The sequence below is a fragment of the Anolis sagrei genome, chromosome 11, assembly GCF_037176765.1.
Source record: "Anolis sagrei isolate rAnoSag1 chromosome 11, rAnoSag1.mat, whole genome shotgun sequence".
Taxonomy (NCBI): Eukaryota; Metazoa; Chordata; class Lepidosauria; order Squamata; family Dactyloidae; genus Anolis; species Anolis sagrei.
Window position 1 is genome coordinate 34,993,810 of NC_090031.1, and position 71,864 is coordinate 35,065,673.

At 44.2% G+C, this 71,864-nt stretch overlaps 4 protein-coding genes across 5 annotated transcripts in view; 3 read left to right on the plus strand and 1 right to left on the minus strand.

Annotated features, from left to right (window-relative positions):
- The window catches only part of SUPT6H (SPT6 homolog, histone chaperone and transcription elongation factor), a 54,852-nt gene extending 42,537 nt beyond the window's left edge, over positions 1-12,315 (minus strand). The window contains exons 1-6 of one of the 2 annotated variants that reach the window (XM_060756661.2): positions 12,185-12,315; positions 6,705-6,902; positions 2,417-2,572; positions 2,246-2,316; positions 1,160-1,355; positions 951-1,035 (exon numbers count right to left, since the gene is read on the minus strand). In XM_060756661.2, the coding sequence (XP_060612644.2) occupies positions 951-1,035; positions 1,160-1,355; positions 2,246-2,316; positions 2,417-2,572; positions 6,705-6,810 (614 nt within the window). In that variant the 5' untranslated portion in view covers positions 6,811-6,902; positions 12,185-12,315. Of the gene's footprint in view, positions 1-950; positions 1,036-1,159; positions 1,356-2,245; positions 2,317-2,416; positions 2,573-6,704; positions 6,907-12,184 lie in introns of both variants that reach the window. The other variant, XM_060756660.2, reaches the window with a different exon arrangement.
- Positions 12,316-12,453: 138 nt separating this feature from the next.
- On the plus strand, positions 12,454-20,041 carry SDF2 (stromal cell derived factor 2). The gene is made up of 3 exons (XM_060756659.2): positions 12,454-12,659; positions 17,455-17,651; positions 19,584-20,041. The coding sequence occupies exons 1-3, from the start codon at positions 12,506-12,508 to the stop codon at positions 19,872-19,874; spliced, it is 642 nt and encodes a 213-aa protein (XP_060612642.2). The 5' UTR covers positions 12,454-12,505; the 3' UTR covers positions 19,875-20,041.
- A 4,435-nt stretch (positions 20,042-24,476) lies between these two features.
- Positions 24,477-59,732, plus strand: BLTP2 (bridge-like lipid transfer protein family member 2). Its single transcript, XM_067472205.1, has 39 exons — positions 24,477-24,612; positions 30,638-30,767; positions 30,907-30,956; positions 31,926-32,091; positions 32,183-32,301; positions 32,493-32,553; positions 34,271-34,442; positions 34,554-34,680; positions 35,701-35,825; positions 36,456-36,523; positions 36,610-36,770; positions 36,878-36,993; positions 38,343-38,506; positions 38,593-38,878; positions 40,980-41,185; positions 41,503-42,598; positions 43,077-43,268; positions 43,572-43,774; positions 43,865-43,983; positions 44,193-44,413; positions 45,094-45,284; positions 45,379-45,478; positions 45,578-45,780; positions 46,422-46,719; positions 48,676-48,833; positions 48,934-49,140; positions 49,234-49,333; positions 50,484-50,666; positions 50,828-50,949; positions 52,472-52,627; positions 52,720-52,841; positions 53,638-53,818; positions 53,978-54,064; positions 54,458-54,568; positions 55,919-56,054; positions 56,164-56,288; positions 56,562-56,663; positions 57,781-57,915; positions 59,231-59,732. The coding sequence occupies exons 1-39, from the start codon at positions 24,542-24,544 to the stop codon at positions 59,411-59,413; spliced, it is 6,753 nt and encodes a 2,250-aa protein (XP_067328306.1). The 5' UTR covers positions 24,477-24,541; the 3' UTR covers positions 59,414-59,732.
- A 3,871-nt stretch (positions 59,733-63,603) lies between these two features.
- The window catches only part of RSKR (ribosomal protein S6 kinase related), a 17,849-nt gene continuing 9,588 nt past the window's right edge, over positions 63,604-71,864 (plus strand). The window contains exons 1-5 of the mRNA XM_060756657.2: positions 63,604-63,934; positions 68,122-68,397; positions 68,477-68,560; positions 68,662-68,730; positions 70,108-70,177. Of these exons, the coding sequence (XP_060612640.2) occupies positions 63,782-63,934; positions 68,122-68,397; positions 68,477-68,560; positions 68,662-68,730; positions 70,108-70,177 (652 nt within the window). The 5' untranslated portion in view covers positions 63,604-63,781. The remainder of the gene's footprint in view (positions 63,935-68,121; positions 68,398-68,476; positions 68,561-68,661; positions 68,731-70,107; positions 70,178-71,864) is intronic.

Sequence of the window (71,864 nt, forward strand, 5' to 3'; positions counted from 1 at the left end):
AACTCTTTAACAGGCAGCAGCCTTCACACTGGAACCTTCTCACGCAACACTCCTTTCACACTGAGGTTTACCTCACAATCCTCAGGACACTAGCTTTGGCCCACTAACACTTAACAGGAAGCAGCCTACACACTGGAGCCTTCTCACATAATGCTTCTTTCACACAGAGGTTTGCCTCACACTCCTCAGGATGACACTAGCTTTGGCCCACTAACTCTTAACAGGAAGCAGCCTTCACACTGGAGCCTTCTCACACAACGCTTCTTTCACACAAACAACAAGGTTTCCATAACACAAATAAACAAACACATACTGTAGTAGCTTTACACACAGCAATATGCGTCTCTCGGCAGCAAAAGTTCCGGCGGGTGCGGAAGATGTCAGACGATGAGGACGACGAAGAGCACAGCAGCCTTCACACTGGAGCCTTCTCACACAATGCTTCTTTCACACAGAGGTTTGCCTCACACTCCTCAGGATGACACTAGCTTTGGCCCACTAACTTAACAGGCAGCAGCCTTCACACTGGAGCCTTCTCACACAACGCTTCTTTCACACAAACAAGGTTTCCATAACACAAATAAACGAACACATACTGTAGCAGCTTTACACACAGAAGCCTTCACACTGGGGTTTTCTCACACGAGGCTTCTCTCACAAAGAGGTTTACCTCACACTCCTCAGGATGACACTAGCTTTGGCCCACGGACTCTGACAGGCTTCAGCCTACTCACTCTTTCAGTGCTTGACTCGCACTTTTGTAATTAAAAATACCTAGTTCATTTTTAATATTTCTGACATACCATACATGTCACCTTTCATTCCCCGTGACACCACAGAGGGCCACCTCACCTGGCAACATCCGATCCTTCACCTAGAAACAGCTGTTCCATTTGGAAGAGGTTGGCTGAAACTTGGCCAAAGAAGAGTAACAAGTAACTCAGACTTACGCATCCGTGTAGCCAGGCAGCTTCTTCCTCCATTTGGGCTTCTTCAGGGGCTGCCCATCATCGTCCACAATGAAGTCGTCAATGTCTAGAAAACACAGAGAGAGAAAGATGGGTTGAAGGCAGGCTTATGTACTTACAAGCCAACATTGTGTGAGTTGGTTGTAGGGCCAATGATGGTAACTGGGCTAACACTGATGAGCAAAACATACCAGACTCATCTTCATCCTCCTCCTCGTCTTCCTCCGGGGCCACAACGGGGCCTTCGGCAGGTTCGGCCCCCTCCTCGCCTTCTCCGTCCTGGAAGATCTCTTCGGCAATGGCCTCCTTCTCGTGCTCCTCCTTTCCCGGATCCTCCTCTTCGTCGTCCTCATCGTCTGACATCTTCCGCACCCGCCGGAACTTTTGCTGCCGAGAGACGCGTATCGATTTATTTGAGACTAGCTGTCCCCTGCCACGTGTTGCTGTGGCCCAGTCTGTGTATGTGTGTTTTGTGTGTGTGGGACCGAGGGTGGTGGGACCGAGAGGAGGGGCCCTGCTCTCGGTCCCACCACCCTCGCAATCGCGTTTGGTGGGGACGAGGGACAGGGCCTTCTCGGTGGTGGCCCCTCGGCTCTGGAACTCTCTCCCTCTGGAGATTAGAACTGCCCCTTCTCTCCTGACTGGTGAAAACTTGGCTCTGGAATTTAGCATTTGATGACTGAGTCAATAACTCTTGACCACACGGACGGATGGTGATGAATTGCGATTTCATTCTGACGACTTGGCCTTATGTAATGATATGATTGTATTTTATTTTACTTTATGTATTAGTGTATTATGGGATGGGATGTTTTTTAATCTATAGTTTATGAATCTTTTGTTGTGAACCGTCCTGAGTCCCTCTTCAGAGGTCGAGAAGACTGGTATATAAAAATTATATATATACATATATATATATATATATATATATATGTGTGTGTGTGTGTGTGTGTGTGTGTTTGTGTATATATGTGTGTTTGTGTATATATGTGGTTTTGCGCATGCATTATAATGCATTTTTGGAGGTTTTTTGTGCTTTAAGGGACAGTTAAAACAGTGGCATAATAAACTGTTAAGCATCAATATAACAAATCATTAGCATCTCATCAGTAGGATCAAAATCCAATCTCATCATCCGTTATTCCGTGTTCCTATGTTCATCATCATCATTATTATTATTATTTCTTCTCTGGCATTTGGGACTATTCAGAAAAGGCTAAATGAATTTAAATTCAAGATGGAGGTGCTCCCTTCAAGATTAAGGAAACGCAACTCACCCGTTTAACTTTGACGCCCAAGTTCTCCTCGATGAGGTCAAAGTCATCGTCCTCCAGGCGATCGTCAAAATCTACGGAGAGGTGTAAAGTCAGGCTGTTGAGATGGAGAAGAGGGGGAGAGGAAGGACCCACCCTTCCCTGAATGGCGTCCCACTGTTCGCCGCCACTTACTGCGCTTCCGCTTTTTCCGCCCCACTTCGTCATCCGAGTCCCCCGAGTCACTGCCCTCCTCCTCCTCCTCCTCTTCTTCGTCGTCATCGTCGTTAATGAAGCCCTTCAAGTTCCCTTGTTCATCCTGGTCATCCAGGTTCTCCTCTTCCTCCTCCTCTGAGAAAGGAAAATTAAAAGGATAAAAAGAAATGGAGATTGAAGGAGAAGGCTGGGATGTAGTGGGATTCTGGGAATGACATCCCAAAAAGGCCTCTATCCTTATGCTACGGAAATTCTAATACACAGCATTTGGGGGGAAAGGGACTAAGGTCAGGACTTGTATATGCCTTCAATTTATGGATTTTTCCTCCACAAGGTTTTATTAGAAAAGGAGATTGATTTATGAATTCCTAGCTCTGAAATACAGCCAATAGTGTTGGAGGAAGCAACCTTCTCAAGCCCCCTCTGTTTATTATTATTATTTATTTGGTTTACTTTTACCCCGCCCTTCTCACCCCGAAGGGGACCTAGGGCGGCTTACACATCCAAGGCACAATTCGATGCCCATAGCATACATCAATAATAAACAATAAAGCAAAATAACACAAATTAGCAAACAACAACAATACATTGCATCTAAACCCGTTAAAACCAATAAAACCAATAAAATTTCATACAAACCGATACAAACCACTTCTTCCTTATTGCCAGTCAATGTTCGCTATCTCATGGTTCAGAGTTTTCTTCCACATTTATCAGTCCACATATATCAGTCCTGCCGGTCCTAATTGCCTGGTTGTCCTATCTAGTTAGCAGATTGCCCAAAGGCCTGGTCCCACAGCCACGTCTTTGCCTTCCTCCTAAAGGACAGGAGTGATGTCGATGCCCTGATATCCACTGGGAGTGAGTTCCACAGGTGGGGGGCCACCACTGAGAAGGCCCTGCTCCTCGTCCCCACCAGCCTTGCTTGGGAAAGCGGTGGAGTCGAGAGCAGGGCCCCCACAGATGATCTTAAATTCCGTGGTGGGACGTAGAGGGAGATACGTTCGGACAGATACGCTGGACCGGAACCGTACAGGGTTTTATAGGTCAAGACCAGCACCTTGAATTGGGCTCGGAACTGAACCGGCAGCCAGTGGAGCTGACACAGCAAGCGGGTGGTGTGCTCCCTGTATGTCGCTCCGGTGAGCAATCTGGCTGCCGCTCGCTGGACTAGTTGAAGTTTCCGAACAGTCTTCAAGGGCAACCCCACGTAGAGCGCGTTGCAGTAGTCTATTCGGGATGTAACAAGAGCGTGGACCACTGTGGCCAGATCAGACTTCCCAAGGTACGGGCGCAACTGGTGCACAAGTTTTAATTGTGCAAAAGCTCTCCCGGCCACCGCTGAAACCTGGGGTTCCAGGCTCAGCGATGAGTCCAGGATCACTCCCAAGCTGCGAACCTGCGTCTTCAGGGGGAGTGGAACCCCGTCTAACACAGGCTGTTTTATAATAACCTGATATATGTGTCTTATTTGATTGGCAATTTCCTTATCTCTATATACCTAGAGCAGTGGGAGGGGCTGCAGGTCACGCGACTGACTCAATGACACTCTAAATGACAGTACTCTAAATGACAGTCAGGGAATGTCAGTTGAGGAATGACTGCTAGAGAAGTGTGTTGTGCCTTGAATGAGCTTGAATACAGAAAATAATAATAATAATAATAATAATAATAATAATAACAACTTTATTCATATGCTGCTCCATCTCCTCGAGGGGACTCAGAGCGGTTCCCAGGTAACATCACAAAACATACAAAGTAAAACAACATAACCATAAGATTAACAAAACAAGCATAAAATTGTCACCATAACACACATATATTAAAAGTAATCCTGCCTGTTCAAGGCATTTAAAAAAATTAAAAGGCCGGGTCAAGATTCGTGCAAGCCCCAAAATTCTCAGGGGCCTGGGAATTAAGTGCAATGCTATGGCAGGCAGCAATAATATTAGGTACGGGTCTGTGGCTGTTCATTCCGGGGCCGATTAGAGGAAGTGATCTGGGTAACTGGTAGGAAGATTAAGGCCGCATTTGACAATGTGTAAGACTGAGTTAGAACTGATCATTTTCAAAGGCTTGTTGAAACCACCAGGTTCTTCAAACTCTTACGAAAGGAAGGGAGGGACGGGGCCTGTCTTACTTCCCTTGGAAGGGCGTTCAAGAGGCGGGGGGGGGGGGCACCACTGAGAAGGCCCTCTCTCTTGTCCTCGCCAACCATGCTTGAGACGGTAGTGGGACCGAGAGGAGGGCCTCCCCAGAAGATCTTAGAGCTTGTGCCGGTTCATAGAAGGAGATGCGATTGCTGAGATAGGCAGGGCTCGGACCATTTTGGGCAGTGTTTCTCAACCTGGGGGTCGGGACCCCTGTGGGGGTCGCAAGGGGGTGTCAGAGGGGTCGCCAAAGACCATCAGAAAACATAGTATTTTCTGTTGGTCATGGGTTCTGTGTGGGAAGTTTGGTCCAATTCTATCGTTGGTGGGGTTCAGAACGTTATTTCACTGTAGGTGAACTATAAATCCCAGCAACTACAACTCCCAAATGTCAAGGTCTATTTTTCTCAAACTCCTCCAGTGTTCACATTTCAGAATATCGAGTATTCATGCCAAGTTTGGTCTAGATCCATCATTGTTTGAGTCCACAGTGCTCTCTGGATGTAGGTGAACTACAACTCCAAGAATTCAAGGTCAATGTCCACCAGATCCTCCCAGTATTTTCTCTTGGGCATGGGAGTTCTGTGTGCTAAGTTTGGTTCAATTTCATCACTGGTGGTGTTCAGAATGCTCTTTGATTGTAGGTGAACTATAAATCCCAGCCACTACAGCTCCCAAATCAATCCTCCCCCAACCCCACCAGTATTCAAATTTGGGTATATTGGGGATTTGAGATTTTAAAATACATCCTGCATATCGGCTATTTACATTATGATTCATAACAGTAGCAAAATTACAGTTACGAAGCAGCAATGAAAATGTTATGGTTGGGGAAGGTTGAGAACCACTGATTTAGGGCTTTATAGGTCATGATCTGCACTTTGAATTTGGCTCGGCAACTTATCGGCAGCCAATGAAGCTGTTTTAATAGGGGTGTTGTATGCTCCCTTTGGTTTGCTCCAATAAGGAGCCTGGCTGCCGCTCGTTGTACCAGTTCAAACTTCCGGGCCGTCTTCAAGGGCAGCCCCACGTAGAGCGCATTGCAATAGTCCAGTTTGGATGTAACCAAGGCTTGGACCACCCTGGCGAAGTCAGACTTCATGAGGTATGGTCGCAGCTGGTGCACAAGTTTGAGTTGTGCAAAGGTCCTCTCGGCCACCGCCGACACCTGAGCATCAAGCAACAGCGTTGAGTCCAGGAAGACCCCCAAGCTATGAACCTGCACCTTCAGGGGGAGTGGGACCCTGTCGAGCACAGGTTGCTACCCAATCTTGTCTGGATTAAACTTCAACCTGTTAGGCCTCATCCAGTCCATCACAGCAGTTAGTCACTGGTTCAGGATCTGGTTCAAGTTAGAAACTGTCGAGGCTTGTATTTTATTCGAAAACAAACTCTTATAAAGCCCTAAACGGTTCCGGCCCAAGATACCTATCCGACTGCATCTCGACCTACGAACCCACCAGGACTTTGAGATCTTCCGGGGAGACCCTGCTCTCGATCCCGCCTGCTTCACAAGCGCGGCTGGCGGGGACGAGAGATAGGGCCTTCTTGGTGGTGGCTCCTCGGCTGTGGAACACCCTTCCCATGGACATTAGACTGGCTCTTTCCCTGATGATATTCCACAGGAAATTAAAGACTTGGTTGTTCAAGAAGGCGTTCGAACAGGAAGTGCAATGACTGGTAATGACTATAGGAATGGAACAACGGAAAATGATATTGGATTGTGGTTTGGACGATGAGACGACGCTGAATGGTTTTCGTAGTAATGACGATGTTTTTTGTATAATGCTGGATGGTGAATTATTTTATACTGTGTCTTGAATTTTGTTCTTCCTATGTTGTACACCGCAGTGAGTCGCCCCCGGGCTGAGAACAGCGGTATAGAAGCAAAGTAAATAAATAAATAAATTATTAAAGAGAGCTGTATAATGCAACATAGTTGTGACTTTTTAATGTATTTTTTATACAAACCACAGATTCCATCATTCTATTTCTACTCAATCATTTTTCTCTACTGTTTTGACTGCGTTTTGGTTTCATCTGCAAGCTGCCTTGAGGAGAAGAATGGAAAACAAACACAGTTCAATAAACGCAATGAGAAAGCTGCTCAGACTCACCGTCTTCATCCTCCACAAACTTCTTGGTCGGCCTGGCCACAACTTCTCCATCTTCACCGTATTCTCCCTCAGATTCTTCAGCTTCGCTTTCCACAAAGTCAGACATAGCTGTGGATTGTCGAGTCACACTTCTTGGAAAGGCAGGGGAGGGTAAAGCCAAAAAGATGGGAAGGAAGGTCTCTTCTTAGAGGTTTACAGCTGCCTTGGAGGAAAAAAGGAAAGGAAATAAAGCAAGGAAGGAAGGAGGAAGTTAGCTGTATTGTGTCCCAATATGGGGGAAAAGTTGGGCATCAATACATACTATAATAACAATAATAATAATGGTAACAACAACAACAATAAAGGCTCACAGAGGGCAAGGCTGAATGCCAACCTGGATGCAAAGAAAATAAAGCAAAATAAATACAATCATATCTACTTTTAGGGGTGAAGGACTCAAATCTTGTTGGGTGAGTGGGCTTATTAACAAAAGACCCTCCCTATAAATGTACAGCAGAATAATTTATTAGCAGCAGTGTGACCCAACAGCAGGAGCCCCAAGTGATAAAAAATAATATAAACACACAAAGAACAATGTTATCTCTTCCTTAAAAGGCTTTTCTTTGTAGTAAAATAATATGGTTGCACTAATTACAACAAGTTTTTCATAACACAAATAGACAAACACATAGTAGCTTTGCACAAAACAGCCTTCACACTGGAGGTTTCTCACACAGAGGTTTACCTCACACTCTTCAGGACGACACTAGCTTTTGGCCCACTAATTCTCACAGGCTTCGGCCTACTCACTCTCCTCAGGACGGCACTATTTACAACAACAAGGTTTCCATACCACAAATAAACAAACACATACTGCAGCCTTCACACTGGAGTTTTCTCACACGAGGCTTCTCTCACATTCCTCAGGACGACACTAGCTTTTAGCTCACTAATTCTCACAGGCTTCAGCCTACTCACTCTCCTCAGGATGGCACTATTTACAACACCAAGGTTTTCATACCACAAATAAACAAACACATACTGCAGCCTTCACACTGGAGTTTTCTCACACGAGGCTTCTCTCACACAGAGGTTTACCTCACACTCCTCAGGAAGACACTAGCTTTTGGCCCACTAATTCTCACAGGCTTCGGCCTACTCACTCTCCTCAGGATGGTACTATTTACAACACCAAGGTTTCCATAACACAAATAAACAAACACATACTGCAGCCTTCACACTGGAGTTTTCTCACACGAGGCTTCTCACACACAGAGGTTTACCTCACGCTCCTCAGGATGCTCTTTGATTGTAGGTGAACTATACATCCCAGCAACTACAACTCCCAAATGACAAAATCAATTTTTTTGAGTGAAGGACATATATTGGGTTGTTAGGTGTCTTGTGTCCAAATTTGGTGTCAATTTGCCCAGTGGTTTTTGAGTTCTGTTAATCCCACAAACGAACATTTGTGGGATAAAAATGTAATGTTAGTTCGTGCTACCATCAGAACTCAAAAACCACTGCGGGGATTGACACCTAATTTGGACACAAGACACCTAACAACCCAATGTATGTCCTTCGCTCAAAAATTGATTTTGTCATTTGGGAATTGTCGTTGCTGGGATTTATAGTTTACCTACAATCAAAGAGCATTCTGAACTCCACCAATGATGGAATTGAACCAAACGTGGCACACAAGACTACCATGACCAACAGAAAAAACTGAAAGGGTTTGATGAGCAGTGTCTTTTGGTTTTGGAGTTGTAGTTCACCTACATCCAGAGATCACTGTGGACTCAAACAATGATGGATCTGGACCAAACTCTACACGAATACTCAATATGCCCAAATATGAACACAGATGGAGTTTGGGGAAAACAGACCTTGACATTTTGGAGTTGTAGTTACTGGGATTTATAGTTCACTACAATTAAAGAGCATTCTGAAACCTACAAATGACAGAAATGGGGCAAACTTCCCACACAGAACCTCCATGACCAACAGAAAATACTTCAGGCCATCCAGTCCAACTCTCTTCACCAGGGCAAGAAAATGTAATCAGAGCCCTCCTGACAGAGAGCCATCCAGTCATAAATATAGATAGATAGATCTTAAAGAAGGACTATGATATGTTGCATATTCCAGAGTAGGCAAACCAGACACTCTCCACATCAACACTGACAAAGAAACAACAAGAAATACTGTTTACTCACAAGCAGAAAGGAATTACATATATTAGAAACCAACACTTTCTCGTTACTTTATTTTCCAGATCATCAGACTGGGCCATAGCAACGCCTGGCAGGGGACAGCTAGTAGATAAATAAATACATACATTTTTAAAGTGTAGCTCCAACCAACTTTGATGCCCAAGTTCTCATCATTGAAGATGAAGTCATCAATAAATAAATATATACTTATGCATGCTTCCAGAAGTAAATTTCCCTACCTAGGAGTAAATTTCTCTCACTTACTGTAAGTTGGATGTCTGTAACTCAGGGTCTGTCTGAATTATTATTATTATTATTATTATTATTATTATTATTTCCCATATTCTCTCAGGGTCAAGACTGTGCCTTCAGACCATCTGTGATTCATTTCATTTCCCTGTAAATAACATTAGCAACTGCTTTTCTCATGAACGGTGGGCCTTGTTCACAAAGAGAGTGGTCAAGGAAATGGTCAAGCAATAGCAGCAATGCACAGAGGTATAAACATGTCATTGGAAAACTATAATTCAATGCTCTGAAAAGCAAGAGCCTGGCTCCGCAGAAGGAGGAGCCCTTTCAATGCTGCATTAAGCACCTTGGAAGACTGCAGGGAGGGAGGAAGGAAATAAACCCAAGAAGCCAATCCAGATTGGAAAATAAGGCAGCCATCTTGCTCTGGGCGAAGCTGTTGGCCTAGTTCAACCCTTCACTAACCTGTTTGTCTCCGAGTCCGTGACAGGGCTTTCATAAATAGCAACAGCAAGAACAACCAAAACAAAAACATACTTGGATTTATTACCCACCTCTCCTCAAAGCTTGCAGCTGCTTTCAGCATAATCAAAACACACTGCCACAAAACACGTGGCCCAAACTATATCTCATTTCTATATTTTTGTGGCTAATTTATAAATCATTATTATGCCTAATTTATATATTACTGCTATGGCTTATTTATATTGTGGCTCATATATAAATTGGTGCTATGTTTTATTTCTATATTATTTTATGGCTTATTTATACATTGTTATGCCTTATATATAAACTACTGCTATGGATTATTTATATTGTGGCTCATATATAAATTGTTGTGTTGTATTTCTATATTATATTATTTCTATATTATTTTTGTGGCTTATTTATAAATTGTTGTTATGCCTAATTTATATAGAACTGCTATGGCTTATTTATATTGAGCCTCATACATACATTGTTGCTATGTCGTATTTCTATATTATTTTTGTGGCTTATTTATATTGTGGCTGATATATAAATTGTTGCTATATCTCATTTCTATATTATTTTTATGGCGAATTTATAAATTGTTATTATGCCTAATTTATATATTACTGCTATGGCTTATTTATACATTGTTATGCCTTATATATAAACTACTGCTATGGATTATTTATATTGTGACTCATATACAAATTGTTGTGTTGTATTTCTATATTATTTTTGTGGCTTATTTATACATTGTTGTTATGCCTAATTTATACAGAACTGCTATGGCTTATTTATATTGAGCCTCATACATACATTGTTGCTATGTAGTATTTCTATATTATTATTGTGGCTTATTTATATTGTGGCTCATATATAAATTGTTGCTATATCTCATTTCTATATTATTTTTGTGGTGAATTTATAAATTGTTATTATGCCTTAATTATATATTACTGCTATGGCTTATTTATACTGTGGCTCAGATATAAATTGGTGCTGTGTTTTTATATATATATTTGTGGCTTATTTATAAATTATTGTTATGCCTCATTTATATATTACTGCTATATTATTTATATTGTGGCTCAGATATAAATAGTTGCTATGTCTCATTTCTATATTATTTTTGTGGCTTATTTATACATTGTTATGTCTTATTTATATAGTACTACTGTGGCTAATTTATATTGTGGCTCATATATACATTGTTGCTATATCTTATTTCTATATTGTTTTTGTGGCTTATTTATAATTTGTTGTTATACTTTATTAATATATAGCTGATATAGCTTATTTATATTGTGGCTCATATATAAATTAGTGCTATGTTGTATTTCTAAATTATTTTTGTGGATTATTTATAAATTGTTGTTATGCCTTAGTTATATAGAACTGCTATGGCTTATTTATGTTGTGGCTGTGATATAAATTGTTGCTATATCTCATTTCTATATTATTTTTGTGGCTTATTTATAAATTGTTGTTATGTCTTATTTATATAGTACTACTATGGCTTATTTATATTGTGGCTCATATACAAATTGTTGCCATATCTTATTTCTATATTATTTTTGTGGTTTATTTATAAATTGGTATGTCTTATTTCTATATTATTTTTGTGACTTATTTATTAATTGTAGTTATGCCTGTGGGCTGATATGGGTGGGATATAAGTGATGTAAATAAATAAATAAATAAATAAATATTGCGTCACATCCGGTTTTCGAGAAAGGTAGGATAGAAATATCGCAAATAAATTATATATTACTGCTTTGGCTTATATACAAATTGTTCTTAAGGCTTATATACAAATTGTTCTTACTCACTGGACCTCTTGTCTGTCTGAGGCAAGTGTCAATGTTGCCATTGGCCAGCTTAATTAGCACTGAATAGCCTTGCAGCTTCAAAGCCTGGCTGCTTCCTGCCTGGGGGGGGGGATTCTTTGCTGCTTGTGGGTCCTCATGTGTTTTGGCCTACTACTCCTAGATATCCAACTATTAGGATTTCTATTCGCGCTGAATAGCCTTGCAGCTTCAAAGCCTGGCTGCTTCCTGCCTGGGGGGGAATCCTTTGCTGCAGTGGTCCTAAGCTTGTTTTTGGCCTACAACTCCTAGAAATCCTATTCGTACTGAATAGCCTTCCAGCTTCAAAGCCTGGCTGCTTCCTGCCTGGGGGGGGGGACTCCTTTGCTGCTTGTGGGTCCTCGTGTGTTTTGGCCTACAACTCCTAGAAATCCAAGCCACTTCACCAACTGTTAGGATTTCTGGGAACTGAAGGCCAAAACAGCTTGAGAAGCCCTGCTTTGTTGGGAGGTGTTAGCTGGCCCTGATTGTTTCCTGCCTGGCTCTTTGCTTATTGTTGTGATTAAGGCCTGTGGGTATATATATATCTCTCCTCACGACCCCCTCAGCCCTGGAGGCGCCTTTTGGGGGCCCGAAGTGGGCGGGCGAGGGGGGCGAGGCCTCCCTCTGCGGCCTAGAGGCCCTCCCAAGGCCTGAGCTCGAGTAGCGAAAGGAGGAGGCCGCGTCCAAAAGCCCTCCCGCCGCTCCCGAGGCTCCCCCTCACCTTTCCCGGCTGGCTGGGCCTTCCTGGGCCGAGGAAGGAGAGCGGAGGCCCTTCCCCGCCTCCGCGGCTCCCTCTGAGGCAAAATGGAGGCCAAGCTACGGGCGCAGGAGCAAGACAAGAGCGGCTTCCGGTCCCTGGCCACGCCCACTTCCGGCGTCTCCCCCTCGCGGAAGCCAAAGGAAGCGGAGGAGCGGCGCCCTGGAGGTGCGCATGCGCACTTGACTTGGCCATCAGTTTCCTGCCCTGCCTCTAGTGCCGGTTCCTGTCAGCCGTTTCCTGAGGGGCAACTTCCGGTGTGTCTCTTCTTGCCGGAAGAGGAAGATGGCGCCGGCCGGGGCGGCTTTGCTGCTGGTGGTGGTGGGCCTGGGGTCCTCCGAGGCGGCTCCGGAGGCGGTGACGTGCGGGTCCGTGGTGAAGCTGCTCAACCCCCGCCACGGCGTCCGCCTCCACTCGCACGACGTCCGCTACGGCTCCGGTAAGCACTCTGCACACGCCCAGAGGGCCCACCGGCGCACACTAGGCCGCACGCCCCTTAGGCCAACAGCCCTTCAGGCAAGGCAGCATCCTCACACGGATTCTGGGCTTTGTAGGCCAACAGGAACTTTCCCCATGACTTTCATTATATATATATATATATATATATGATTTTATACTTTTATTAGTTTACATATATTTTTATCATTACTATAATTTTAGATATATTTATATATATATGAATTTATACTTTTATTACTTTACCTATATTTTTATCATTACTATAATTTTAGATATATTTATATATATATGAATTTATATTTTTATTACTTTACCTATATTTTTATCATTACTATATTTTAGATATATATATATATATATATATGATTTTATACTTTTATTAATTTACATATATTTTAATAATTACTATATTTATATATATATATATGATTTTATACTTTTATTAAATTATCTATATTTTTATCATTACTATATTTTAGATATATATATATATATATGATTTTATACTTTTATTAATTTACATATATTTTTATCATTACTATATTTTAGATATATATATATATATATATATATATATGATTTTATACTTTTATTAATTTACATATATTTTAATAATTATATATATATATATATGATTTTATACTTTCATTAAATTATCTATATTTTTATCATTACTATATTTTAGATATATATATATGATCTTATACTTTTATTATTTTACATATATTTTAATAATTATTATATTTATAGATATATATATTTATGATTTTATACTTTTATTAATTTACCTATATTTTTATCATTATTATATTTTAGATATATATATATATGATTTTATACTTTTTTATTTTGCATATATTTTTATAATTATATATTTATAATTTATAATTTTATTAATTTACCTATATTTTTATCATTACTATAATTTTAGATATATATATGATTTTATACTTTCATTAATCTACATATATTTTTTTCATTACTACAATTTTAGATAGATAGATAGATAGATATCATTTTATACTTTTATTAATTTACCTATATTTTTATAATTATTACATTTTAGATATATATTTATGAATTTATACTTTTATTAATTTACCTATATTAATTGGTTGACATACAAACAAATTTTAAAAACCACAGCTGAGAAACACTTAACCATAAAAACGATAGAGGAGATTAAACAACAACACACCAATTTTACATGGATGCAATATCACCAACTATACCGAAGTTATAAAGATGATGAGAAGCAAGGATTCTGCCAGGAACAAAATATCTGGGACATAGTAATGCAGAAGGAGAAGAAATTAATCAGAATAATATATAAGCAGTTACTGGGGTGGGCAACTGAAGAAGAGCAAATTAAGGACTGTCAGGTAAAATGGGCAAAAGACTTGGGTCACAACATACTTACAAAACAATGGGAGGAAATTTGGAACACAAAGTTAAAATATACGGTAGCTACGGACCTAAAAGAAAATTGGCACAAAATGTTTTTCAGGTGGCACTATTCCCCAGAGAAAATTGCAAAGTTTAGTAAATCAATATCAAACAAATGCTGGAAGTGCCAAAAAGAAATAGGGACATACTACCACCAATGGTGGGGATGTAAAAGAATCAGGAAGTACTGGAGAGAAATACATTTAGCAACACAAAAAATTCTAAAAACAAATTTTCCACAACTCCCAGAAATGTATTTATTAGGTATATCCTATCCCAAATTCAATAAAAATCAAGACAAAGTCTTCTTCCTGATGAGCACAGCAGCCAGAATTCAACTTGCCAAAATGTGGAATCAGAAGGAAACCCCGACAATAGAAGACTGGTTTATAAAAATACTGGACATAGTACAAATGGACTGTTTATCTCAGCGTCTTAACAACATTACGAAGAGGACAAATTGGGGAGGTCTTGAAGACTTCATTAAAAGGGAAAAACTGACTATGATAATAGACATTTCCAGTCTCTGAAGGAAATTAACAGATGGAGACAACGCCGGAAAAATGAAAGAAATTTGGATGAGAACCATACCAGAAGGGGAAGGTTCTCTTTGAAGACTTTGGGAAGTCCTTCACATGGGGGGGGGGGGGAGGAGGGAGGAGACAGGTGGGGGCGGCACGGGGATCTTTTAGGCTGTTTCTTTTTCTCTCTCTCTTTTTTCTCTTTTTTTTAAATTATGTATCACAGAAAAAACTGCACAATAAACACTATAACAAAAAAAATATTTTTATAATAATTAATTATAAAATATTTTTATAATTATTATATATTTATAATTTATACTTTTATTAATTTACCTAAATTTTTACAATTATATTTGTAGATATATATATATTTATATATGATTTTATACTCTTATTAATTTACATATATTTTTATCATTACTATATCTTTAGATATATATACATAATTTTATATTTTTATTAATTATTATTATTATTATTATTATAACTTTATTTGTACCCCGCTAGCATCTCCCAAGGGACTCGATGCGGCTTACAACAGGCCAACGCCGCAGAACAACAATACAGCAAAACAATACAAAGCAAATTAAAACGGTTAAGCAAGTAAACAAAACAGTAACAATACATCAGACAATTATTAAAACTGGGCCGGCCAGAGTAGTGGGTACAAGATTAAAAGTGCTGAAATTGTGGGAGGAATATAGGGTTATAACATAAGTGCAGTGTGCGGTGTGCAGTGATCGTGGTTCTACTAAAGTGCATCTGGGACTTGGTGTTGAGGTTCCTAGTCTGAAAAGGCACATCGGAACAGCCAGGTTTTCAAGTTCTTCCTGAAGACTGCCAGTGTGGGGGCCTGTCTAAGATCTTTCGGGAGGGCATTCCAAAGTCGGGGGGCCACTACAGAAAAGGCTCTGTCTCGCGTCCCCACCAAGCGCGCTTGCGATGCAGGCGGGATCACGAGCAGGGCCTCTCCAGATGACCGGAGTGAGCGTGTAGGCTCATAGATGGAGATGCGGTCACGCAGGTAGGGTGGTCCCAAACCGTTCAGGGCTTTGTAGGTGGGCACCTGCACCTTAAATTGGGCTCGGAAGATAAATGGCAGCCAGTGGAGCTCCTTAAACAGGAGGGTTGACCTCTCTCTGTAAGGAGCCCCGGTTAACATCCTGGCTGCTGCCCGTTGGACCATATATTAATATATTTATAATATATAATTTATTTAATATTATATATTTATAATTTATACTTTTATTAATTTACCTATATTTTACAATTATTATATATACATATATATATGATTTTATACTTTTATTAATTTACATGTATTTTTATCATTACTATATTTTAGATATATATACATAATTTTATACTTTTATTAATTTACCTATATTTTTATAATTATATTTTAGATATATATATATATATGATTTTATACTTTTATTAATTTACCTATATTTTTATATTTTAGATATATGTGTGTGTGTGTGATTTTATACTTTTAAGTTACCTATATTTTTGTAAATATTATGTTTTATATATATATATATATATATATATATATATATATATGATTTTATACTTTAATTTACATATATTTTATGATTATTATATTTTAGCTATAGTTTATATATATGATTTTATACTTTTATTTATTTACCTATATTTTTATAATTATATTTTAGATATATATATATATGAATTTATACTTTTATTAATTTACATATATTTTTATAATTATTATATTTTAGATATATATATAATTTTGTACTTTTATTAATTTACATATATTTTAAAAATATGTCTATATTATTTTATATTGTTATGTTACAGGTTATTATTTTTATTACTCTATACTCGATATTAATGTTTAGAGTTATTATTATTAACAAGAATAATAATTTATTTATATCCTGCTTGATCCCATGGTGTGAGTCCCCACGTGTTTTGGCCTTCAACTCCCAGAATTCTTAACAGCTGGGATTCCTGGGACTTGTATTTATTTATGTACAGTATTTATATTCCGCCCTGGATTACAACGTACATATACATGGCAAACATTCAATGCCATTTAGACATATAACATATATAGGCAGATATAGAGGCAATTTAACATTCCAGCTTTTCCGGCTTCATGAACGTATGCTCGATTCCGGCCACAGGGGGAGCTGTTGCTTCACCGTCCACTTGTGACACTGCGTCCTTGATGCAGTACTTCCTCATTCTTACGAATGCTGCTGGAAAGTTTTATGGTGTCATAAATTAGTTAAATTAGCCTCCCCGCATAAAGCGGAACCTACATTTCCTACTTGACAGATGCAACTATATTTCAGGCAGTATAGGTCAACAGCAAGCTAGACTATTAATGGCCGGGAGCCCACTCCGACCCGGGCTGGGTTTGAACTCATGACCTCTCAGTCAGCAGTGATTTAATGCAGCTGGCTCCTAACTTGCTGCGCCACAGCCAAAACATCTGGAGACCCACAGGTTGAGAACCACTGCACAGAGACTCAAAGCGGCTTGCAATCAAAAACATTACAACTTCAAATATACAATTAAAATATGCAAATATACCGGGGGGGGGGGGGGGCTGGGGGCATAGTGGGTTAAACCGCTGAGCTGCTGAACCTGCTGCCAACTTAGCAGTTCGAAAACATGCAAATGTGAGTTGATGAATAGGTACTGCTTCAAGAGGTACACAACAAGATTAATACACAGCAAACAAGATCACTGTGCTGGCTGTTGTATTCAATCACACGACAGACACTTTCCTATTATTATTATTATTATGCATTTCTCTTTTGTGACCAGGCAGCGGTCAGCAGTCAGTGACCGGAGTGACCTCCGTGGATGACAGCAACAGCTATTGGCGCGTCCGGGGCAAGACCTCTACCGTCTGCGAACGAGGGACGCCGGTCAAGTGCGGACAGGCCATCCGGCTGACCCACATCAACACCGGGCGCAACCTGCACAGCCATCACTTCACCTCACCCCTCTCGGGCAACCAGGTGAGGCCGGGAAAGGGGCGTCAAGGAATCCAAGGGCCAGCCAGTCCAGCCCCCTTCTGATCCCTCCTGACAGATGGCCATCCAGTTAAACATATATAGTTATAGATATGTATGCTAGATAGATCATAGAATCCTAGAGTTGGAAAGGGATCCCAAGGGCCATCCAGTCCAGCCCCCTTCTGCCAGGCACGAAGGCATCATCTGATCCCTCCTGACAGATGGGCTTCCAGCTAAAGATAGATATAGATATGTATGCTAGGTAAATCATAGAATCCTAGAGTTGGAAGGGACCCCATGGGCTATTCAGTCCAGCCCCCTTCTGCCAGGCACGAAGGCACCATCTGATCCCTCCTGACAGATGGCCATCTAGCCAAAAATAGATATAGATAGATATAGGATCATAGAATCCTAGAGTTGGAAGGAATCCCAAGGGCCATCCAGTCCAGCCCCCTTCTGCCAGGCATGAAGTCACCATCTGATCCCTCCTGACAGATGGCCATCCAACTAAAGATAGATATAGATATGTATGCTAGATAGATCATAGAATCCTAGAGTTGGAAAGGGACCCCAAGGGCCATCCAGTCCAACCCCCTTTTATTTATTGTTTATTTATTATATATTTATTCTCTACCTCTGAGGATGCTTGCCATAGATGCAGGTGAAACGTCAGGAGAGAATGCCTCTCTAGAACATGGCCATATAGCCCGAAAAAACCCTACAACAAACCTATTATTTATTTATTTATTGACGACATTTCTATGCCGCCCTTCCCACACCGAGGGTGACTCAGAGCAGCTTACAAGTAAAAAGTAAATACAATATATTATATTATTACACAATATTAATATTATATATTACATTGTACTATAACATTATAAATTTTTGCCAGGTAGGAAGACACCATCCAAGCCCTCCTGACAGACGGCTATTTAGCCCTTGCTTAAAACTCCCATTACACATAATCTAGCCATCCAGAGGCTTTCTTTCTTTGCCATTTGAATCCATTATGATTCACTGTGATGTCCCAGTCTCCAGAGCAGCCCAAAACAAGCTTCTAAGAAACACCATTACGCTATGGACTGGAATAAAGTGCAATACAACCTGACATCATATAATAATAATAGTAATAATTTTTGTCATGTCAGGAGCGACTTGAGAAACTGCATAATAATAATAATAATAACAATAATAATAATAATAATAATTTATTTATACCCTGCCACCATCTCCTTGCTGGGGACTCGGGGCGGCTTACATGGGGCCAAGCCCAGACAACAAATTACAACAGAATAAAACCGAAAATGCAAACAATAAACAACAACATAACTACAAACACATGAATACATAATAATATAATATTACAATAAACACAATCACAATGATGCCACAAGAGTGAAAATGTATATTCTGGTTTTAAACTGCTTATTTTATGGTGTTTTAATAATATTAATAATAATAATAATAATAAACTTTATTTGTACTCCGCTACCATCTCCCCAATGGGACTTGGTGTGGCTTACATGAGGCCAAGCCCACAGCACATTATTAAACAAATAATCAATACAAAAAAGTTAAAATAAACTCAAAAGCAGAAAATACACAATAAGCAATAAACAATAGCATAGCACAATAACAGTATTATATATTCCTATATTGTACTACACCATTATATTGTATTGTAACATACAGGTTTATACTTATTATTGATGTATGTGGATTGTTGTTTACATGATTATAATATGTTGTACACCGCTCTGGGAGAAAAGCGGGATATAAATAAAGATTTATTATTGTTGTTGTTGTTATTCCCTCCCTCCTCAATGACTTCCAAGCCTTTGACCCTTCTGGTCTCTGGACAATTTCCATATTGCTTCTCTTTTTGAATTGCTTTGCCCGGAACTGGACGAATGACCACGTTCTCTTGTGTTGCAGGAGGTCAGTGCCTTCGGGGAGGAGGGCGAAGGTGATGTCCTGGACGACTGGACGGTCCTTTGTGGGGGCAGGTACTGGGACCGCGAGGACGAGGTGCGCTTCAAGCACTCCTCCACCGACGTCCTCCTCTCGGTGACCGGGGAGCAGTACGGCCGGCCCATCAACGGTCAGCGGGAGGTGCATGGCATGGCCTACTCCAGCCAGGACAGCTACTGGAAGGCCATGGAGGGCATCTTCATGCGCCCCTCGGAGATGCCCAAGCCGCCCCACGCCTACCGCTCTGAACTATGACCTTCCAAACCTTTGGGACTCTCCGTTTGTCCTGACCAGACGGGCCTTCGGACACCTTCAAGGAAGAAGATGACCACCCTTCTCCGTGTTTCCGTCCACCTTCTATTGCTGATATTCAAGCACACGGGTGCCATCAATAAACACACGCGTTATTTTCCATGCAAAAAGGTGTCTGGGTACCTTCTTTTCCATGCCTAATAACATAGGGTTGCACGGGAATCCCAAAGGCCAATCTAAAGCAGGAAGACACAATCAAAGCACTCCTGACAGATGGCCATCCAGCTTCTGCTTAAAAACCTCCAGAGAAGGAGCATCTACAATACTTCAAAGTAGTCTGTGTATGTGTGTTTGTATGTATGTGTGTATATATATATACACACACACACACACACACACACACACAGAGTATATGTCTATTTGTACCTCCTTGCATTCTTTATATAGGCATCTTCACACACACATATATATGCAATTTTACATTCATATATATATGCACACACAGTACATACATAGATATATAAAATGAAAATGTTTATATAAGGAGTGCAAGGATAAGCAAATATATGTTTGTGCATAAATAAAAAATCTAAGGGTGAGCTTATATATATATATATATATATATATGAAAATTCCTATACAAAAGATTCAGCAAATATGTGTGTGTAATTCCTATAGAAGAAATATGAGGTTGAGCAATATATATGAAAATACAAATATAAGAAATACCAAGCTAAGCTAATATATATAAGAAATATGAAGTTGAGTCATATATTCATATTTATATATATGCTCGCCTTACATTTCTTATATATGCATTTTCATATATAGAGACACATACATATTAACTCTGCCTTGCATTTCTTATATATGTATTATATATATATATACACACACACACACAAACGCACACATATATATACTGGCTATATAAACATACACATGTATTAGTGTAGCCTGACATTTCTTATGTTGTTGTTCATTCGTTCAGTCATCTCCGACTCTTCGTGACCTCATGGACCAGCCCACGCCAGAGCTCCCTTATATATATATTTATTTATTTTATTTCTTATATATTTTATTTATTTATTTGCTGCATTGATATGCTGCCTTCTCACCCCGAAGGGGACTCAGAGTGGCTTACAAGTAATAGTAAATGCAATATATTATATTATTACCATAGCACAATATTAATTATATATTACTATATTGTACTGTAATATTATACTGTAATATTATTAGTAGTATTATATATAATATAGAATATATAATTATATATTTTCAGTAGTACTATATTGTATTACATTATAATATTATCAATATATGTATATACAACATTATATATATATATATATATATATATACACACGCAAACACAAATATATACACACACATACACAAAACACATATACACAGACTGGGCCACAGCAACGTGTGGCAGGGGACAGCTAGTATTATTATATTATTATTACACTGTGTCAATGGGATGAGGAAGAAAGGGTCCAAATGGCAAGGGAAGAGTTGTGCCCTTTCATTATTGTTATTGTTACTGTTGTTTATGTTGTTATAATTTTAATTTATTATTATATTATCTCCATGAGACAAGGAGGAAAGGGTCCAAATAGCAAGGAAAGGCTCGGAAAAGATGTTATATATTTTATTTATTTATTTATTATTCGAACTTCTATGCGGCCACTCCCCTGGGGCTCAGAGTGGCTTACAAGAATGACTAAAATCTAACACAATTTAAAAACAATTTAAAAACAGCAAGATCAAAAATCAAAGGCCTGTCGAAACAGATATGTCTTACATATTATTACCATAGCACAATATTAGTATTATTAGTAATATTACAGGTAATATGAATATATGATTATTATAAATTATTACTAGTAGTAGTATATTTCATTAGATTATAATATCATCAATATTATATGTATATAAAATATATTATATTATTAGGAGAATACAGTATCAGTATTAAATATTACTATATTGTACTATACCATTATATTGTAATATTATTAGTAATATACGTAATATAAAATATATAATTATAATACATTATTAGTAGTAGTATTCTATTTTATTAAAATACTAGCTGTCCGCTGCCACGCGTTGCTGTGGCCCACTGTGTATATGTGTTTTGTGTGTGTGTATATGTGTGTTTGTGTTGTTTTAAAATTTTGGGTCTTTTCAAGTCTCTTCCGCTGTGTTTTTCAGTGTTTTTATGAGTGATGGTCACTCGTTGGCCTGAGAGGTGTCTTGTGTCCAAATTTGGTGTCCAATCGCCCAGTGGTTTTTGAGTTCTGTTCATCCCACAAACAAACATTACATTTTTATTTATATAGATAAGATTATCAATATTATATGTAAGGTAAAGGTAAAGGTAGTCCCCTGACATTAAGTCCAGTCATGTCTGACTCTGGGGTGTGGTGCTCATCTCCATTTCTAAGCCAAAGAGCCAGCGTTGTCCGTAGACACCTCCAAGGTCATGTGGCTGGCATGACTGCATGGAGCGCTGTTACCTTCCCGCCGGAGCGGTACCTATTGATCTACTCACATTTGCATGTTTTCGAACTGCTAGGTTGGCAGAAGCTGGGGCTGACAGCGGAAGCTCACGCCGCTCCCCGGAATCGAACCTGCAACCTTTCAATCAACAAGCTCAGCAGCTCAGTGCTTTAAAGATCACCTGGGAAGGAATCCCACGGGAGCATTGCAGCGCACCCAAATACTTGGGAGTCACTCTGGACCGTGCTCTTACCTACAAGAAGCACTGCCTGAACATCAAGCAAAAAGTGGGTGCTAGAAACAATATCATACGAAAGCTGGCTGGCACAACCTGGGGATCACAACCAGATACAGTGAAGACATCTGCCCTTGCGCTGTGCTACTCTGCTGCTGAGTACGCATGCCCAGTGTGGAACACATCTCACCACACTAAAACAGTGGATGTGGCTCTTAATGAGACATGCCGCATTATCACGGGGTGTCTGCGCCCTACACCACTGGAGAAATTACACTGCTTAGCCGGCATTGCACCACCTGACATCTGCCGGGAAGTAGCAGCCAATAGTGAAAGGACCAAGGCAGAGACATCTCCAGCCCATCCCCTGTTTGGGTCTCAGCCAGCATGTCAACGACTTAAATCCAGACATAGTTTTCTAAGATCTACAGAGACACTCGCTGGAACACCTCAGCAAGCGAGAGTCCAAAAGTGGCAGGCTCAAACCCAGAACTGATACCAGATGAGAGAGTTCCCCCTGGGCAAGACTGGGCGACTTGGAAGGCGCTGAACAGACTGTGCTCTGGCACAACGAGATGCAGAGCCAACCTCAAGAAATGGGGCCAGAAAGTGGAATCCTCGACATGCGAGTGTGGAGAAGAGCAAACCACTGACCACCTGCTGCAATGCAACCTGAGCCCTGCCACATGCACAAGGGAGGACCTTCTTGCAGCAACACCAGAAGCACTCCAAGTGGCCAGATACTGGTCAAAGGACATTTAACCAGCTACCAAACTCACAAGTTGTGTATTTTTCTGTTTGTTTGCTTTGTTCTGTTAGAAATGTAATATAATTGACTGGCTGCCCTGACACAACAAATAAAAAATAAATAGAAAAATAAATAAACAGAAATGCTGGATCATTCCAGCAACCACCACGTCAGACTACACAGAGAAGCCATTGAAATACACAAGAAGCATGTGGACAATTTCAACAGAAAGGAAGAGACCATGAAAATGAACAAAATCTGGCTACCAGTATTAAAAAACTCTAAAATTACAACAGCAAAACAGCAGAGAGGAAACAACCAGGCACATCTAATCACCTCTCAACAAAAGATTGTCCCAGGTTCAGCCAGGCCATCCAATGCTAATCAAGGTGATCAGCTGAAACATCCCCACCTAGCTCCAGCAGACAAGGGTTCTTTGTCCCACCCTGGTCATTCCGCAGATATATAAACCCCTTTTCCTAGTTCCAACAGACCTCATTACCTCTGAGGATGCTTGCCATAGATGCAGGCGAAACGTCAGGAGAGAATGCTAGAGGCACTGTCAGGCCATTAAATGCTAATCAAGGTGGTCAGTTGAAGCATTCACCCCTAGCTCCAGCAGACAAGGGTTCTTTGTCCCACCCTGGTCATTATTCCACAGATATATAAACCCTTTGTCCTAGTTTCCAAGAGACCTCACTCCCTCTGAGCATGCTTGCCATAGATGCAGGCGAAACGTCAGGAGAGAATGCCTCTAGACCATGGCCATAGAGCCCGGAAAAACCCACAAGAACCTAAATAAATAAATAAATAAAGTATTATATTGTGCTACATTACAATATTATCAGTATTATATGTATATACAATATGTTAAATTATAAGCACAGAGGAAGTCTCTCCCTCTCTCGCCTTGATTGACTGAGTGGCATATGCCTGGCTGTCTTCTCTCTGCAGTGGCTCCTCTCTCAGGGGGGCGGGGCGTGGCTCCCTTGGCAGGCTTGGCCCCGCCCCTTCCTCCTCCCTCCTTCCAATGGCAGGGCCGCACGGGGGCGCGCCCTCGCGAGCGTTCCATTCCCCCCTCCCTCCCCTCGGTGCGCGCCCCCGCCGTCAGTTGGCAGGAAGCAGCCGCAGAGAGAGGAAGGAGGAAGGAAGTGGGAAGCAGGAGAGCGCCCCCGCATGGCGGCCCCGTGGCTAGTGGCCCTCCTGCTGGCTCTGCTGGCCCTCCTGGGGGGGTTCTGCCTGGGAAGGTAAGCCGGGTGGGGGGCCAGGTGGGTGGGTGGGGGGGGGGGACCCCTTCCTTCCCCTTCTTCCCCTTGGGGAGTTAAGCCAGGGCCAGGCCTTCCTGGCCTGGGTTTGTTTACATCCCTCCTCAGGGTTCTCTATTGGGGGGGATTCCTCAATGTTGAGTGGCATAGACACACATAGACAATGATAGGAACCATTACTGTGCATGCCTAGGTATAGAGATCAATCCACAATATAATAATAATAATCATAATAATAATAATAATACACACATCAGTATACAGAGATACAATAACACATAGACAATAACAGGAACCATTATTGTTCATGCCTATGCAAATGTGAATGCGAATCTATATATGTAGAGATCAACACCACAATAATAATAATACACACATACGTATATATAGGTATAGGTACAATAATAATAATAATAATAATACACACATATGTATTTACAGATACAATAAGGGTAAAACACATAGACAATAACAGGAACAGTTATTGTGCATGCATAGGTATAGAGATCAATCCACAATATAGTAATAATAATACACACATATGTATACAGAGGTACAATAAGAGTATACAATAACACATAGACAATAACAGGAACCATTATTGTGCATGCCTATGCGAATGCGAATCTATATATGTAGAGATCAACACCACAATAATAATACACACGTACAGATATATAGGTATAATAATAATAATAATGATAATAATACACATGTATACAGAGATACAATAAGAGTAAAACACATAGACAATGATAGGAACAGTTATTGTGCATGCATAGGTATAGAGATCAATCCACACAATATAATAATAATATACACATATGTATACAGAGATGCAATAAGAGTAAAAAAAAACACATAGACAATAATAGTAATCATTATTGTGCATGCATATGTATAGCGATAGATATGGATATAATAATAACAAAAATAATAATGCGAACCTATGTACGTAGAGATCAACACCACAATAATAATACACACGTACGTATATATAGGTATAGGTACAATAATAATAATAACAATAATACATACGTGTATATATAGATACAATAATAATAACAATAATGCGCACCTATGTACATAGAGATCAATACTACAATAATAATACACACATACGTATATATAGGTATAGGTACAATAATAACAATAATACATACATGTATCTATAGATACAATAATAATATTATTATAATAATACACACATTTGTATGCAGAGATACAATAAGAGTAAAACACATAGACAATGATAGAAACAGTTATTGTGCATGCATATGTATAGAGATAGATATGGATATAATAATAACAAAAAGAATAATGCGAACCTATGTACGTAGAGATCAATACTACAATAATAATACACACGTACGTATATATAGGTATAGGTACAAGTGGCATCTCAATCCACAATATACTACTACTACTAATAATAATACACACATATACAGAGATACAATAAGAGTAAAACACATAGACAATGATAGGAACAGTTATTGTGCATGCATAGGTATAGAGATCAATCCACAATAATAATAATACTACTACTAATAATAATAATCATAATACACACATCAGTATACAGAGATACAATAAGAGTATACAATAACACATAGACAATAACAGGAACCATTATTGTTCATGCCTATGCAAATGCGAATCTATATATGTAGAGATCAACACCACAATAATAATACACACGTACAGATATATAGGTATAGATACAATAATAATAATAATAATACACACATATGTATACAGAGATACAATAAGAGTAAAACACATAGACAATAATAAGAACCATTATTGTTCATGCATAGGTATAGAGATCAATCCCCAATATAATAATAATAATAATAATAATAATAATAATAATAATACACACATATGTATACAGAGATACAATAAGAGTAATAAAACACATGATAGGAACAGTTATTGTGCATGCATATGTATAGAGATCAATCCATAGACAATAACAGTAACCATTATTGTTCATGCCTATGTATAGAGATCAATCCACAATATAATAATAACAACAATAATACACACATATGTAAACAGAGGTACAATAAGAGTAAAAAAAAAACACATAGACAATAATAGGAACCATGATTGTTCATACATATGTATAGAGATAGGTATGGATATAATAATAACAAAAATAATAATGCGAACCTATGTACGTAGAGATCAATACTACAATAATAATACACACGTACGTATATATATATATATAGGTATAGATACAATAATCATAATAACAATAACACACACCTATGTACATAGAGATCAATGCTACAATAATAATACACACATACATGTTTATATAGATATAGATACAATAATACATACTTGTATATATAGATTTAATAATAATAACGCACACCTATGTACGTAGAGATCAATGCTACAGTAATAACACACATACATGTATATATAGATATAGATGCAATAATAATACGTATATATAGATATAGATACAATAATAATAATAATAGATAGATAGATACAATAATAATAATAATAATAACGCACACCTATGTACGTAGAGATCAATACTATAATAATAATACACACGTATATATATATATAGGTATAGATACAATAATAATACATACATACATGTTAGGACATTAAGATCATCCGGGGAGGCCCTGCTCTCGATCCCGCCAGCCTCACAAGCACGGCTGGCGGGGACGAGAGACAGGGCCTTCTCAGTGGTGGCCCCCCAGCTGTGGAATGCCCTTCCCGCAGACATTAGATCAGCCCCCTCCCTGCTGGCGTTCAGGAGAAGAGTGAAGACCTGGCTCTTTGAACAGGCGTTTAATTAAGCAGTGCAATTAATTGATTGATCTTGGAACTTGGAATAATGGATGAGGAGATCGGATTATGACTTTACTGATGAGACGTGATGGATTAGTTATACGGATGTATTGATGTTATATTGATGTATTGATGTATTGTCATATTGATGTAGTTGCCTAGTTATTGTTTTTAATGCTAATGTTGTGCACTTTGTATATTGACTTGGTTGTAAACCGCACTGAGTCGCCTACGGGCTGAGAGAGAGCGGTATACAAATAAAGTAAATAAATAAAATAAATAAATACATACGTGTATATATAGGTACAATAATAAGAACAATAATAACGCACACCTATGTTCGTAGGGATCAATACTATAATAATAATACACACATACATGTATATTTAGATATACATACAATAATAATAATAATGCACACCTGTCTATGTAGAGATCAATACTACAATAATAATACACACGTACGTATATATAGGTATAGGTACAATAATAATAATAACAATAATACATACGTGTATCTATAGATACAATAATAATAACGCACACCTATGTATGTAGAAATCAATACTACAGTAATAAAACACACATACATGTATATATAGCTATAGAAATAATAATAATAATAATAATAATAATAATGCGCACCTGTGTATGTAGAGATCAATACTACAATAATAATACACACGTACATATTTAAAGGCATAGATATAATAATAATACATACATGCATGTATACATAGATACAATAATAACAATAATAACACACACCTATGTACATAGAAATCAATACTACATTAATAATACACAGATATATAGGTATAGATACAATAATAAAAATAACAATAATACATACGTGTATATATAGATACAATGATAATAATAACAATAACTCACACCTATGTATGTAGAGATCAACACTGCAGTAATAATACACACATATGTAGAGATAGAGATAGATACAATAACACGGATAGCAAAAGAGACATATGTGTATATATTGATATCGATACAGTGATAATATGCGGTTTATGTACAGTTAAGTGGTAAATATTGTGGTTTTCCCCCCTCGATCTTTCCTTTTTCATAATGACGGCGTCTTGCGATGAACTAGTTTTGCTGCCCCCAAAATGTTAGCGACGTGATGGAGAGAAATACAAAGGAGTTGTCTGTGGGAGGAGGAATACATCTGCATACATACATATATATATATATCTTCTGCCTTTCATGGCGTACGAAGGTGGGATTTGGGGGCTGAAAACTGAAGAAGGTTCCAGAGATGGCTGTGATCTGCAGATGGATTCATCCGACCAAGCATGGCCTCTGTAGGCATTTTCTTGGTCCTCCAGTGTGTCCCTGCGCAGGAAGTCCTTCACTTCAATAGGGTCCATGGTGTCGTGCATTCACTTTTGAAAAAATGGGTCCCCTCTAGGCATTTTTTAAGTCTTCCGGATATCATTCTATGGTCTTCCTGTGGAGGAAGTCCTTCATTTCAGTACTGGAGGACCTGGAAAATTGGAAGCTCTCTAGGCATTTCCTAGGTCCTCCAGTAAGAACCATATGGAAACGAAGGACTTCCTGCGCAGGAGTAGAGTGGCGCCAGGGGATGTAAAGAATGCCTAGAGGGGGCAGAGTGAATTGGAAGCAAACAAGTGAAACCACAGAGATGGATTAATGGAAACCCTCCAGGCATTTGTAGGTCTTGTGGACATCATTCTATGGTCTTCCTGTGGAGGAAGTCCTTCATTTCAGTATTGGAGGACCTAGAAAATTGGAAGCTCTCTAGGCATTTCCTAGGTCCTCCAGTATGGACCAAATGGAAACGAAGGACTTCCTGCGCTGGAGTAGAGTGGCGCCAGGGGATGTAAAGAATGCCTAGAGGGGACAGATTGAATTGGAAGCAAACAAGTGAAACCACAGAGATGGATTAATGGAAGCCCTCCAGGCATTTGTAGGTCTTCTGGACATCATTCTATGGTCTTCCTGTGGAGGAAGTCCTTCATTTCAGTATTGCAGGACCTAGAAAATTGGAAGCTCTCTAGGCATTTCCTAGGTTCTCCAGTATGAACCATATGGAAACAAAGGACTTCCTGCGCTGGAGTAGAGTGGCGCCAGGGGACGTAGAGAATGCCTAGAGAGGATAGATTGAATTGTGTTATGGTGTATTGTTTTGTTGTTTTTACTGTTATTGCTTTAATGTTTTTGATTTGCTTTGAATTGTATTGTTATGCTATTGTTTTGTTGAGGCCTTGGCCTGTGTAAGCCGCATCAAGTCCTTCGGGAGATGCTAGCGGGGTACAAATAAAGTAAATAATAATAATAATAATAATAATAATAATAATAATAATAAGCAAAGAAGTGAAACCACAGAGATGGATTAATGGAAGCCCTCTAGGCATTTTTAGGTCTTCTGGACATCATTCTATGGTCTTCCTGTGGAGGAAGTCCTTCATTTCAGTACTGGAGGACCTAGAGAATGCCTAGAGAGCTTTCAATTATCCATCTCTGTGGTTTCACTTGTTTGCTTCCAATTCAATCTGCCCCCTCTAGGCATTCTCTACGTCCCCTGGCACCACTCTACTCCTGCGCAGGAAGTCCTTTGTTTCCATATGATTCATACTGGAGGACCTAGGAAATGCCTAGAGAGCTTCCATTTACCCATCTCTGTGGTTTCAGTTGTCTGCTTCCAATTCAATCTGTCTCCTCTAGGTATTATCTATGTCACCTGGTGCCACTCTATTCCTGCACAGGAAGTCCGTCATTTCAATACTGGAGGACCTAGGAAATGCCTAGAGAGCTTCTGTTTACCCATCTTTGTGGTTTCACTTGTCTGCTTCCAATTCAGTCCGCTCCCTCTAGGCATTCTCTATGTCCCCTGGCGCTACTCTACTCCTGTGCAGGAAATCCTTCATTTCAATATGGTTCATACTGGAGGACCTAGGAAATGCCTAGAGAGCTTCCAATTATCCACCTCTGTGGTTTCACTTGTCTGCTTCCAATTCTTTCTTTGCTGCAGAGGTACAAACAATATATCCATTTCAAAGCAAACCCACTTGTGAGTAGTTATTTACTATTGCTATTGAGATCCTACACACTGACGCTACGTCCCCTGGTGCTCCCCGTAGGCATTTTTTTCGGTCTTCCAAGGCAACTCTATGGCACCTTGTCCCTCTTTGCTTCCTAGATGGGTCCTCTACATCCTGGTGACCAACTGGTGCCGGCGCCGCCTGCAGGCCGAGCTGAAGGTCCGCTCCTTTGGGTTCTTCTGGGTCCAGAACCTCAGCCTGAAGTTCCAGGAGGAGCAGCAGACCGTGGTGCGTCTCGGGGCATCCGGGTTATTGTTATCCGCGGGGTGGTTGATCTCGAGGTACTCCAGCACGGCCTCGCGGTCCGCTTCCGGCCCGAAAAGGTGGGCTCCGGACCAACACGTCTCTCTTTGGCTTCCTTTGGCAGGAGATCGACCGCATCTGGGTCTCCAGCAAACTCTTCAGCACCGATGTGCCGTAAGTGTTCTACGGCGGCCATGTTTGTGGGGGGTCACCCGAGGTCATAAGGGGAGCGGAGGATCAAATCAGTGGCCTTGACCCATTGAAAACACTGTTTGTAGTTCTCCAAGGGACACTATTTGAAGGAGGCATGGGCAAACTTTGGCCCTCCCTCCAGGTGTTTTGGACTTCAACTCGGCTGTTAGGAATTGTGGGAGTTGAAGTCCAAAACACCTGGAGGGAGGGCCAAAGTTTGCCCATGCCTCATTTAAATGGATCCTGTTCCCAAATTCGACCGGACATTTCTCGAAAGCAATTTCTCGAAAGCCATTTCTCTGACCGGGCGTGTTCAGGAGTAAATCCCCAGGAGAGCCAAATCGGTCAAGCGTGACCTCCCCGGGAGGGGGGAGGGTGTTAATCCCATAACACCAGCTGGACACCAAAATAGGCAAGACGTGTCACTTCCTGTTTACTTTTCCCCCAGACCGTATTTTGTTGACTTCCTCCTTCTGAAGCCAGGGTTGTTCGGGATCCATTGCTTTGGGGAAGTGGGGGAAACCACCCTGAAATAATAATAATAATAATAATAATAATAATAATAATAGTCCTAGTCAAATAATAATAAAAATAATAATAGTCCTAGGCACTTGGGAAGTGTCCGACGTGGGATCCAATACAACAACCAGCCGCACAGTGATCTTGTTTGCTGTGTACTCATCTTGTTGTGTTTCTAATAATAATAATAATAATAGTCCTAGTCAAATAATAATAAAAATTATAATAGTCCTAGGCACTTGGGAAGTGTCCGACGTGTGATCCAATACTGTGTACTCATCATGTTGTGTTTCTAATAATAATAATAATAATAATAATAATAATAATAGTAGAAGTCTCCCCCCCCCCCCCCAAACTGCTGAGGGCACACACCCTTCAAAATGTCCCATTGTTTGTCCTCCAAAATTGTGTCCCCCCCTCCCCCCCATCCAGGCGCTATCTGGCCCTGTGTTTTGGGGAAGTGCGCGTCCGAGTGGACCTCCGTTCAAGCCCCCGGTTGCGTCCCCCAGAATTGGAAGCCACTGACCCAACGGACGGCGACATGGAGACGGGGCGGGCGCTCTCCTTCGGGGCGCCGCTCCTTCGGTTGCTCAGCCAGGTACGGAAGAGGGAACGTAGGCTAGCGAAGGGGGAATGGGGTCCCTCCTGTCCGAGTGGCCGCGATCTCCCCGTATCTTTCTCCTCCGCAGCTTTGCTCCGTCCACGTGGACTCGGTCAACGTCATGGTCCTCCATGTTGCATCCTCCGAGTCCCTATGGCACGTCCAAGTGGCCCGGGCCCGTCTCCTCTTAGACTGGGACGGAAGGAGGTGAGTCCCGTTCCGCTCTGGAGACCCAGGTTCGAATTCCCGGGTGTAAAAATACTCCGAGTGACCCAAATCACAGCCGGTCAGTCTCAGAGCGGGGCAAAGGCAGATAACATCTGGACAAGACATGTACAGGCAGTCCCCGAGTTACAACAACCCATTAGTTTACCGCGACATACTCTCCTCTCTCCCAGCACGGCCTGCGAAGTGGGCTTCAGCCAGGTGAACAGCAAGGTGCTCAAGAGCAGCCGGCAGGTAAGGCCACACCCTTAGAGTTTCTGTCTATATTTTGTCATTTCATTCCTGTTGACTTCAGGCTTAGGGTTCAGGCTGAATTTCCTCTTGTGATCAGAACATGGAGGGATCTGGATATCCATCGTGGGAGAATAGGATTGAATTGTCAAAAATATTAAAATGTAACTAGTTATTTTTATTACAAACGGGTGATTCAAACATCGAAGGAGTTGGTGTCTGTTGGAGTCAGTGGGCCGAAGATAGTGTTATCCTCAGGAGTGTGAGGTATACCTCTGTGTGAGAGAAGCCTTGTGTGAGAAAGCTCCACTGTGAAGCCTCCTGCCTGTTAGAGTTAGTGGACCAAAGCTAGTGCCATCCTGAGGAGAGTGAGTAGGCCGAAGCCTGTCAGAGCCAGTGAGTCAAAGTTAGTGTCGTCCTGAGGAGTGTGAGGTATACCTCTGTGTGAGAGAAGCCTTGTGTGAGAAAGCTCCACTGGGAAGGCTGCTGCCTGTTAAGAGTTAGTGGACCAAAGCTAGTGCCATCCTGAGGAGAGTGAGTAGGCCGAAGCCTGTCAGAGCCAGTGAGTCAAAGTTAGTGTCGTCCTGAGGAGTGTGAGGTATACCTCTGTGTGAGAGAAGCCTTGTGTGAGAAAGCTCCAGTATGAAGGCTGCTGCCTGTTAGAGTTAGTCGGCCAAAGCTAGTGCCGTCCTGAGGAGAGTGAGTAGGCCGAAGCCTGTTAGAGCTAGTGGGCCAAAGTTAGTGTCGCCCTGAGGAGTGTGAGGTATACCTCTGTGTGAGAGAAGCCTTGTGTGAGAAAGCTCCAGTGCGAGGGCTGCTGCCTGTTAGTGGACCAAAGCTAGTGCCGTCCTGAGGAGAGTGAATAGGCCAAAGCCTGTCAGAGCCAGTGGGCCAAAGCTAGTGTTGTTCTGAGGAGTTTGAGGTAAATCTCTGTGTGAGAAAACTCCAGTGTGAGGGCTGCTCTCTGTTAGAGTTAGTGGACTAAAACTAGTGCCGTTGTGAGAAGAGTGAGTAGGCTGAAGCCTATCAGAGCCGGTGGGCCAAAGCTAATGTCCTGACGAGTGTGAGGTAAACCACTGTGTGAGGGAAGCCTTGTGTGAGACAGCTCCATTGTGAAGGCTGCTGCCTATTAAGAGTTAGTTTGCCAAAGCTAGTGCCGTCCTGAGGAGAGTGAGTAGGCCGAAGCCTGTCAGAGCCAGTGGGCCAAAGTTAGTGTCGTCCTGAGGAGTGTGAGGTAAACCTTTGTGTGAGAGAAGCCTTGTGTGAGAAAGCTCCAGTATGAAGGCTGCTGTGTGTAAAGCTACTATGTATTTGTTTATTTGTGTTATGGAATCCTAGTTCTTGTAAATAGTGTGTATTTGTTCTTTTTATCACTTTGGGCTTCCCGTGTTGGGTCACGCTGCTGCTGCTAAGTTACTCTGCTGTGTATTTATGGAGAGGGTCTTTCACTAACATGGGTTATGGGCCCAGTATAACCCAGTACAGATCCATACAGACTTGACTTCAGGCTTAGTGTTCAGGTTCCATTTGCTCTTGTGATCAGAGCATGGAGAGACCTGGATATCCATCGCTTGTCTTATGTATCCCTATGTGGAAAAATAGGGTTGGACTGGATGACCTTTGAGGCCCCCAGTTCTTGGATTTTAAGGCAGTAAACAGACCTGCAAGCTAGTTTGGACGTCTGGACATGCCTGAAAGGCTGCCGTGCTTCCTCCCGCAGGAGGAGGCCTGCCTGGCCGAGCTGTCGTTGGCGCTCACCGTCTCGTTGGAGGTGAACCCAGGCAAGCGGCAGCTGCAGAGCGTGGGCCTTCAAGTCTGGGGTCTCCACGCCGAGCTCCACGAGGGGCTCTTCCACAGCGAGCTCCTGCGGCGCCTCGGGGACGGAGACACAGGTGAGGAGGAGAACGACAACGAAGATGCCGGAATGCCATAGGATCGCCCCCTCTTTCCCAAAGATTTTGGGTTTTCTGGGTACGGTCCAAGCCCTTCTTTGGTATTCCTAGACCGCGTGATCCCCGTTGAGCCGCGCCGGCCGCTGCTGACCCTCGCCAGCCTGAAATACGTTCCTTCGCGGGTCAAGATGGCGCTGGAGAACACCAGCCTGGTTCTGTCCATGAACAGCCAGAAGAGGTAACTACAGGGAGTCCCCGAGTTACAAACATCTGACTTGTAAACAACTCCTAGTTAAGAACAGGGCCGAGACAACGGGAAGTGAGTGGAATCTACTCTACTAGGAGTACAGTGTTCTCGCACTTATCGCGGGGGTTCCTTTCCAGAACCCCCCGCGATAAGTGAATATCCGCGAAATAGAGACGCCGGGCTCCCCCTCCCCTCCTCCTCCTCTCCCCCATCCTTCCTAAATCACCAGCGCTTTGACATGAAGCCACTGAGGAAAGGCCAGGTCCTCAGGCAGGGAGGAAGGGGAAGCGCCTGCCCGGTCGAGGTCTTCTCTGCCGAAGGCGGCCCTCGCCCTCCTGACCCTGTCCCCGACCCTCTCCTCTTCCTCTTTCCCCTCCCTCCCTCAGCACCCTCCCTCTGTCAGCGCCAATCAATTCATATTTATTGAAAAATATTTTTTTAAAAAAACCGCGAAACAGCGAGTCTGCATAAAGCGAACCACAAAGCAGCGAGAGAACACTGTATTGTGAGCCGCTCCGAGTCCCCTCGAGGAGATGGGGTGGGATACAAATATTATTATTATTATTATTTCCCATCGTGATCCCTGTGAATCGCACATATGGTAGTTTCTGCGCCTGAGCAGACAGCTTCGGAACCTTCTAGATAGATTTGGAAAACTTTGGCGGTTGGCCCCGCCCACTCTCCCCTTGCGAGTATAAGTAGCAGGTCCCCAGTTCTTTTGATCCGCCGCTCTGTCAGCAGCTAAGGACCTTCATCGTGTGACTTGCTTATTGGACTGCCAATAATGCCAGACTGGACTTTTTATTCTTTGACGTTGTTCTTCTTTTTAATTGAAATGGCGGTCTACAGCTTTTTTGGAGGGGAAATTCACTCCAGTAAGAGTTACCTTTTTGTGGAAATGGACTCCATTAAGCTGTACCTGGGGGATCGATCCCAATAACGGGGTGGTCCAAGAGGGTGGTGGGCTCGACTGAACTCTGAGTCCTCGGCGGCCATTTTCCTTGCCCACAGGCATCTCAACTGGACCCTGAAGCTCCTCCAGTTTGGGTACCAATCCGACGTGGAGCAGATCCCTCTGCGCAGCTTCACCCCCACCTGCGACCTGCCCCAGATGAGCGTCGAACTCATCCTGGAAGGTCAGTGGCCAGAAAGAGGGTCTGCGGGGGAGGAGTAGACAGAGAGAATGTCCGTGCCTTGTGGCCAGGTATCATAATGGACTTGTGGGCCAAATGTGGCCCGTCGACCATCATTGACTGTGTGTTGCATGTAGTCCACGGATTATAAACAATCCGCAAATGGCCACATGTGTCCCATTTACTATAGTTGACCCAAGGGTCATATGTGGCCTGTTGACTAGAGCTCTGATTGGACTGTGGATTATAATGGACAGTAGGACAAGGATGAGGATGATAAACTATAATTGGCCTATGGGTTGTATGTAGCCCATAGACTATAATTGACGGTGACCCATGGACTACAACTGATTGTGGGCTGTAGATGACCTATGGCTCATAATGGACCCAATTTGTGGCTCATCTATGGCCCACAGACCATGATGGACTGTGGGTTGTATATGAACGATGGATTATAATTGACCATAGCTAATAGTAGCTTTGCTCCATTCCCCCACATTATATCATATATCAACAACTGAGCCAATCCCTTGGGAGGTCCAGGATTGGGGCCCCCAAGGGCTGGAATTTATGAATTGTGGGGCGAGAGAGATCGGGGCCCTGGGTGTCAATAACTTCCGGGACTTCTCCTAGACGGTCTGCTCCTCTCCCAAAGCCGCCAACGGATCGTGTGCCTCAACCTGCTCAAGGCCAGCCTCCAGGTGAGCGGTCAAGCGCAGGGTCACTTCCCCTACCCTTCTCCCTTCCCCACTTCGACCACGGGTTCAATTCCGTCTCGCCCCATCAGGTCATGGCCATCGACGTCTCCGTGGCGGTGATGCTCAACACCTGCATCGTCCACTACCGGCACCAGGAGTTTGCCCACTGGCTGAGCGTCCTGGCCGCAGCGAGACGGGCGGCCGAACACCCGCCGTCCACCACTCTTGCCACCAAAGACAGGGACAGCAGGTGAGTTTTTGTCATTTCCTCGTTCGTTTTGTTTACTTCCCAAATGACTCCATCTTTTCTTCACCCGCTCTCCGTTTTCTCCCCATACATACAATTTCTGTTTCCAGGATGCCCCAAATCTTGGCAACCATCATCCTCAGTGCCTCAGTTTCCAACGTCAGCGTCTCAGTACAGCTGGGCAACACGCCGCCCTTCGCCCTGGGCTTCAACTCCGTCACGCTTGGTGAGTGAGCCCCTTGGCCAGAGGAAAGATTGTTCCAGAACAGGCATGAGCAAACTTCAGCCCTTCGGGTGTTTTGGACTAAAAATGCCACAATTCCCTCTCTTTGGTGGGGTTCAGAATGCTCTTTGATTGTAGGTGAACTATAAATCCCAACAACTACATCTCCAAAATGTCAAGGTCTGTTTCCCCCAAACTTCACCAGTGTTCACAATTGGGCATATGGAGTATTCATGCCAAGTTTGGTCCATATCCATCATTGTTTGAGTCCACTGGATGTAGGTGAACTACTACTCCCAAACTCAAGGCCAATACCCACCAATTCCTTCCAGTATTTTTTGTTGGTCATGGTAGTTCTGTCTGCCAAGTTTGGTTCAATTCCATCGTTGGTGGAGTTCAGAATGCTCAATTGTAGGGGAACTATAAATCCCAGTAACTACAACTCCCAAATGTCAAGGTCTATTTCTCCCAAACTCCATCTGTGTTCATATTTGGGCCTATGGAGTATTTGTGCCAAGTTTGGTCCAGATCCATCATTGTTTGAGTCCACAGTGCTCTACCTGGATGTAGGTGAACTACAACTCCAAAACTCAAGGTCAATGCCCAGTATTTTCCCATCGTGGTCCCTGTGAATCGCACATATGGTAATTTGTGAGAGATCTAGAGAGATAAGATCTTCTAGAGATCTTATCAAACATTTCTGGCGGTTAGCCCCGCCCACTCTCCCCTTATTATATATAGCCAGTGGGAGGGGCTACTGCCTCCAGTTCTCTTCATCCGCCGCTTTAGCAGCAGCTCTTGAACCTTCGTTCCTGACTAGCCTTCTTTCGTACCTGACTGCGGACTACCTAAATCATTCCCCCCAACCCCACCAGTATGCAAATTTGGGTGTATTTTGTATTTGTGCCAAATTTGATCCAGTGAATGGAAATCCACCCTGCATATCAGATATATACATTACAATTCATAACAGGAGCAAAATGACAGTTATGAAGTGGCAACGAAAATAATGTTATGGTTGGGGGTCACCACAACAGGAAGAACTGTATTAAGGGGTCGCGGCATCAGGAAGGTCGAGAACCACGGATATAGGGTAACATTTGCTACAGATTCCAGTTGCTGTTAACATATATAATATTTACTATCTGACCAATGGAATATACAAGGCCGAGAAGTGTTGGGAGTGTTCATCTGGCCATGATCTCGGGTCTACTTTGAGCTATATTTGGGGTGGACAAGGGCTCATAAGGGTCCGCTATACTTGGGATGGAGTTGGGTCGGCCCAAAGGCCATAAATAGCCCGAGCGCATCGTGCCCTTTTGTAACCCTCCTTTGCTCTTTCCCTCGCCCAGATTACCAGCACCTCCGTCCCCAGAGCGTCCACCAGCGGGCCGTGCTGGCCGTGGACCACCTCTGCTGGCGGGTGGGAGCCGACTCGCACATCCAGCGGGCCCCGCACCCGCCCAACACCCACGTCTGGGGAGAGGCCCTCATCCTGGACAGCTTCAACCTGCAAGTGAATACGGGGAAGACCAAGTGGGAGGGTTCGGCCGCATCGTCTGGAGAGCCCTCCCCTCTTGACCCCTCACCCTTTCTCCTCAGGGCAGTTACAACCAGCCACTGGGCACCTCCAGCGCCCATGCCGACACCCTCTTCCTGGACTGCGCCCTCCGCGGCGTGCAGGTGGAGTCCTCGGACACGTGCGCAGAGTGCCTTTCGCGGGTCTTGCTGCTCTTACGTCCAGCGGAGTGTCCGGAGAGTCCGAACGAGGACGAGGGTGAGGCTGAGGAGGTCCCCGTTTCCCCGGTGGGTGACGATCTCGCCGTCCTTTGGAAGGTGGACCTGAAGGTGGAGGACGTCAACCTCTTCACCTTGTCCAGCCTTGCAGGTGAGTGAGTGGGGAGGATGGGGGTGAAGCCACCCCTTATTAGCAGGCTTCATCTATTTAATTAATATGGCCTCCCTAGGAATCCGTAGGCCCTCTCACGCAGGCCAGGGGCAAACTTCGGGGCTTCAACTCCCACAATTCCTTCAAGTTGTTTGTGTTGGAATTCAATACCACACTGCCCAAGTCTCAAGTCCTCAATGAGGAACAGTTTAGTAAGCTTAAATTAGTTTAGGCGTTTCCTTCCCCCATGTCTCCTGCATGAGAGTTGGGTGAGTTCCCTCGCTACTTCGCCGTTCACTTTTTGCGGACTCGCTGTTTCGCGGTTTTCCAGGACCCAGCCCGGTGAGTGAGTAAGGCCGTGTCCCGGTGACAGAACCAGGACTTGGCCCGGTGGATCACGCGCGAGTGAGGTAGGACAGGTGGGTGAGTGAGCGAGAGACATATGGCCGCAAAGGTGGAAGCAGCTCTACTGTATATAGCGTCCGTACTTCGCAAATTTTCACTTATCGTGGGTGGTCTTGTAACGTAACACCCGCGATAAGTGAGGGAACACTGTATATGTATTTGTTTTCTCCTCTCTCTACTCTAATTCTGATTGGTTGTTTAGAATTGATGCCTTTATGTATTTATTTATTTATTGATAGTATTTATATTCCGCCCTTCTCACTCCACAGGGGACTCAGGGTGGATCACAATGTACAGGGCAATATACACAATATACAGGGCAAACATTCAATGCCATTTAGACACACAACATATATAGACAGACACACAGAGGCTACTTAACATTCCAGCTTTTTCATGAGAGTATTCTGACCACCAGGGAAGCTGTCGCTTCACCGTCCATTTGTGACACGGATGAAGTACTTCCTCGTTCTTTGCATGCTTGCTGGAGATTTTTATGGCGTCGTAAAGCGGTACCTAAATTTCCTACTTGACAGATGCAACTAACTTTCGGGCTGCGAAGGTCAACAGAAAGCTACACAAATTGGTTGGAAGCTCATTCCGACCCGGGCTGGCTTCGAACCTATGACCTTTTGGTCAGTAGTGATCTTAATGTAACTGACCCCCAGCCATCTGTGCCACAGTCTACTGCAAGCCTTTTTGAATCTGACACCTGCCTTCTTACACTTGAGTCTGGAGAGCATGTGCTGTGTGCTTTGAGATCTCTCTCTGTTTGTGTCTCAGGAGAGATGCAGAGATTGAGTTTTTCCCTCTCTTGAAACCTTAGAAGTGATGGGTGTTAGAGTAGCTCAGACCCAGTTCTTGATGATTAAGAAATGCAGTCATTTATCATTGTAAATGAATCTTTTGTGATTTTTTTTTGTGATGTTTGCCTCCTAAGCTATGAATTCTGTACAACCACATCATACGGCACCTTCACGCTCTGCTCGCTAAGGAGCTGATGCTCAACGTTTGTATCCTGTTTATGTTTTTGGATGCTCTGCTATATTTTATTTATTTATTATTTATTTACAGTTCTTATATTCCGCCCTTCTCACCCCATAGCAGGGGACTCAGGGCGGATTACAGTCAACACATATATGGCAAACATTCAATGCCAGTTTGACAAACAACAATTAACACACAAATACACCGAGGCTATTTAACTTTTTTCTGGCCGCCAGGGGAGCTGCTGCTTTTCATCGTCCATCAACGACACCGATGAAGTTCTTCCGCATTCCACATTCCCCGGAGTCTTCTTTCTTTATGGCCTCATAAATTAGTTAAATTTAGCCTCCCACACAAGGTGGTCCCTTATTTTCCTACTTGACAGATGCAACTGTCTTTCGGGTTGCAAAGGTCGACAACGGGCTACACAATGGCTGGACACCCACTCCAGCCCGGGCTGGCTTCGAACTCATGACCTTTTGGTCAGAGTGATCTTAATGCAGCTGACACTCAGCCAGCTGCGCCACAATCCCGACACAAACCCTAACTGTTAGGGTAGTTTCCCCTAACAGTTTGTAAGTTGAATGTTTGTAACTCGAGGGCTGCCTGTTTCCTTCATTGCCTCCCTGAATGTATTTGGAATACAAATGGTCCTGTTTCAACCTGCTAAGGAGATTGAGAACCAACACAGCTTCCCTCCTTCGTGCAGGGGCGATGGAGGTGCGGGTGGACACCCTGACCATGCTGGGCAGCGCGGAGAGTTCCACCGTCAGCGTCCAGGGCCTGGCCTTGGCCTTGGTGCCCAGCGTCACGGAGAAGATGCAGCCTTGCTGCAAGGCCCCCGCCATCCCGGCCCCCGCGGCTGAACTCTCCACCTTGTCACTCACCTACCGCAGCAGCATCCGCTCCTTGGAGGTACAGTGATGCCTTGACTTAAGAGTTTAATCCGTTCGGCTTTAAAATGGTAGAAGCACAATGTTGTGGCAAGGAAGACCAGAGTGAAGAGGCAGAGCCACCCTTTCCTTCTCCATCCTGTCCTCATTCCAGCCTCTTTCTCTCCCTCTCTTGCTCTCTCTCTCTCTCTTCATGAAGCCAAACAGACCAGGAATAAAGACCACACAAAGCTGGTTGGAAATGCGTGGATCAGGAAACACAGGATGGGGACCTTATGGTGGAGAGGGGAAAAGCTCATCCATGTCTAATTACCTTTCTAATGTCTAATTACCCTCCAGGTGCAGTGTGGAGAAAGCCTGAGTGTCCTCTGGACCCCCACCACTCATATGTACCTCTTCCAGCACCTTCTGGCCACTAAACAGTGCTACGAATCCCTGGTCAGCATTGCATCCCTGCGGCCGCCGCTCCCCTCCCCGCCTCCCGAGGGACCCGAAGGTTCTCCCCTCCCTGACGAGGCTGTGCCCCCTCCCCGGAGACTGCTGGGCCTGACCCTCGAACTGGGTGCCCTCAAGGCCACGGCGTTCGTCTCAGAGAGCAACTACTTGAGCTTGGCGGCCGAGCGAGTGGTGATCAGCCGTCACGGAACCTCCCTCCATGCCTACTGCCCGGGTTTGGCGGCTGGTTTCGACGGCAACAGCATCTTCGTCTTCAAGGAGATGGAATTCCAAGCTGTGCCTGAACTGGAAGAAATGATCCTCCATCGAGGCCCCTTCCCCTCGCTGGGAACTTTGCGTAACCGCGTCTGGGCCCTCTCTTGCGCCAGCGTCACGGTTGAGTTCCCCTATCAGTACGACTTTTCGGCCACTTTGGATGAGGCCTTGGGTGTACAGAAGTGGTTGAAAGGCCTCCATGGCGGTGGCAGCATCAGTGTCAGCGTGGACCCTGCTCTGCCCACTCCGCTCCCGCCGGACCTCCTCCTCAAAGTCCAGCACTTCTCTTGGGTTTTCCTAGACGATGTCTTTGAGGTCAAGCTGCGGGACAACTATGAGCTGATGAAGGACGAGAGCAAAGAGAGCACCAAGCGGCTGCAGCTCCTGGACGCCAAGGTGGCCGCCCTCCGGAAGCAGCACGGCGAGCTCCTCCCGGCCCGCAAGATCGAGGAGCTCTACGCCTCCCTCGAGAAGAAGAACATCGAGATCTATATCCAGCGCTCACACCGCCTCTATAGCAACACCCCGATGCGCAAGGCCCTCCTCACCTGGACCATGGCTGGGCTCGAGCTCACCGCCCTGGCCAGTGAGAACTTTCACGGCCCCGAAAAGGTCCTGGAGCAGATCCGGGAGCTGGACGCCGCCAGTCCCTTCCCGTCTGAGGGGCTGGACCTCATCACTCACTGGTGCCGCATGGTCAAGGGCAGTGTCCAGACCTTCTTCGGTGAGTCAACCCCTTCAAATTTTATTAATATGATGATGAGGAGGAGGAGGATATATTAAGTCCAATCTGTATCTTCTAAGATATATTCTATTCTGAGACAGTGTGCTTTGTATTTTGATTTTCCTGGAAGGGGAAGTAGTGAAAAGCTGACAACTTTCTGAATTCCCAAGTCATTGATATGTGGAAATAGGCATCCTTCAAATCAGTTGAGGCCAAATAGTCTCTTAACTGTACTCTGTTAATACTATTTTCACATGGAATTTCACAAATATTGTGATATGTGAGGTCCAGTCAATGAGTACCATTGGTCTTCGGAACCGTAAAGAATACCATCATCACAATTAATGATACTGAGTAAATGAACACAAACAAACGAAAACACCTTTCGAAGGCTGTCTGGAATGATAATGATCGCAGATAACATTGACATTCACCTGACTGACACCTGTTTCTTCTTCCCTTTCTTTTTAACCCACAGTACGGATCCGGGACTATCCCCGGTACCTGTTTGAAATCCGGGATTGGCGTCTTTCGGGGCGCTTGGCTGGGGCAGAACAGCGAGGCCAACCTTGTTCCCGCCGACGGCAAATTCTGAAACTCGGGGCTCCGTGGGGCGACGTCTCGGTGGAGAGGAACATGCCGCCGTTGAAGTTCTACCATGACTTCCACTGTGAGTGTTTGTCCCCATTCTGTGTTCCTTTTGGTCAGAGAAGGGTATCATTGCATAGCGTTGGGACATTCACCAGGTTTGGAGGGACTCCAATGGCCATCTAGTCTGATCCCATTCACGGTGGCCCTATATATCAGGCATGGGCAAACTTGAGCCCTTCAGGTGTTTTGGACCTCAACTTCCACAATTCCTAACAGCTGGTAGACTGTTAGGAATTGTGGGACTTGAGGTCCAAAACATCTGAAGGGCTCAAGTTTGCCCAAGCCTGATATATATTGATTTGTGTGCTATTTTTTGGAGCAGCTGATGTCTACCAATACACCATCGTGTGGGGTCCCTGCTGGGACCCAGCCTGGACGCTGGTGGGCCAGGCCATCGACCTGCTGACCAAGCCCTCCGAGGACCCCAGCCCGCCCCTGCCCTGGTGGGACAAGAGCCGGTTGCTTCTCCACGGTGACTGGCACATGGACATTGAGCAGGCCAGCCTGCACCAAGTGGCCACCGAGGTGAGGTGGCTGGAGCCAGGTGGGCGGCCGAACAAATATGATGACCTTTTGGGCCCCTTGCATGACTCTGGCCTTTTCTGACTCTCACAGGACCCCTACAACACCACGGAGAACATGCACTGGGAGTGGAACCACCTCTCTTTCCATTGGAAGCCCGGGCAGTTTGTCTTCAAGGGGGACCTGGACGTCAACGTCCGGACGGCGTCCAAGTGAGTAGTCCTGTTGGGTGGTGGATTTTGAGAGAGTTGGTTCCACGTCATGGTCCCTGTGAATCGCATATATGGTAGTTTCTGCACCTGAGCAGACAGCTGCGAATTCACAGTTGACCACTCTGGGAACTATGGTTACAGGTAAGCAACCCATATTTCACTCTGATGGTTTAATGAATTCTTCCACGTGATCGTCTGTTTTCTGGCAGGTACGACGACTGCTGCTTTCTCCACCTGCCCCAGCTCTGCATGACACTGGACCTCACCTGGCTCTGCCATGGCAACCCCAGTGACCACCACAGCGTAGTCCTCCGCTCACCGGACTTCCTCCCCGAGGTCCCCGTCGGCCAGCAGTACGACTCCTACCTGGCCTTCCGCTCGGAGAACCTCAACCTGGCCATCCGCATGGACCTGACGCGGCCCACCGGGGGTAAGTCTCATGAAGGGTTGGATCGGTGCTGTGGAAGCATCTCCCAAATCCTGGAGTCCCCTCATCTTGCTTCCATCCTACTTCAAGAGCTGTCATTTCCAACCTCAGGTGACCTTAGCTCTACCTTCAGCCTAAAGGGACAGTTGGGATAGCTCTTCAGTGGTGGTCCATAGCTTTTTGTTACCTGGTTGTATCTGGGGTCCTAAGGATCTCCCACCCCAACTCTAGCCTTGTTTCTGACCTAAAGTGGCCTTCAGGCCTGCTGTCAGCTTAGACTCTAAAGGAAGGTTTAGATGCTTCTCTGCTATCAGCTTATTGACGTTTGGTTTGGACATTCTGTTCCCCACCTCCGTGAATCGCACATATGGTATTTCCTGTGCCTTCACAGACAGTTTGGAATCTTCTAGAAAACTTATTAGACACTTTTAGACGGTAGCCCCGCCCACTCTCCCCATAGAGTATATAGCCAGTGGGAGGGGCTGCTGCTTCAGTTCCTTCCATCCGCCGCTTTGGCAGCAGCTAGGAATCTTTCTCTCATTTTTCTTCATCTTTGACTAGCGTTTCTGGACTAATAATGAACTTTTTGCCATCTTGTTTGGACTGTTCAGGGATGGTGATTGGCTTGTTGCCGACCATCCACTTCCAGCTCCAGACCCAACACCTCTCCCTTCTCCCCGCAGATCCCTCGCAGCCCCGCATCCTCCTCTACAGCAGCACCTTGCGCTGGATGCAGAACTTCTGGGCCACCTGGACCAGCGTCACGAGGCCCATCTGCCGCGGCAAGCTCTTCAGCAACCTCAAGCCGGTCAAGAAGAAGCTGGGGCAGCATTACCGGCAGCTCTCCTTCACCGCCCTCTTCCCCAAACTCCAGGTCGGCTCCTACAAATGGTGACGGGAAAGATAATATATCCCATTATCCCCTCCCAGTGACGTCAACATCTCTCGTATTTATTTTGATCTCTCAGGTCCACTATTGGGCCTCGTTTGCTCAGCAGCGCGGCATCCAGCTGGAGTGTGGCCAGGGACACATCTTCACCCGCGGCACACAGCGGCTCATACCCCAAGGTCTGGGCGGTTGGCATGACCCTAAGGACACCCCCAGGGATGCTTTTTGAGGAGGAGTCAACCAATCTAGGAGTGACCTCACTCTCTCTTTGTCCACAGCCGGGACGGTCATGCGGCGCCTGATCTCGGAGTGGAGCATCACCCAGATGGTGAGCGACCTGGGCCTGGTGACCGTCCACCTCATGGCCTCCACCTGCGATGAGAACGCTGACCACCGCTTGGACTCCCTGGTCAAGAAGACGCACCTGCTCAGCCTGTCCTCGCTCACTTACCAGCGGCACAGCCTCCGCACAGCCGAGGAGGTGGGCTTCGAGGGACTCCGGAGGGAAAGTGGGGGGATAATGTTCTGTGTGTGTGTGTGTCAGGAACGACTTGAGAAACTGCAACTCGTTTCTGGTGTGAGAGAATTGGCCTTTTGCAAGGACGTTGCCCGGATGTGTTGATGTTGTGGGAGGCTTCTCTCATGTCCCCGCATGGGGAGCTGGAGCTAACAGGGAGCTCAATCCACACTTCCCGGATTTGAACTGCTGACCTATTGGTCAGCATCCTGCCAGCACAAGGGTTTAACCCATTGCACCACTGGGGGCTCCAAAATAATAATAATAATAATTTATTTTATTTTATTTTTGTGTTAGGAGCGACTTGAGAAACTGCAAGTCGCTTCTGGTGTGAGAGAATTGGCCGTCTGCAAGGACGTTGCCCAGGGGACATTGCCTGGATGTTTTGATGTTTGACCATCCTTGTGGGAGTCTTCTCTTATGTCCCCGCATGGGGAGCTGGAGCTGACAGAGGGAGCTCATTCGCTGTCTCCCTGGATTTGAACCTCCAACCTGTCGGTCTTCAGTCTTGCAGGCACAAGGGTTATATATATTCCCGCAAAAAGGGTCCACGGGGGGCCTGTTCTTTTCCTGACACGTGGTCACTTTTTCTTTCTTCTGAGCAGGAGCTCTCCATCCGCGAAGGGGAGGACGGCTACCACACGCACCAGCTCCAGTTGGTGGACCTGCGGGCCTCCTGGACCACCATCAACCGGGACATCGCCTTCGGCCTCTATGACAGCTACAAGAAGGCGGCCGTCCTCAAGCGCAACCTCTCCACCGAGGCCCTGAAGGGGCTCAAGATCGACCCGCTTGGGCCGGCCAAGAAGGTCAAGAGGGGTGGCTCTGGTGCCCAATTGCCGACGCCGCTGAGGGTCATCCTGCCCGCAGACAACAGCCAGACCGAGCGGAGACCTTCCGGAGGTGAGCAGGGAGCATCTGACGTCCATTGGGGAGCCTCAAGTATGGCGTCCCACCCTTGCATGCTCTCAACTCTCGAGGATGCTGGTAGTGAAGTGATTTATAGTTTCCTAATCACAACCTCCCTGAACAGCTGCAAACTGGATAGCAAGCGTCCCAGAAGCAAGCAGAAATGTAGCAGAACATGTGCTTTGACCTGACTATCAGTAGAGTCCAACTGCCAGCATCTGACCTTATCTACACACTTTTGTAAATGCACATACCCAAAATATCCATAGGCTTTAATCTTCACCGTTGCAATATATAAAATGTACAAACCCGATTCGCAGGCCCACTTTCTTTATCCTTGAATGGAAACAATGAGAGCCATCAGATAGTCACATACAACATCGGCAGATACTCACACTGAGTCACAGAGGAGAGAGCGAAATGGATTCTTTCCTCCCTTAGAGAGCCACCTGCTGATAGGTCATCAGCAGATGACACTGGTGGATGCAATCCCTTTGCAGTAACCCTCATGTGGTTATGACTCCGCCATTACCACATTCCTTTCGGTATTGCATCATGATGATGATGATTGTTATTACTAACTTTATTTGTACGCCGCTAGCATCTCCTGAAGGACTCGATGCGGCTTACAAAGGCCAAGGCCTCAACACACAACATAACAATACAACACCTAAAGCAAATTAAAAACAATTAAAGCAATATAAACAACAAACAGTAAGCAATACACTAAGACACAATAAAACTGGGCCGGGCCAGAGTAAAGGGTACAGGGATTAAAAAGTGCTGATGTGACAGGTGATATGTAAGGATTTTAGGGTAAGTGCAGTGTGCAGTGTGCGGCAATCTTAGTTCTACTAAAGTGCTTCTGGGACTTGGTATTGGGGTTTTCCTATTCTGGGAAGGCACATCGGAACAGCCAGGTCTTCAAGTTCTTTCTAAAGACAGCCAGTGTAGGGGCCTGTCTAAGCTCTTTGGGGAGGGTGTTCCAGAGTCGGGGGGCCACCACAGAAAAGGCCCTGTCTCGCGTCCCCACCAAACGCGCCTGCGACGCAGGCGGAATCACGAGCAGGGCCTCTCTGGATGAACGCGTGGGTTCGTAGGTGGAGATGCAGTCACGCAGGTAGGCTGGTCCCAAACCGTTTAGGGCTTTGTAGGTAAGCACCTGCACCTTAAATTGGGCTCGGAAAATAAACGGCAGTCAGTGGAGCTCCTTGAACAGGAGGGTTGACCTCTCTCTGTAAGGGGCCCCAGTTAGCATCCTGGCTGCTGCCCGTTGAACCAGTTGGAACTTCCGAGCCGTTTTCAAGGGCAGCCCCACGTAGAGCGCATTGCAGTAGTCCAACCTAGAGGTGACCAAGGCATGGACCACCCCAGCCAGATCAGCCTTAGCGAGGTACGGTCGCAGCTGGCGCACGAGTCTCAATTGTGCGAAAGCCCTCCCGGACACCGCCGACGCCTGAGCCTCAAGCGTGAGTGTTGAATCTAGGAGAACTCCCAAACTGCAGACCTGTGACTTCAGGGGGAGTGTAACCCCGTCCAGCACAGGTTGCCACCCTATACCCCGGTCAGGTTTGCGATCGACCAGGAGGACCTCTGTCTTGTCGGGATTGATCTTCAGCTTGTTCGTCCTCATCCAGATGGACACAGCGGCCAGGCACTCGTCCAGCACTCGAGGGGCCTCCTTGGAGTTAGGTGGAAAAGAGTAGTAGAGTTGTGTGTCATCCGCGTAGAGATGGCACCCAACTCCAAAACTCCGGATGACCTCTCCCAGCGGTTTCATGTAGATGTTAAAAAGCATGGGAGATAAAATAGAGCCTTGCGGGACCCCACAGGTAATGATATTGAGTCATTACCCAGGTACTATCAATCAAACACGTGTCCATCAAACAGTATATTCTCTGTGATTAGAAATGCTGTGCCATTTTTGCCCCCAATATCGACCTCTTCCAGGAGCCCATATGCTGCAGAAGCTCATAGAGGAGACCGACAAGTTTGTGGTCTTCACGGAAGAGGAGTCCGGCGTCAGCGAACAGCTCTGCGGGATCGCCGCCTGCCAAACAGATGACATTTTCAACCGGAACTGCCTTATCGAACTGGTCAACTGCCAGGTGAGCTCCACCACCCTCTCTATTTGCACCCGGCTCGGCCACTGTTAAGTCAGCACGTACGATTGGATTGTTCATGGATCCGGGCCCTCCTTTCCCACAGATGGTGCTCCGTGGGGCAGAGACGGAGGGCTGTGTGATTGTCTCGGCGGCCAAGGCCCAGCTACTCCAGTGCCAGCACCACCCTGCCTGGTACGGGGACACGCTCAAGCAGAAGACCTCCTGGACCTGCCTCCTGGACGGCATGCAGTATTTCGCCACCACCGAAAGTGGGCCTTCCGAGCACGAGGACATCCAGCTCTGGCTAGAGGTCGGCATGGGTCGGAGACGTGGGTGCTGCTGACCCCTCAAGCCATCCTCTGTTGCTTCTTAAACTCTGCTTTTCCCTCTCCTTTCTCTGCAGGTGAAGAATATCGAGGAGCACCGGCAGCGGAGCCTGGACTCGGTGCAAGAGCTGATGGAGAGCGGTCAAGCGGTGGGCGGGATGGTCAGCACCACCACAGGTCAGCGGGCAGAGTTGAGAAGCCAGGGTGCCGGGGTCATGGAGTCAAGCACCTATTTCAGGAGTCCTCACACCTGGCCCACAGGAGTCCTGTGGGCCAGGTGTGGCCCTCCAAGAGCATTTATCTGGCCCAGGTCCTAAAGTTTGAGAAGGCCTCAGTGTTAGTTCGCCTCAGTTTGAGAAGGCCTCAGTGTTAGTTTGCCTCAGTTTGAGAAGGCCTCGGTGTTAGTTCGCCTCAGTTTGAAAAGGCCTCAGTGTTAGTTCACCTCAGTTTGAGAAGGCCTCAGTGTTAGTTTGCCTCAGTTTGAGAAGGCCTCGGTGTTAGTTCGCCTCAGTTTGAGAAGGCCTCGGTGTTAGTTTGCCTCAGTTTGAGAAGGCCTCAGTGTTAGTTCACCTCAGTTTGAGAAGGCCTCAGTGTTAGTTTGCCTCAGTTTGAGAAGGCCTCATTGTTAGTTCACCTCAGTTTGAGAAGGCCTCAGTGTTCGTTTGCCTCAGTTTGAGAAGGCCTCGGTGTTAGTTCGCCTCAGTTTGAGAAGGCCTCAGTGTTAGTCTGCCTCAGTTTGAGAAGGTTTCAGTGTTAGTTTGCCTCAGTTTGAGAAGGCCTGAGTGTTAGTTTGCCTCAGTTTGAGAAGGCCTGAGTGTTAGTCCACCTCAGTTTGAGAATGCCTGAGTGTTAGTTTGCCTCAGTTTGAGAAGGCCTCCGTGTTATTTTGCCTCAGTTTGAGAAGGCCTCAGTGTTAGTTCGCCTCAGTTTGAAAAGGCCTCAGTGTCAGTTCGCCTCAGTTTGAGAAGGCCTCAGTGTTAGTTCACCTCAGTTTGAGAAGGCCTCAGTGTTAGTTTGCCTCGGTTTGAGAAGGCCTCAGTGTTACTTCATCACAGTTTGAGAAGGCCTCAGTGTTAGTTCGCCTCAGTTTGAGAAGGCCTCCGTATTAGTTTGCCTCAGTGGGAGAAAGTGGCCCTAAGTCTGAAACGGCTTGAAGGCACACAACAACAATCATAATAAACTTGACTCTTTCACCAGCAAAATGGAGGTCCACACTTTCGATTGAAGTACTGGGTGGCCCTCCTGGATTGTCCTCCCTCTTGGCTCTCCAGTGGCCCGATGGTCCCAGTCCTGATCCTGTTTGTTGCTCGATATCTACCCTTCCCAGACTGGAACCAGCCCCACGAGGTCCAGCCCACGCAGCAGGTCCAGCGCATCATCTCCCGCTGCAACTGCCGCATGTACTACATCAGCTACAGTCACGACATCAACCCGGAGTTGGCCTCGCAAATCAAGCCGCCCGAGGTGCCCCTCCACCCTGAGAAGGACGACCTCCTCAAGAAACGGGAAGGTAATGAACGGGACTTGGTGGGTTGCAACCATCGTTGGGACAGAAAGCTCTTCTCGCTTTAGTTCCTCTCTCAAATTTTCTCAGGGTGACCTTCCCTACACGAGTTGTGTTTTTTGGGGGGGATCGTAACTCCCAGAATCCCACATATTTTCATTGTCCAGGGGCCGTGGACACTTTCACTCTCATCCACCATGACCTGGAGATCTCCACCAACCCGGCGCAGTACGCCATGATCCTGGACATCGTCAACAACCTCCTCCTCCACGTCGAGCCCAAGCGCAAGGTGAAAGTCTGAGAGAGCCCTCAGTGTGAGAAGGGCCTCAGTGTGAGGGAGACCTCAGTGTGAGAAGGGCCTCAGTGTGAGGGAGGCCTCAGTGAGAGAAGGACCTCAGTGTGAGGGAGGCCTGAGTGAGAGAAGGGCCTCAGTGTGAGGGAGGCCTGAGTGAGAGAAGGGCCTCAGTGTGAGGGAGGCCTGAGTGAGAGAAGGGCCTCAGTGTGAGGGAGGCCTGAGTGAGAGAAGGGCCTCAGTGTGAGGGAGGCCTGAGTGAGAGAAGGGCCTCAGTGTGAGGGAGGCCTGAGTGAGAGAAGGGCCTCAGTGTGAGGGAGGCCTGAGTGAGAGAAGGGCCTCAGTGTGAGGGAGGCCTGAGTGAGAGAAGGGTCTCAGTGTGAGGGAGGCCTGAGTGAGAGAAGGGCCTCAGTGTGAGGGAGGCCTGAGTGAGAGAAGGGCCTCAGTGTGAGGGAGGCCTCAGTGTGAGGGAGGCCTCAGTGAGAGAAGGGCCTCAGTGAGAGAAGGGCCTCAGTGCGAGGGAGGCCTCAGTGAGAGTAGGGCCTCAGTGTGAGGGAGGCCTCAGTGAGAGAAGGGCCTCAGTGAGAGAAGGGCCTCAGTGTGAGGGAGGCCTGAGTGAGAGAAGGGCCTCAGTGTGAGGGAGGCCTGAGTGAGAGAAGGGCCTCAGTGTGAGGGAGGCCTGAGTGAGAGAAGGGCCTCAGTGTGAGGGAGGCCTGAGTGAGAGAAGGGCCTCAGTGTGAGGGAGGCCTGAGTGAGAGAAGGGCCTCAGTGTGAGGGAGGCCTGAGTGAGAGAAGGGCCTCAGTGTGAGGGAGGCCTGAGTGAGAGAAGGGTCTCAGTGTGAGGGAGGCCTGAGTGAGAGAAGGGCCTCAGTGTGAGGGAGGCCTGAGTGAGAGAAGGGCCTCAGTGTGAGGGAGGCCTCAGTGTGAGGGAGGCCTCAGTGAGAGAAGGGCCTCAGTGAGAGAAGGGCCTCAGTGCGAGGGAGGCCTCAGTGAGAGTAGGGCCTCAGTGTGAGGGAGGCCTCAGTGAGAGAAGGGCCTCAGTGAGAGAAGGGCCTCAGTGTGAGGGAGGCCTGAGTGAGAGAAGGGCCTCAGTGTGAGGGAGGCCTGAGTGAGAGAAGGGCCTCAGTGTGAGGGAGGCCTGAGTGAGAGAAGGGCCTCAGTGTGAGGGAGGCCTGAGTGAGAGAAGGGCCTCAGTGTGAGGGAGGCCTGAGTGAGAGAAGGGCCTCAGTGTGAGGGAGGCCTGAGTGAGAGAAGGGCCTCAGTGTGAGGGAGGCCTCAGTATGAGAAGGCCTGGTGTGGGAAGCTTCGGCGAGAGGAAACCCCAAGTTGAAGGTCGTGTGTGTAAAACTCATGGGTGAAATTCCAGTGTGAAGGCTGCTGTGTGAAGCTCAATGTGAGAAGAGTCTCTGTGAGAGCGAAGCTGTTTACCCCCAGACTCCCAGGCAGCGTGTTCCAGCTCAGACCATCAGGAAGCTTTCCTAATGTTGTCCTCCGGTGACCTTCACTTTTCTCCTTTCAGGAGCACAGCGAGAAGAAGCAGCGCGTCCGCTTCCAGTTGGAGATCTCCAGCAACCCCGAGGAGCAGCGCAGCAGCATCCTCCACCTCCAGGAGGCCGTCCGGCAACACGTGGCCCAGATCCGGCTCCTGGAGAAGCAGATGTACTCCGTCCTGAAGGTGAGCACGGACGGGGTCTCGACCCCACTTTTCCTACCCTTTCGGATAGGGTTTCCCCCTTTCCCCACGCCTTGACCGCTTCCTCTCCCCAGTCCCTGCAGGACGACGGCCGGAACGAAGCCTTGCTTGACCACAACCAGAGGCTGCAGCAACAGCTGAGCCGGGAGAAGTCCGAACTGCAGCAGGAGAGCGAGGAATTGAACATCCTTATCAGGTAGAAAGGATTAGCTAAGTTTACGGGGATGTTTGTATGCAGTGTCCAACCAACCACAAGGGGGCAGTATAGAGATAGAAAGGATTAGCTAAGCCTATAGGGATATTTGTATGCAGTGGTCCGATCAACCACAAGGGGGCAGTATAGAAATAGAAAGGATTAGCTAAGCTTATAGGTATGTTTGTATGCAGGGCGGTATAGAGATAGAAACGATTAGCTAAACCTATAGGGAGGTTTGTATGCAGTATCAACCAGAATCAACCACATGGTGGCAGTATAGAGATAGAAAGGATTAGCTAAGCCTATAGGGATGTTTGTATGCAGTGCTCCGATCAACCACAAGGGGGAAGTATAGAGATAGAAAGGATTAGCTAAGCTTATAGGGATGTTTGTATGCAGTGCTCCGATCAACCACAAGGGGGCAGTATAGAGATAGAAAGGATTAGCTAAGCCTATAGGGATGTTTGTATGCAGTGCTCTGATCAATCACAAGGGGGCAGTATAGAAATAGAAAGGATTAGCTAAGCCTATAGGGATGTTTGTATGTAATGCTCCGATCAACCAAAAGGGGACAGTATAGAGATAGAAAGGATTAGCTAAGTCTATCGATATGTTTGTATGCAGTACTCCGATCAACCACAAGGGGGCAGTATAGAGATGGAAACGTGCTGGAGAAGGGAGAAAGCAGACCTTTGGATGAAGTCTTCCATAGTTTTCATTCTTTATTGGATCTGTTCGAGGGAGCCGGTCACTGGGGATCTGAGGCATTCATTTCCCCGTCCCCCTTTCTTCTCAGGTGCTTCAAGGACTTCCAGTTGCAGCGGGCCAACAAGATGGAGCTGCGGAAGCAGCCCGAGGATGTTGGCGTGGTGCGCCGGACCGAGTTCTACTTCGCCCAAGCCCGATGGCGGCTGACCGAGGAGGACGGCCAGCTAGGCATCGCCGAACTGGAGCTGCAGCGCTTCCTCTATAGCAAGGTGGACACCAGGCTTTGATAGGTTCCCGAGCTAGAGATGATGGAGATGGGCACTGCAACTCCTTGTCCCATCATCCAGATCTTCTCCCGCTATTATTTGGGTTGCAATTAAGAAATGTCTCATTATCTGGATGCCTGAACCGCTCTGTTTCCGGCATAGGTGAACAAATCGGATGATACGGCCGAGCATCTTCTCGAATTGGGGTGGGTCACCATGAACAATCTCCTCCCCAACGCAGTCTATAAGGTCAGTAGCCATATTTCCGCCTCCCCTTTTGCTTCCTGGCCATAATAATCGGGCATAGCAGCGAAACGAGTCAAGAGCCCTCCTGAGCATGCACAGAGTGCTTCCTTTTCTCAAAAGTGGGTCCAAGTTGCAGGAGATTCCACCCAAACATTCCTCTTCGATTGTGGAATACGTTTCCTCAGAGTCCAGTGGAGGCTCCTCCCATCTCTGGAGGTTTCTAAGCAGAGGCTGGACGGCCATCTGTCTGGAGGGATTAGATTGTGTCTTCCTGAATTGCAGGGGGTTGGTTGGGGTGCATGTGGTCTCTTCCATCCCTGTGATTATATGAGCTCGTTTTGGTGGCATCATTTGTAAACTATTATTATAATTGCCAGCATCCCTTCCATCCCGCAGGTAGTCCTCCGGCCGCAGAGCGCTTGCCAATCCGGCCGCCAACTGGCCTTGCGGATCTTCAGCAAAGTCCGGCCACCGGTGGGCGGCATCTCCATCAAAGAACACTTCGAGGTGAGTTATCCTGGGCCCATAACCCTTGTTCGGCGAGTAGGCTTATCAACAAAAGACACAAATAAAGTCCTTTCTACTTCCTTCTTTGCTTCCACGTTGGGCTTCTTCCTGATGCAGATAAACCGCTTCGCTCTCACGGGGCCTCCTCTCACAACGAAATTATACTGGAGCTTTACACAGTAGCTTTTTACACACATCTTTACACACAAGGCTTTTAACCTGGGGCTTCTTTCACTGAAGCTTCTCCTGAGGAGTGTGAGGTAAACCTCTGTGTGAGAGAAGCCTTGTGTGAGAAAGCCCCAGTGTGGAGGCTGCTGCGCGTATTTGTTTATTTGTGTTATGGAAACCTAGTTGATTACAAAAGTATGAGTCCAGCACTGAAGGAATTAGTAGGCCGAAGTCTGTTGGAGTCAGTGGCCAAAGCTAATGTCATCCTGAAGAGTGTGAGGTAAACCTCTGTGTGAGAGGTTTACCTCACACTCCTCAGGATGACATTAGCTTTGGCCCACTGACTCTAACAGACTTCGGCCTTCGGGCTGATATGGGCGGGATAGAAATGACGTAAATAAATAATAATAAATAAACTCCTTAAGTGCTGGACTCACACTTTTGTAATCAACTAGGTTTCCGTAACACAAATAGACAAATACATAGTACATAGTACATAGTATAGAAAGCTCTATACATAGTATAGAAAGCTCCACACTGGAGCTTTCTCACATAAGGCTTCTCTCACACAGAGGTTTACCTCACACTCCTCAGGACGACACTAGCTTTGGCCCACTTAGTCTAACAGACTTTGGCCTACTAATTCCTTCAGTGCTGGACTCACACTTTTGTAATCAATTAGGTTTCCGTAACACAAATAAACAAATACATAGTAGCTTTATACAAAGCAGCCTCCACACTGGAGCTTTTTCACAGAAGACTTCTCTCACACAGAGGTTTACCTCACACACCTCAGGACGACATTAGCTTTGGCCACTTTCTCTAACAGACTTCGGCCTACTAATTCCTTTAGTACTGGACTCACACCTTTGTAATCAACTAGGTGTTCATAACACAAATAAACAAATACATAGTAGCTTTAAACAAAGCAGCCTCCACACTGGAGCCTTCTCACACAAGGCTTCTCTCACACAGAGGTTGACCTCACACTCCTCAGGACGACACTAGCTTTGGCCCACTGACTCAACAGGCTTCGGCCTACTAACCCTTTCAGTGCTTGACTCACACTTTTGTCATACCTGGTTATTTTTTTAATATTTCTGACAAGTGGACGGATGCTACTATGATAGTGGTGTGAGACTGACCGATGGAGTTTGATGGTCACTTTCTCCTTTTTTCCAGGTCAACGTGGTGCCCCTCACCATCCAGCTGACCCACCAGTTCTTCCACCGCATGATGGGCTTCTTCTTCCCCGGCCGTAATGTGGAGGAGGAGGAAGTCGGGGACGAAGAGGACAAGTCCAAGCTAGTGACCACAGGTGAGGTTCAGATAGGATGGTCATCCTGTAGCTGCCCGCGGACCTGAACCTGCTTCCCAGAGAGGTTGGACCGCTGCTGACCTTCCTTGGGCCTCTCTGTCCTTCTTAGGGATGCCAGTGGTCAAGCCGCGGCAGCTGATGGTCTCTGACGATTCACTGGGTCCAGGGAAAGGCATGTCCCAAGGCCTGAACCGGACGTCGGGTGTCCGGCGGTCACTACGGAAGCCCCCTGAAGTAAGTGCGGTCTAAAAGGAGACACAGACAGAAACACTGATGAGGAAGGAAAAGGAAAACACGGCAATGTTTTCTGAAGGTTTTGAGGGTCTAGTGGTCAAAATGGCCACTAGACTCTTGACCCGGCCTTGTTTTCACTGGACACTCACCCAAGAGATTGGGTCATTGCCTGGCCTACTCGGTGGTCTGTGGGCGGGGCAAGGATAAAAGGGGTGGGGGTTAAAAGGGCACCCTCGAGGTCGCCTGGCCTTTGACCGCCTCTTTCCACCACAGTACCCAGTGGACGACATCGACAAGATGAAGGAGCGGGCCGCCATGAACAACTCCTTCATCTACATCAAGATCCCGCAAGTGCCGCTCTGCGTCAGCTACAAGGTGAAGAGGAAGGGGGGGGGGGCTTAGTTTGAATGAGCAGGTAGACCCTCCCTGGCTAGAGAGGCTCCATCGCTGAGGATCAAAACAGTAGAAGATCCAGATTGGGGGCTGGTATTATCCAAATCTCCCTTTGTTGTGGGGTTGGGGGTTATGGACAAGGCAGGTCCAGGGTGTTATCTGTTATTATTGTTGGGTGGTGGTGGTCCAGGGCGTTATCTATTCTTGTTGTTGTTGTGGTCCAGGGCGTTATCTATTCTTGTTGTTGTTGTAGTGGTGGTCAAGGGTATTAATCTGTTGTTGTTGTTGTTGTTGTTGTTGTGGTCCAGGGTGTTATCTGTTGTTGTTGTTGCTGTTGTCCAGGGTGTTATCTATTGTTGTTGTGGTAGTGGTGGTGGTCCAGGGTGTGTGTTATTTATTCTTGTTGTTGCTGTGGTCCATGGTGTTATCTATTGTTGTTGTTGTAGTGGTGGTGGTGGTCCAGGGTGTTATCTATTGTTGTTGTGGTAGTGGTGGTGGTCCAGGGTGTTACTTGTTATCTGTTGTTATTGTGGTGGTGGTGGTGGTCCAGGGTGTTATCTATTCTTGTTGTTGCTGTTGTTGCTGTGGTCCATGTTGATTTTGTTGTGGTCCAGGGTGTTATCTATTGTTGTTGTGGTAGTGGTGGTGGTCCAGAGTGTTAATCTGTTGTTGTTGTTGTTATTGCTGCTGTTGTCCAGGGTGTTATCTATTCTTATTGTTGCTGTTGTTGCTGTGGTCCATGTTGTTGTTGTGGTCCAGGGTGTTATCTATTGTTGCTGCTGCTGCTGTGGTCCAGGGTGTTATATATTGTTGTGGTAGTGGTGGTTGTCCAGGGTGTTATCTATTCTTGTTGTTGTTGTGGCCCAGGGTGTTATCTATTCTTGTTGTCGTTGTGGTCCAGGGTGTTATCTATTCTTCTTCTTGTTGTGGTAGTGGTGGTTGTCCAGGGTGTTATCTATTCTTGTTGTGGTCCAGAGTGTTATCTGTTGTTGTGGTGGTGGTGGTGATGGTTGTCCATGGTGTTGTCTATTATTGTTGTTGTTGTGGTCCAGGGTGTTACCTATTGTCATTGTTGTTATTATTATTGTCTGGTGCACAGGGAGAGAAGAACAGCGTCGACTGGGGAGACCTCAACCTGGTGCTTCCGTGCCTCGAATACCACAACAACACATGGACCTGGCTGGACTTTGCCATGGCGGTCAAGCGAGACAGTCGCAAGGCCTTGGTGGCTCAGGTATCGTGGGTGCAAAGGCCGGGGAGGGTCCGGGTTCCCCACAGAGCCCCCAAATTGGCAGACACACCACATTCCATGCCTTTAATGCAGTGGAACAACCACAACATACAACTACACAGAACAAGGGTAAAGGCTTCCCCTTTCATTTCCGGCTTTCTGGAGGCGGTGCCAAGCTCTGGCCACGGGCTGGGGCTCTTTCTCCATTTCCAAGTCAAGGAGTCTGCTGTCCGTAGACACGTCCTGGTTGCCTTGCCAGCATGGCTGTATGGGCGCCTTCCCGTCCAAGCAGTACCTATTAATCTACTCACATTTTGCATATTTCAAACTGCTAGGTTGGCAGGAGCTAGGGCTAACAGTGGGAGCTCACTCGGACCTGCAGCTTCGAACTGCCAACCTTTAGGTCAGCCGATTCAACAGTTTCCCATCGTGGCGAACTGTGAATCGCACATATGGTAGTTTCTGTGCCTGAGCAGACAGCTTCATAACCTTCTAGAAAGCCTCTGGAAGTAAACCTCTGTGTGAGAGAAGCCTTGTGTGAGAAAGCTCCAGTGTGGAGGCTGCTGCGTGTAAAGCTACTATGTATTTGTTTACTTGTGTTATGGAAACCTAGTTGATTACAAAAGTGTGAGTCTAGCACTGAAGGAATTAGTAGGCCGAAGTCTGTTAGAGTAAGTGGCCAAAGCTAATATCATCCTGAGGAGTGTGAGGTAAACCTCTGTGTGAGAGAAGTCTTATGTGGGAAAGCTCCAGTGTGGAGGCTGCTTTGTTTAAAGCTACTATGTATTTGTTTATTTGTTTTATGGAAACCTAGTTGATTACAAAAGTGTGAGTCCAGCACTGAAGGAATTAGTAGGCCGAAGTCTGTTAGAGGAAGTGGCCAAAGCTAATAACGTCCTGAGGAGTGTGAGGTAAACCTCTGTGTGAGAAAAGCCTTGTGTGAGAAAGCTCCAGTATACAGGCTGCTTTGGTGTTGTATATAGTGCCATCCTGAGGAGAGTGAGTAGGCCGAAGCCTATGAGAATTAGTGGGCCAAAGCTAATGTCATCCTGAGGAGTGTGAGGTAAACCTCCGTGTGAGAGAAGCTTCAGTGAAAGAAGCCCCAGGTTAAAAGCCTTGTGTGTAAAGATGTGTGTAAAGCTCCAGTATAATTTCGTTATGAGAGGAGGCCCCGTGAGAGCGAAGCTGTTTATCCTCATAAGAAAGAAGCCCAGCGTGGAAGCAAAGAAGGAAGTAGAAAGGACTTTATTTGTGTCCACTCCCCCCTTATAAGTAGCCAGTGGGAGAGCCGGTTCTTGACCTCTCCTCTGTTTTGCAGGTCATCAAAGAGAAGCTGCGGCTCAAGCCGGCGTCCGGCACCGACCTGCGGGGCAAACCAGACACCAAACTCGAGGGCCACGTCCAGCAGCAGGAGGAAGACGAGAAGGCCCGGCTCCTGATCGGACTGAGCGTTGGCGACAAGAACCCCGGAAAGAAGTCCATTTTCGGCCGGCGCAAATGAACGATGGGGGGGGGGGGAGAAGAAGTGCCAAAAATCACTACCGTGGACCCCCCGATTCCTCTCCCCGCTGGCCGGGGAACGGGACAAAAGGGGGGGGGGGGATCTCGCCAGAATTCGAACTCTCAACGAGGGACCAAAAATGTACAAACGGGAGTCGGGGACGGAGACGCTTGGTCCGGCCACAGTTTGGGGGCGTCCATGAAGTCCCGGTCAGGGAAGAGGGCAATACGGGGGGCAAGCGGGACGGTCTCCAGAGGCCAATCTATGCATCGTTTTGTCAGGAAAGAGTTTAAAATAAGAGAGAGTTTATCGTTTGGAACGAGACGTCGTTCGAGTTTTTATTTTCCGCAGTTCCCGTCGAGGACCATCGAGTCGCACCGGAGGAGCGTGACAATTACTTCGGAAGCCCCAAAATGACCCAGACCGTCATGGTTACTATTCACTTAGTTTATGCCAGCCCCAATCGCTTTGGACTACAAATCCCATCCTAGAAGGCTCACAATCAAAATTAATATATTTCAAAAATAATTAAATATTAAAATAGAATAATTTTAATGCCATTAATTAATTATTAATTAATTAATGGCATAAAATTATTCTATTTTAATATTTAATTATTTTTGAAATATATTAATTTTGATTGTGAGCCTTCTAGGATGGGATTTGTAATCATTGTAATGATTAATTAATGATCAATTAATTAATTAATTTTGCTATAATAACAATAATTATAATAATAATAATGAAATTATGATTAATTAATAAAATTTGCTATGATAACAAAATAATTATAATAATGAAATAATTATTAATTAATTAAATTTGCAATAAGAATAACAAAATATCTATAATAATGAAATGATTATTAATTAATAAAATCTGCTAAAAGAATAATGAAATAATAACAGAATAATTATAATAATAATGAAATCATGATTAATTAACAGAATTTGCTATAATAATAAAATAATTACAATAGTGAAATAATTATTAATTAATAGAATTTGCTATAATAATAATACCAAAATAATGTTTAATTAATAAAATTTGCTATAAGAATAACAAAATAATTATAATAAAAATGAAATCATGATTAATTAATAAAATTTGCTATAAGAATAATGGAATAATTATAATAATGAAATAATTATAAATTCATAAAATTTGCTATAATAATAACGAAATAATTATAAAAATGAAACAATTATTAATAAAATTTGCTATAAGAATAATGAAATAATTATAATGAAATAATTATTAATTAATAAAAATTGCTATAATATTGAAATAATTATAATAATAAATAATTATTTATTAATAAAATTTGCTATAATAATAATAAAATAATAATTATTATAATGATGAAAGAATTATTAATTAATTGAATTTGCTATAATAATATTGAAATAAATATATATCAATACTGAAATATTTATTAATTAATTAATAGTATTTAACTATTTACTATAATAATAATAATAATAATAATAATGTGTGCAAATAAATATATTTAGCTATTTGGCCAGGCTGAAAAGTGGGGAAAGGGGGCGTTCCTCCCTCCACGATTTCCATATTTAAAAGCCTTGCTTGCATGTATAGGCAGGGCTGTTTTGCATAAAAGGCGTGGCTTCCATCAGGAAGGCTGTTTGGTTTGGAAGGCGCCTGGTTCATAGTTCCATGTTTTGCATAAAGGGGCGTGGCTTCGAGGCAGGCTTTCCATTGCGTGAGCGACGTCCCTTTCCACGCTTTGCATAAAGGGCGTGGCTTCGAATGCGGTTTTACATAAAGGGGCGGGGCTTCGAGGGAGGCTTTCCATTGCGTGAGCGGCGTCCCTTTCTAGGCTTTCAGGAGGCTGCTTTGCATAAAGGGCGGGGCTTCGAACGCTGTTTTACATAAAGTGGCGTGGCTTCGAGGGAGGCTTTCCATTGCGTAAGAGGCGTCGCTTTCAAAGCTTATGAGTGGGCTGCTTTGCATAAAGGGCGTGTCTTAGAATGCGGTTTTACATAAAGGAAGGCTTTCTCAGTTCTTGTGGGTTTTTTTCGGGCTATATGGCCATGTTCTAGAGGCATTTCTCCTGACGTTTCGCCTGCATCTATGGCAAGCATCCTCAGAGGGTCTGGTTGCAATTAGTACAATGGGTTTATATATCTGTGGAATGGTTGGGGTGGGGCAAGGAGCTCTTCCCTGCTGCAGTTAGGTGTGAATGTTAGCTAATCACCTTCATTAGCATTTGAAGGCCTGCCTGAGTCTGGGAAAATCTGTTGCTGGGAGTTGTTAATCTGTGCCTGGTTTCTTCCTCTCTGATGTTTAGCTGTTAAAATTTTAGAGTTTTTTAAAACTGGTAGCCAGATTTTGTTCATTTTCATGGTCTCTTCCTTTCTGTTGAAATTGTCCACATGCTTGTGGATTTCAATGGCTTCTCTGTGTAGTCTGACATGGTGGTTGTTGGTGTGGTCCAGCATTTCTGTGTTCTCAAATAATATGCTGTGTCCAGGCTGGTTCATCAGGTGCTCTGCTATGGCTGACTTCTCTGGTTGAAGTAGTCTGCAGTGCCTTTCATGTTCCTTGATGCGTGTCTGGGCGCTGCGTTTGGTGGTCCCTATGTAGACTTGTCCACAGCTGCATGGTATACGGTAGACTCCTGCAGAGGTGAGAGGATCCCTCTTGTCCTTTGCTGAACGGAGCATTTGTTGGATTTTCTTGGTGGGTTTGTAGATTGTTTGTATGTTGTGTTTCCTCATCAGCTTCCCTATGCGGTCAGTGGTTCCCTTGATGTATGGCAGGAACACTTTTCCTCGGGGTGGATCTTCATCTTTACTCTCGTGGTTTGTTCTTGGTCTTGTAGCTCTTCTGATGTCTGAGGTGGAGTATCCATTGGCCTGGAGAGCCCAGTTGAGGTGGTTCAGTTCATCTTGGAGGAGGTGGGGTTCGCAGATTCTTTTTGCACGGTCTGCCAAGGCTTTAATGGGGCTTCTTTTTTGACTTGGGTGATGGTTGGAGTTTTTATGTAGATATCTATCTGTGTGTGTGGGTTTTCTGTAGACGGTGTGACCCAATTGTTGGTCTGGTTTGCGGATGACTAGGACATCTAGAAAAGGCAGTCTTCCTTCATTTTCTTTTTCCATGGTGAACTGGATGTTTGGATGGATGCTGTTAAGATGGTCCAGGAACCTGTTGAGTTCTTCATCTCCATGGCTCCAAATGGTGAAGGTGTCATCCACATATCTGAACCATATCGTGGGCTTTTTCGTTGCTGTCTCCAGGGCTTGTTCTTCAAAGTGTTCCATGTAGCAAAGGACAAGAGGGATCCTCTCACCTCTGCAGGAGTCTACCGTATACCATGCAGCTGTGGACAAGTCTACATAGGGACCACCAAACGCAGCGCCCAGACACGCATCAAGGAACATGAAAGGCACTGCAGACTACTTCAACCAGAGAAGTCAGCCATAGCAGAGCACCTGATGAACCAGCCTGGACACAGCATATTATTTGAGAACACAGAAATGCTGGACCACACCAACAACCACCATGTCAGACTACACAGAGAAGCCATTGAAATCCACAAGCATGTGGACAATTTCAACAGAAAGGAAGAGACCATGAAAATGAACAAAATCTGGCTACCAGTTTTAAAAAACTCTAAAATTTTAACAGCTAAACATCAGAGAGGAAGAAACCAGGCACAGATTAACAACTCCCAGCAACAGATTTTCCCAGACTCAGGCAGGCCTTCAAATGCTAATGAAGGTGATTAGCTAACATTCACACCTAACTGCAGCAGGGAAGAGCTCCTTGCCCCACCCCAACCATTCCACAGATATATAAACCCATTGTACTAATTGCAACCAGACCCTCTGAGGATGCTTGCCATAGATGCAGGCGAAACGTCAGGAGAAATGCCTCTAGAACATGGCCATATAGCCCGAAAAAACCCACAAGAACTGAGTGATTCCGGCCATGAAAGCCTTCGACAATACATGGAAGGCTTTCTATTGAGTAAGCGGCGTCTCTTTCCAGGCTGCTTTGCATAAAGGGCGTGGCTTCGAATGCACTGCGGAGGGAGAGGGATGCGGTTTTACATAAAGGGCGTGGCTTCCACCACACTCCTCGAGAGATGCTTGTGACGTAGGGGGCGTGGTTTGTATGCTAACGAGTGTCCTGGAGAGCGGCTTGTGATTGGAGCGGGGAATCCTTTCTATTTGCATAAGACGCCCCTCCCTCCCTCTCTTCCCGGATTGGCTGCAGCTCCTCTGCCCCGCAGCTAATGCGCGACAGGGCGGCTAGTGCGGACGCGGATTAGTGTTTACGTAAGGCGGATTAAAGGATGGAGAGGCCGTGGGAAGGGTAGCCGAGGAGGAACCGGCCGGGATGGGGGCCAGCAACAGCAGCAGCCATGGAGGAAGGCCAGGCGAAGAGGAAGGGGAAGAGGAAGAGGAAGGAGAGGAGGAAGAGGAAGAGGAAGAGGAAGAAGAAGAAGGGGAGAGGAAAGGAAGAGGAGGAGAAGCCCCCGCCATTCTCAAGGTGAGCCGGGTTCCTGAGCATGCACAGAGTGCAAGTCCCCCCTTTTGGGGATGCCTTATTTATATTTATTTATTTAGAATATGAATTTTAGTTTAAAGTAAATAAATATAAATGAATATAAGATACCAGGACCGGGTTCCTGAGCATGCACAGAGTGCAAGCCCCCCTTTTGGGACGCCTTATTGATTGATTGATTGATTGATTGATATTTATTTAGAATATTAATTTTAATTTAAAATAAATAAATATAAATAAACTTATTCCCTTGCCCTGAAATTAAGGCTTGTTTACAATCTTGTCTTCTTAGCATCAGACTGCCCTGTTATTAAATAGATTTATTTATTACCACAATATTATGCATTATTATGATTGGAATAATATTTTGTTATTACAGCACCAAATATTATGAACATGCATTCATAATAATAATAATAATAATAATAATAATAATAGTGTTGATAATATTTATTTACTACCACAATATTATAATTATAATGTATAATAATAATAATAATAGTGTTACTGATAATATTTATTTACCACCACAATATTATAATATATTATTGTTAACCTCATATTATGAACATATTAACATGCATTCATAATAATAATAATAATAATAATAATAGTGTTGTTGATAATATTCATTTACTACCACAATATTATAATGTATTATTGTTAACCTCATATTATGAACATATTAACATGCATTCATAATAATAATAATAATAATAATAATAATAATGTTATTGATAATATTTATTTACTACCACAATATTATAATTATAATGTATAATAATAATAATAGTGTTACTGATAATGTTCATTTACTACCACAATATTATAATGTATTATTGTTAACCTCATAGTATGAACATATTATTAACATGCATTTATAATAATAATAATAATAGTGTTGTTGATAATATTCATTTACTATCACAATATTATAGTGTATTATTGTTAACCTCATATTATGAACATATTATTAACATGCATTCATAATAATAATAATAATAATAATAATAATAGTGTTACGGATATTTATTTACTACCACAATATTATAATGTATTATTGACATAATAATAGCACCAAATATTATAAGATTACCAAATATTATAATGTATTATTGTGAACCTCATATCATGATTATTATTATTCATAATAATAATAGTGTCTATAATATTTATTGCCACAATATTATGCATGATTATTGACCTAATATTATAATGTATTATTGTGAACTTCGTATCATGAACATGCATTAATAATAATAATAATAATAATAATAGTGTTGTCGATAATATTTATTTATTACCACAATATTATGCATTATTATTATTGGCATAATATTTTATTATTACAGTACCAACATTATTGTGAACTTAATAATAATAATAATAATAATAATAATAGAGTTGTCGATAATATTTATTTACTACCACATAATTATGTATTATTATTGACATAATATTTTGCTATTACAATACCAAATGTTATAATGTATTATTGTGAACCTCATATCATGAACATGCATTCATAATAATAATAATAATAATAATAATAATAGTGTTGTTGATAATATTTATTTACTACCACAATATTATGTATTATTATTATTGGCAAGATATTTTATAATAATTTAATAATAATATTCCAATTATTACAGCACCAAATGTTATTGTTAACTTCATAATAATAATAATAATAATAATAATAATGTTGTTGATAATATTTATTTATTACCACAATATTATGCATTATTATTGGAATAATATTTTATTATTACAGCACCAAATATTATAATGCATTATTGTGAACCTCATAATAATAATAATAATGTTGTCAATAATATTTATTTATTACCACAATATTATGTATTATTATTATTGGAATAATATTTTATTATTACAGCACCAAATATTATAATGTATTATTGTGAACCTCATAATAATAATAATAGTGTTGTCAATAATATTGAACATACATTCATAATAATAATAATAATAATAATAATAATAGTGTTGTTGCTAATATTTATTTACTACCACAATATTATGTATTATTATTATTATTGACATAATATTTTATTATTACAGCACCAAATATTATAATGTATTATAATAATTATAATAATAATAATAATAGTGTCAATAATATTTATTTACTACCACATAATTATGTATTATTATTGACATAATATTTTGCTATTACAATACCAAATGTTATAATGTATTATTGTGAACCTCATATCATGAACATGCATTCATAATAATAATAATAATAATAATAATAATAGTGTTGTTGATAATATTTATTTACTACCACAATATTATGTATTATTATTATTGGCATGATATTTTATAATAATATAATAATAATATTCCAATTATTACAGCACCAAATGTTATTGTTAACTTCATAATAATAATAATAATAATAATAATAATAATGTTGTTGATAATATTTATTTATTACCACAATATTATGTATTATTATTATTGGAATAATATTTTATTATTACAGCACCAAATATTATAATGTATTATTGTGAACCTCATAATAATAATAATAGTGTTGTCAATAATATTGAACATACATTCATAATAATAATAATAATAATAATAATAATAATAATAATAGTGTTGTTGCTAATATTTATTTACTACCACAATATTATGTATTATTATTATTATTGACATAATATTTTATTATTACAGCTCCAAATATTATAATGTATTATTGTGAACCTCATAATAATAATAATAATAATAATAATAATAATAGGTTGTTGTAGGTTATATGGCCATGTTCTTCTAGAGGCATTCTCTCCTGACGTTTCGCCTGCATCTATGGCAAGCATCCTCAGAGGGAGTGAGGTCTGTTGGAACTAGGATAATGGGTTTATATATCTGTGGAATAATAACCAGGGTGGGACAAAGGACTCTTGTCTGCTGGAGCTAGGTGGGAATGTTTCAACTGACCACCTTGATTAGCATATAGCTAATCAACAGCACAACAACAGAGAGGAAACAAACAAGGACATCTAATCACCTCTCAACAAACGTTTGCTCCAGGCACTGCCAGGCTATCAAATGCTAATCAAGGTGGTCAGCAACCCAATAATCTTGCCGTTATCTCCTATTATGTATTATTATTGGCATAATATTTGTAATTACAGTACCAGATATTATGGACCTAATATTATTAATGTGTATTATTATTATTAATAATAATAATAATAACAACAACAGTGGCAAGATTCCTGAATAAGGTCTGTAAACTGAACATCCAGCAAATGCGAATTTCCCTTTTCTATAATTTATACTGCATTTTATACTGTTTTGCTATATATATATATATATATAATATGTATTAGTATTATTGTTATTGTTGTTATTGTGTGTTGTTATCTCCTTGAGGGAATTCCCAGAATTTCAGGCAAGAAACAATCAGGGCCAGCTAACACCTCCCAACAAAGGATTCCCCCCAACAGGAAGCAGCCAGGCTTTGCAGCTGCAAGGCCATTCGATGCTAATCAAGGCGACCAGTGGCAACATTCACACTTGCCTCCAGGAGTTCTTTCTGCCATAGATGTGAGTGAAACAAAGGATCCCCCCCAGGCAGGAAGCAGCCAGGCTTTGAGGCTGAAAGGCCATTCAGTGCTAATCAAGGCAGTCAATTTTTATTTTTATTTATTTATTTTTTGTGTGTCAGGAGCGACTTGAGAAACTGCAAGTCGCTTCTGGTGAGAGAGAATTGGCCGTCTGCAAGGACGTTGCCCAGGGGACGTTGCCCAGATGTTGTGATGTCTTAACATCTCTCATGTCCCTGTTGCAAGAGGAGCTGGAGCTGATAGAGGGAGCTCAACCACGCCAAATATCATAGTGTACTATTATGAACCTAATATTACTTACATCCATTAATAATAATAATAATAACAACAACAACAACAACAACACATGTGTTTTTTTCCTGTCGCTTCATTAAAAACATATATATTAAAATATTTAGCCTTTTTAATATAATCAAAGGGAAGGGAGTTCCAAAGGTCATCTAGTCCAACCCGCAGTACTCAACCTATGTGATATCTCTGCATTGAGAACTCAACCTGCAGAGTCCTGATCAATGTGTATTAGTATTATTGTTATTGTTGTTATTGTGTGTTGTTTTGTTTTTTCCCCAGAGCCGCGATGGGCCCACCCTCTTGCCGGACGCCTCTTGGGTCCGCGGCTGGAAGGCCCTCCTTTCCAACGTGGGGGGGGCCCTTCTGGGCTTGGAAAAGGCTTTGGGCCCCCGGAACCCTTTCAAAATGGGCCAAGGGGTCCAGGCGGAGGCCCTCGGTTGCCGGGCGGAAAAGAAGGAGGCGGCAACGGCAGCAGATCGGGGCCTGCCCCAGTGCGTCTCCCTCTTCCTCCCCGAATTTCCCCTCCGGCCGCCGGTGGGGCAGCGCCAGCTCAAGGTAGGACCCCCCCCCCCACTTTGCCCATTGTCATATTACATAACATGAGCCACCCTAATATTTGTCTTTTCCCGTGCAGATTCTGGGTTTTGTGGCCAAAGGGTCGTTTGGGACGGTGCTGAAGGTCCTGGACTGCGGCCAAGGGCAGGTCTTTGCGGTCAAGGTAAGCAAGGGAATCCTGGGAGTTGTAGTTTGGGAAGAGTTGGGGGTCCCCAACTCTCTCTTCCATCCCTTTGGCTCTCTTCTTCCATCCCGTTGTTGTAGGTCGTCCCCAAAGTGGAGGTCTTGCGCCGGGACACTCTGAAGCAGTGCAAGGAAGAGGTCAGCATCCAGGTGGGTCCCACCAGGAGCCCAGCGGGAAGTCCATGCTGGTAGGGGGGGGGGGCAGGGGGGCACCCAGAGTCTCACAACAACAACAATAATGCACAGGTGGGGTTTCTTTCTGGATGGGATTTTGTCAACAGAGAATAACGGGAACTCCTTTTAGTGCCCCTTGGGACCCCCCCCCCCCCCGGTGTCACTTGGACCCCCTTTTGGCACCCCTTTGGACCCCCCCTTTTGGCACCCCCTTTGATGCCCCTTTAGACCCACCTTTTGGAACCCTTTTTGGTGCCCCTTTGGCACCTGTTTGGATCCCCCTTTCTTTGCCCCTTTGACACCCTTTTAGACCCCCTTTTGGTACCCCATTTGGACCCCCCCTTTGATGTCCCTTTAGACCCCCTTTGGGCACCCCTTTGGACCCCCCTTTTGGCACCCCATTTGGACCCCCCTTTGGCACCTCATTTGGACCCCCTCCCTTTGGCATCCCTTTAGACCCTCTTTGGGCACCCCTTTGGACCCCCCTTTTGGACCCCCCTTTGGCACCTCATTTGGACCCCCTCCCTTTGGCATCCCTTTAGACCCCCTTTTGGCACCCTTTTGGACCCACCTTTTGGCACCCCCTTTGATGCCCGTTTTGGAACCCCCTTTGGACCCCCTTTTGCTGCCCCTTTGGCACCTGTTTGGATCCCCCTTTCTTTGCCCGTTTGACATCCCTTTAGACCCCCTTTTGGTACCCCTTTTGGACCCCCCTTTGGACCCCCCTTTGATGCCCCTTTAGACCCCCTTTTGGCACCCCATTTGGACCCCCCTTTGATGCCCCTTTGGACCCACCTTTTGGCACCCCCTTTGGACCCCCTTTTGACACCCCATTTAGTGCCCCTTTGGACCCTTCTTTTGCTGCCCCTTTGGACCCCTGTTTTGGTGCCCCTTTGGACCCCCCTTCTTTGCTGCTTTGGATCCTCCCTTTTGGTGCCCCTTTGGACCCCCGTTTCAGCACCCCATTTGGACCCCCCTTTGGATCCCCCTTTCCTTGCCCCTTTGGATGCCCCTTTGGACCCCTTTTGGTGCCCCTTTGGCACCCCTTTAGGCCCCTTTTGGCACCCCTTTTGGACCCTCTTTTGGTGCCCCTTTGGATCCCTCTTTCTTTGCCTCTCTGGACCCCCCTTTGATGCCCCTTTAGACCCCCTTTTGGACCCTCTTTTGGTGCCCCTTTGGCACCCCTTTGGATCCCCCTTTCCTTGCCCCTTTGAACCCCCTTTGGGTGCCCCTTTGGACTTCCTCTTGGCACCCCATTTGGACCCCCCTTTCCTTGCCCCTTTGGACCGCCTTTTGGGTCGTAATCTGGGGGTCCTCCTGCTCACTCCCCCCCTCCCCTCTCTGTCCCCGCAGAGGCAGGTCCGGCACCCCTTTGTCCACTGCGTGGGAGACACGTGGCAAGGCCAGCGCCACCTCTTCATCCGTGAGTAACCATGGGGGCCCTGCGGCAGGCGGGCAGCGGCCGGAGTCCTGTCAACATCCCTCCCACCCTCCCTCCCTCGGAGCCATCGGTCAACTGCCCACGCATGTGACCGCAAGGCGGCCGGCCGGCCCTTCCGAGGCCTTTGCCCACCCTGCTTTTGTCCGAGAGGGAACAGATTGGGCCCCCCATCACGCCCCCCCCCCCCCCCGCATAGGATCAAGGGATTTAGATTCCCTCTGGACACATCCCGGCGCTGGACAATGGGAGGAGGACATTTAATCTCATGCGGAGCAAGCAGGGAGCAGGGCATCATGGGAGGCCAGGGCCTGGATGGGACCGTCCATTGGGCCATCAAGAAGGACACCAGCCAAGCCCTCCTGACAGATGACCATCCAGTCTTATAGATATAATACTACTACTACTACTACTACTAATAATAATAATAATAACAACAACAATAACAACAACAATAATAACAATTATTATTAATTATTATTAATTGTTATTATTTTACTGACACAAAAATACAGTATGTCACAGAAAACGAGATCTATATGCTGGATTTCATATTATTATTATTATTAATAGTCATTATTATTATTAGTAATTATTATTATTATACTGACACAAAACACAGTATGTCACAGCAAACAAGATCTATATACTGGATTTCGTATTATTATTATTATTATTATTATTATTAATAGTCATTATTATTATTAGTATTTATTATTATTATTATTATTATTATTATTATTTTACTGACACAAAAACACAGTATGTCACAGCAAACGAGATCTATATACTGGATTTCGTATTATTATTATTATTATTATTATTAATAGTCATTATTATTATTAGTATTTATTATTATTATTATTATTATTTTACTGACACAAAAACACAGTATGTCACAGCAAACGAGATCTATATGCTGGATTTTGTATTATTATTATTATTAATTATTAATGATTTATTTATATCCCGCCCCTTACAGCAATTACAGCAATATTAGCATATTTATGGAGAAGTAAGGCTATAGAGTAATATAATCTTAGAGTTGAAAGGGATCCCCAAAGGCCATCCAGTCCAAGCTTCCTTCTGCCATCAAGACACCATCAAAGCCTTCCTGACAGATGGCCATCCAGCTTCATAGATATTCGCATGTTTATGGAGAAGTAAGGCTGTACAGTCATAGAATCTCAGAGTTTGAAGGGACTCCAGAGGCCATCCAGTCCAAACTTCCTTCTGCCATGAAGACACCATGAAAGCCTTCCCGGCAGATGATCATCCAGCTTCATAGAAATGGAGAAGTAATAGATATTAGCATGTTTATGGAGAAGTAAGGCTATATGGTCATAGAATCTCAGAGTTGGAAGGGACCCCCAGAGGCCATCCAGTCCAAACTCCCTTTTGCCATGAGGACACCATCAAAGCCTTCCCAACAGATGGCCATCCAGCTTCATAGATATTAGCATATTTATGGAGAAGTAAGACTATATGGTCATAGAGTTGGAAGGGACCCCCAGAGGTCATCCAGTCCAGCCTCTTTTTGCCATGAAGACACCATCCAAGCCTTCCCAACAGATGATCATCCAGCTTCATAGAAATAGATATTAGCATGTTTACAGAGAAGTATGGCTATACAGTCATAGAATCTCAGAGTTTGAAAGGACCCCCAGAGGCC

What these genes read in the sequence shown, in the direction of transcription:
- BLTP2 (XM_067472205.1), top strand. Translation starts at nt 24,542, where the DNA reads ATGGCGGCCCCGTGGCTAGTGGCCCTCCTGCTGGCTCTGCTGGCCCTC. An exon ending in TGGACAGCTTCAACCTGCAA is followed by an intron (nt 38,507 to 38,592) that starts GTGAATACGGGG and finishes CTTTCTCCTCAG; the next exon opens with GGCAGTTACAACCAGCCACT. An exon ending in ACATCCAGCTCTGGCTAGAG is followed by an intron (nt 49,141 to 49,233) that starts GTCGGCATGGGT and finishes CTTTCTCTGCAG; the next exon opens with GTGAAGAATATCGAGGAGCA.
- SDF2 (XM_060756659.2), top strand. Translation starts at nt 12,506, where the DNA reads ATGGCGCCGGCCGGGGCGGCTTTGCTGCTGGTGGTGGTGGGCCTGGGG. An exon ending in CGACGTCCGCTACGGCTCCG is followed by an intron (nt 12,660 to 17,454) that starts GTAAGCACTCTG and finishes TTTTGTGACCAG; the next exon opens with GCAGCGGTCAGCAGTCAGTG. An exon ending in CACCCCTCTCGGGCAACCAG is followed by an intron (nt 17,652 to 19,583) that starts GTGAGGCCGGGA and finishes CTTGTGTTGCAG; the next exon opens with GAGGTCAGTGCCTTCGGGGA.